Genomic DNA, 72,089 nt, shown 5'->3' with positions numbered 1-72,089 from the left:
ACAAGCGGAGGCGGGGCGAGCTAGAACCGCAAGCGACTCCAGCAGGCCTAGACTTAATCAGCAACCTCCCCGATGATATGTTGAGAGTCATCATCTCCCTCCTCCCAATCAAATATTGGGCGCGGACAACCCTCCTTTCCCGGCGGTGGCGCCCCCTATGGAACTCCAGCCCTCTCGACTTCATCGACACCCACGAGCTCTGCCATGTGTCGGTGTCAAAACCGGTGGATCTCGGGTAGGGGGTCCCGGACTGTGCGTCTAGGATCGATGGTAACAGGAGACGGGGGACACGATGTTTACCCAGGTTCGGGCCCTCTCTATGGAGGTAATACCCTACTTCCTGCTTGATTGATCTTGATGAATATGAGTGTTACAAGAGTTGATCTACCACGAGATCGTAATGGCTAAACCCTAGAAGTCTATCCTATGTGAATATGGTAATGAATCTGTCCTATCCGGACTATGCTCTCCGATTTATATAGACACCGGAGAGATCTAGGGTTACATGAGGTCGGTTACATAGGAGGAAATCTCCATAATAGGTCGCCTAGCTTGCCTTCCACGCCAAGTAGAGTCCAATCCGGACACGGGCATAGTCTTCGGTCTTCATGTCTTCACGGCCCATCAGTCCGGCCCATGGATAATAGGCCGGACGCCCGAGGACCCCTTAGTCTAGGACTCCCTCAGTAGCCCCTGAACCTGGCTTCAATGACGAGGAGTCCGGCGCGCAGATTGTCTTCGGCATTGCAAGGCGGGTTCCCCTTCTTCCGAACCCCAAGGCAGTCTTTGGATGTGACGATTGTATCCGGACCTATGTATATAATTGCAGAAAATACAATACTCCATGAGTCCAATCTGCTGACAACTGTTTATGACATTGTATCACACCTGCCCGGTTATTATTTCCAACCGTTGGCTAGCCCGTCGCCCCACGTTCCGGGAAGCGGTTTTATTGGCACGTCTTGTCAAAGCAGAGATCGTGTCCCCTTATTCACGGGATTTTCGATAATGTAGGTATGGGTAACCCAACTGTCCCCTGGGTACAAATCTTTGGGGATAGGTAAGTTTCAAGACCCAGGAGGGGACGCTCGATATTCTGGGCCTTCATATAGGGACCCAGACTTGTCTTTTTCTTCCGCGCTTGCTTCTTCCTCAACCCCAGCCACCCCGAGTTCTAGCCCTCGAGTTCCAATCACCACCAGCCCCAATCATGTCCGGATCCAGCCGTTCAGGCCGGTGGGTGGCCTCTTCCGTCACGGAGGAGGATGTTGCGAAGCTCCGCATAGCGAGGTACCTAACCCCAGAAATCCTTCATCGGCTTCCTGCCGAGGGGCAGATTATTCCCACCCCCAAATCCGGCGAGAGGGTAGTATTTGTGTCCCACTTCCTCCATGGGTTAGGGTTCGCGCTTAACCCCTTTGTCCGGGGGCTCATGTTCTACTATGGGCTAGATTTTCACGATCTGGCCCCGGACTCTGTTCTTCTTATCTCAGCATTCATCGTCACGTGTGAGGCCTTCCTCCGGACTCCTCCGCACTTTGGTTTGTGGCTCAAGACTGTTGATGTGAGGCTGCAGGCGATAGAGGGGGAGCAGGCGGAGTGCGGCAGCGTTGTAATAAACAACCTTGCCAGCGCAGTTTGGTTTGAAGGATCCTTTGTCGAGTCTTCTGAATTATGGCAGCAGGGGTGGTTTTATGTCAACGAGCCGTGGGGCTCCAAGTGGGTGGCTACGACTGCGTTCCGACCCGGCCCTCCGACTCAGCTTGCTTCATGGATCAACAAGGGGTTGGACTGGGGGTCCGCCAATGAGGTGCAGACTCTGCAAAGTCGCATCCGAAGCCTTACCGAGAAGGGCATCGAACTTGTGAACATTGTTCAAGTAATGCTAGTCTGCCGGACCCTGCCATGTCAGCGGCGGCCTCTCTGTATGTGGGAGTTTAATCCAGAAGGGCGGCGGACTCTTCAGCACTTCTTCGGCGCTACGCACGAAGGGATGTGGAGATTATATTTCGGGGAGTGAGAGCAATGGCCGGACACCACTGAAGACGTTGGCCTTGACTGCAATCATCCGGACACTCCGGTAAGTATTCAATCTCCAAACACCTTTCATTCAAGCATCTCTTGACAAGATACTGAACGACCCGTCCTTGTACAGGACTGGATAAAGAAATCGGTGCTGATCTGGTGTCCAGCGCCCCTTCCCGAAGACACCGCGTCCGCCCTGCTACGCGGATGTTAACTCCGACACCATACCAGGTGTCTACAAAGGGGGGTGACAGCGGGGAGCCCAAAGGAGATGTCCGCCCTGAGGACGATTCAGACGCTGTGTTCGGGGAAACCGAAACCCTTCTGCCCAGGGGCCAAGGTGTAGAGGGGGCCTTCCATAGCAAGAAGAGGGCCGCTTCTGGAGATCAGGAGGGGAAACCTTCCAAGAAAGGAAGAATGCCATCGTCGGGCGGCTTGGGTCGGGCGAGCGATGTTGACGTAGAGCTTGATGATGAGGATGAACCTCCGGTCAGACCGTAAGTGACACAGGGTACTTTAACCATACCTCATTCCTTTCTTATTACTGATGTAACCCTCCGACATATGTACGCCCTCGCAGGTTAACGCCTGGTGTTTCTCAATCGTCCTCCCCCTCGGGAGACCTTCTGCCGGAGATGATGGAGAGTGACACGCCTTCTCCGGCCTCCTCGCCCAATAGGGCGGATGATCTTGAGGTGTCATCCCGGAGGGCTCCTCCCAACCGGCAAGTAGCGCCGGAATGAGGAAGGAGTTTCCCGAAGGTGGCGCCTCTGTCACTCAGGGTTCGGGGATCAAAAATGACGGCCCCGAACTATCCGGTTTACAGCCAGAGACGATTCTGGAGGCGGGTGAGCGGATTCCTTCAAAGGAGTGTCGTGCTCCGGCGGCGGTGTCCGAAAACCCAGGAGTGCCGGAGACGCCGACGGACATGCTGCGACGAGCGTCCGTTTCGGAAGAGCACCGTGCCTTAATGGTTACGGTGGTCGAAAAAGTTCTATCCGCGAAGAGCGGGTTGAAAGAGGCCTTTACGAGCCTTCTAAGAGGTTTTGAGGTTTGTGATGTAATGTTGCCAATTGAATGACATTGACAGAATGCACCTGATGTGTATGCAGCGCCCCTGAGACTCGGATTGCCTTCCGAAGGAAGCAATCGGAGGATCAAAAAGATATGCTCAGGTACTGATCTTGATTGAATTTGGAATGCAGGCTACCGCCCCTCCTGCCACTACTCGCAATACGGAAGTGGCCGAACTATAGCGAAAGCTAGATATTGCGGAGGATGATATTGCATTGATCAACAGGCGTCTTGACGACTCGCAAGGTATATATTTTGAGCATTCCTTACACCAATATGCTTGTAATGTAAGCCTGACTCTGAAGAGAGTTTGATATGAAATGTGCATCAATGCAGATGGTGCTGCCGCCGTGGAAGCCCTTCGAGCGGAGCTATCCTGGGCCAAGGAGCAGGCCCGGTTTAGTAATGCGGCTGCCGGCAAGGCATCAGCTGAATTGAAGGCCGAACAAGCCGCGCGGCGCCAGGACAAGGAGGCAATGTTTACCATGGCGCGCGAGTTAGAGAATGCGGCTGGCCGCTGTAAACTTCTTGAGAAGGAAAATGAAGCCAAAATGACTGAACTTGACAAGGCCTTATGAGAGGCGAGAGAAGCACGGTCTGAATCCAGAGCAGCCCGTGAGGAGATCCGGCAAGCTGGGGAAATTGTGGCTGGCAAGCCCTTTTTGCTACAGTTTAAGTTCGGCGATCCGAACTATGCTCAGCTTAACCAAGTATGGAGTTCTCCGGACAATCTTTTAGACTTGCCGAAGAGTTCTTCCGATGCCGCACAGTTTTATCAGGCGCAAGAGGGGTATGCAACGGAGAAGCTTTTCTGGTCGCAATTTGGCGCGTTGAAGCGCCCTCTGTTGCTGAATGGACAGATGTCCCAGTGGGCCGAGCTACATAGGATATCCGGCGCTGCCATGAAGAACGTCGTGGCCAGTTTGTGGCCGACTGAACCTGTTCCGAGTAGTTACTTTGGCCTGGTGCAGCGGCTTGCTGACGCGGTGCCGCGTATCGACGCTGTGAAGCGGTCGGCATGCATTGAAGGTGCACGGATGGCCTTCGCCCGAGTCAAGACATTCTGGGGGAAGATGAAGGCCATCGATGTTGCGACGAATAGTCCACCCAAAGGCAAGGACCGTCCGGAACCGGAGCATTATTTTGGAGACGTCCTAGAGGCCGCCCGCTTGATAGAGGGTCAATGCTCGAAAGACATAACATTCGAGTGATGTGTACAAGGGTTGTAATAGACAACTTTATAGCTAATCTATTTTTTGCTCGAAAGTTTGTATTCCTCCTGTGCGGCCGTTTTAATGTAATTTGAAAGTTTTCCAGTCGTCGGCTTCAGCCCCCTCGTAGGAAATACGGGGGTGTTCGAAAAAGCATTGTATCACTCTTTATCCAACGTCTTGGTCCATAGAGGAGGTGATAATGCAGCGAACCAGGCAATCGGACTATAGGGCGTTAACACTTTCACTTAGCCATAGGAGTTTTATGGTGGGGCTACGACATAGCCCCTGGTATGTATGCGGCGTATCGTAATATTTTGCCTTACATGTTTTGATCTGAAAAAGATCCTTCGTGTAACACGGAGAATCGCTAAAGATTCAGATAAATCGTCAAGTGGTTGACCAGCTCTCGCCACATCATGACAGTCAATTTTCGGCTTTCTCTACTGAGGTGCTCATCCGGTCAAAGCCAGGGCACAATCGCAGTAGTTCTCCCTTTACTACCCTAGCCGATAGAGCAGAACGTCGGGTAGCCAGCACAGGAGCCGGGCAACCCAACTATTGACCAAAGACAATGATTCGGAGCTGATGCATATAAGGCCAAACTTGCGACGCCGAATTATGCTATAGAGTTGTTCGGACTTTTATTGGTGACTCATTTGTTCCCATACCGAGCCCCTGGCAAGTTATGCCGAGGTGCGTCTTGTAACACCGCCGTTATGGGCGTACTCGTTGTAGAAAGAGTATGGAAGATTAGTTCGGATGAAGTTTACTGGGAGTGGAGCAATAAGCCAATGATAAATTCATATATATAAAAAGAAGAGAAAAACCACAACCCGGCTATTTGACATGCTCGGGGTCGGGAATGGAGGAAAAAGGCATAGTACAGGCTCAAAATAAAGAGTGCGGTCTACAAAAAAGCTGTTTTGGACCTCCTGTTGCACGTCTGCGCCGCCCGTCCTCGAGGAGGGGAGTCCTTAGCGGAAGTGACCCCTTAGGTGAGTGTACAGATCCGAACTCCAATAGAGTCTGATTAGATGTTGTCCTGGTGGTCACCTATTTTTAAGAGATAATAAAGAAAAATATGGAAAACAGATAAAAAACATTACGGGAATGTTTGCAGGGTTGCCCGTATTGTGCTTCCGCCGATGCCCATGGTATCTTGAGCGCATAGTGATGTATGCGTGGTGTGAATCTTGCCGGTATAGTGGGTGGGTGGCGGAAGCCGAACTGCTATTTCCGTTCTGGGAGTGGTCGAGCTTCAGAGGGAAACTGTTTCTGGCCCCTGGTGTTCGGCTGGCGAGCCGCTCCGTCGTCTTTATCGCCTCGTGGCCTCCTCCCATTGTGTTCGGCGTTAAGCTTGCCTGCCTGCTTAAAGACCCAACAGTTTCTGTTGGTGTGATTAGCTGGCTTATCAGGGTGACCGTGAATCTGACAAGGTCGGTCCAATATCCTGTCGAGGGTGGATGGTCCATCCTTGTTTGCCTTGAATGGCTTCTTCCGTTGACCGGTTTTCGGATTGTGAAATCTGGCGTTGACCGCTGTGTCGCGTAATATTTCATTATTGTTGTGCCTGTTGTGTTCGTTTAGTCGTGGCTTGCCGTTGCCGTCTCGGATTTCGGAAGTGCCCGGGTCACTGACGTTGTTGTTTTTACGAGCGAGCCAGTTGTCTTCTCCCGCTCAAAAGCGAGTCATTAGAGCGGTAAGGGCTGTCATGGATTTAGGTCCTTCCTGGCCGAGGTGACGTGCTAGCCATTCGTCCCGGACGCTATATTTGAAGGCCGCAAGGGCTTCCGCGTCCGGACAGTCGACAATTTGGTTCTTTTTGACTAAGAACCTAGTCCAGAGTTCCCTGGCTGACTCGCCGGGCTGTTGGACAATATGACTTAAGTCATCGGCATCTGATGGTCGGACATATGTTCCTTGGAAGTTGTCACCAAAGGTGTCTTCCAAATCTTCCCAGCTGCCAATAGAATTTTCTGGCAAACTGTTTAGCCAGTACCGCGCTGGCCCCTTAAGCTTGAGAGGTAGGTATTTAATGGCATGAAGGTCGTCTCCGCGAGCCAGGTGGATATGGAGGAGATAGTCCTCAATCCATACTGCGGGATCTGTTGTTCCATCGTATGATGCGAAGTTGATGGGTTTAAACCCGTCTGGAAATTCGTGCTCCATTACCTCGTTGGTGAAGGGTGTGCGACTCCTCTATGTTGGGCCACACTGTGAAGCACCTCCGGCGGACTCCGCTTATGGTTTTCAGACCGAGCATGCTTGGGTCTGTTGTGTCCGAATAGATAACCGTTATTACTGGCCGGGGCATGTCTCCGCGATCTGTGTGTCGATTTTGTGTGTCCTGTTCTACCCTCCAGGTCTTGTTGGATGTCGCGAGTGTTCCCCCGAGCTTCTTTATTCTTGCTTGGACGGCCGGATGGGTTGGTATGGTGCTCTGCTCGGGCTACTGCTTTGTCCAGACCGAACTATGGTCGGCCTACCGGCTTATTCAATGGTGGTGTGGGCTCCAACGCCTTGCCATCGTATTGAGGGAGCCACCTGCAGTTGTGGTGGCTTTTGTCTAGGCCGCTAAGGCCGTATTCTTCGGCGGCCAGGACCTCGGTCCATTTATCATTGAGCGGATCTTGGCTTGCTTGAAGCTGCAGCTGCTTTATTCTTAGATTCCTTGCCGTGGCTATTAGCCGGCGTTTAAAGCGCTCCTGCTCGAGAGGTTCCTCAGCCACGATGAATTCCTCGTTTTTTTTTTAGGAAGAACGACAGTGGGAGAGGCTCCCACTAACTTTGTATTACTCACAAAGGAACAATTACATATGTGTTACAAAGGGTTTTTGTGGCCCCCCGGCCATGCTAGCTATCCACGGTCCTAGTGACCCAAATTTACAATGTAATTAGACAGGAAGGGATGAAGTTCCTCTCGGCAGTTATGTGTTAGCAGCTCCAAGAGGTGCTTGAATCTAGCTAGCCATGCTCCATAGGAGTGTTGAATCCCTCTAAAGTGTTGATTGTTTCTCTCCATCCAAAGACTCCAAGCAGCCAAGAGAAAGATATCCATGAAGAGAGGTTGTCTCCAATTATCCCTACCTCCATGCAGAAGAGCCAGTCTGTTGTCATCTATCGGCCATGTCATTCCAACTACATCCCAGCAGCGTTGACTAAAGGGGCAATTGAAGAACAGATGTTCCACCGTTTCCTCTGGAGGGTTTTGACAGAACATGCATGCATAGTTGCCCCCCACGGCAACAAAATGTCTGCGTTTGAGCATATTCCTGGTATTCAGACGATCAACTAGGAGCAGCCACCCAAACATCTTGAATTTGATCAGGCTTTTAGCTTTCCAGAGCCATCCAAATGCCTCATCTGCCACAACCTGTTTGTAACAGTGGTTATAGAACTTCTTGGACGAAAAACGCCCGAGCATGCATTCCCAGACATCACAGCTATCGGCGGCCAGCCGATTTTGCGGCAACCCCTCCTGGATCTCTTTGATTTCCTCTCTCGCCTGGGTCGAGAGAGGTAGGCTAAAAATCGTGGCTGGGTCAGTTGCAGTAAGAACCTTAGCAATGGAGTCGTCCTCATTCAAGCAAAATGAAAAGGCTCGTGGGTATATATCCATTATTGGGGAATCCTGAGTATTATCAAACCAAACATCTTTCCAGAACAGAGCACTAGAGCCATCTCCGGGGGTGACTTTAGTGATCCCTCGGAAGATCCCACTGAGTTGCATCACATCTTTCCACCAGAAAGAGCCCACCGCCTCAGATGCATGCGGTATCTTGTTTCTGTAGTAGGCATCCCAAACAAGCTCCACCCAGGGAACATCTTCATGATTATAGAATTTGAATAGATATTTTAGGAGGAGGGCTGCATTCTGTGTTTTAATATCAATAACACCAAGGCCTCCGCAGCGTTTTGGGCGGCAGACAAGTTCCCAGGCCGCGAGAGAGTTATTTTTGACCCCGTCGTCAGAGTTTTTAGCCCAGAGGCAATATCTACGCAGCTTGTCCAGATGGTCAATCACCTTTGGGTGCATTTTGATTGTGCACATTGCATATATCAGCATCGAAGTTACAACTGAATTGACCAAGGTCAGTTTAGCCCCGGATGACATCAGTGACAGCGCAGTGGATGTCTTCCGCTCAACTGCATGAACCAGCGGCATAAGATCAAGGACACTGGGCCTCGTCGTGCCCATTGGCAGGCCGAGGTATGTGAAGGGCATGGAACCAACAGAGCAACCAAAAACCCCAGCCAGTTCACAAGCACGTCGGTGATCAATGTTAATGGGTATGAGAGTTGATTTCTGAAAATTGATCTTCAGCCCAATGGAAGTAGCATAATCTTCTAGGATAGCTTTCATACGGGCAGCCTGCACGGGACATGCCTGCATAACTAAAATCGTGTCGTCAGCGTATTGGACAACCGGGAAGTCACCCGCCCTATCACGAGGGAGAGGAAGATCGAACAGTCCTCGAGTAAAAGCATCGTTAACTGCTGCTTGGAGGAGATCAGCCGCAAGGACAAAGATCAACGGTGAGAGAGGGTCCCCTTGGCGCACTCCACACTTACAGTTGAATTTTCGACCAGGGACTCCATTAAGGAGTACAGAAGAAACCCCCAAGCCAAAGATCGTATTCATCCATCCAAGCCATTTGTCATCAAAACCCATGTGTTTCATAATTGCCATCATGGGGGCGTGCTCAATAGTGTCAAATGCCTTGGCAAAGTCTAGTTTGAGGAGGATGTTTTCCCTCGCTGAGGTATGGCATTGATGGATGTATTCAAACGACCACGCTAGGCAATCTTGGATTGTCCTCCCTTTGAGGAAACAGTACTGATTTCTGTGTATGATCTTGAGGATGACTTTCTGTAGCCGATTTGCCAATATCTTAGTGATGATTTTCAGACAACAATTCAGTAAAGTAATTGGTCTATAATCATTTGCAGTTTCTGGAGAAGAGTTCTTTGGGATCAAGGTGATATACCCCTCACTAATACTGGTTATATCTAGCCCTCCGGCATGAAATGCATGGCACAACTCATAGAAGTCCGACTTGATGATCTGCCAGCAGCTCTTAAGGAAGCAACCATTAAAGCCATCAGGACCCGGAGCCCGATCACTCGGCATTTCCTTAATAACAGTGTCAATCTCTTCATTGGAAAAAGGTGCCGACAAGTGCTCCAGTCCCTCAATCCGACGGATGATTCTGGAAAGATCAAAACGCATGTGAGTGGGTTTAGAAGAACCCAAACGTTCCTTGTAGGTTTTGAACAACACCCCTTCCTTGCCAACATGGTCATGTATTTCCACATCGCCATCACGAAGCATGGCGATAGAGTTATGTCTGTATCTCTCTGTGGCCAGGGATTGAAAGAGTTTGGTATTTTCATCCGCAAATCTGAAGTATCTGATCATGCATCTTTTCCTCCAGTATTCATTCTGAAACTGTAACAATGTCTGCAAGTGAGATTTCAAAATTTTCTGGAAGTTTGATTCCTGGATAAATAGAGGTCGTTTGTCCTAGAGATTATCCATCGTAGCTAAAGATTCATTACTGTTTTGAATTATGATTTTCAGCTTTGAGATATCCCTGCTCCATCTCTTGAGATCATACCTCAGTGTTTTCAGTTTTTTACAAATGCGGGCGGCAGCGTTCGGGGCATGGCATGCCTTGGACCAGGAGGCGGCAACCACCTCCATAAACCCAGAATGGTTAATCCAAAAATTTCTCAAAACGGAAGAGTTTGGACTTGGGGATAGAGGACTCAATTGTAACCACACAGGGAATATGATCAGACACCGGCTTTCCTAATGGCAAGACCATTGTGTTTGGAAACGAGGTGGTCCAGCAAGAGGACGAAAAGAACCAGTCAAGCTGTTCAAGTAAGGGGTCGTCTTGCATATTACTCCAGGTATATGTTCGGCCCTTCACAGGTAACTCCATCAGAGACTATGCTCTAATGATTTCATTAAAAAGCAACATGTCCGCAGCGTCACCCCCAGGTTTGTTTCTGTTATTCGTGGAACGAATAAAATTGAAATCACCGAGGATCAACCAGTTCTCATCATCAGGTATATGTAGGTCAAATAACCAATTAGTAAAATCCACCCGACGCTGACCAGAACATGGACCGTAGACATTGATCAATTTCCACGAGTCACTGGACTGTGTAGCAACAAAAGAGACACCCACAGCAAACGAATCAACATACCAAGGTGTGCCCACAAACACGGAGCTATTCCAGATAATAATAAGACCACCAGAGGCACCCACAGATGGGGCAAACACAAATTTATCAAACCGCTTAGGGCAGAAAGTTTTAATAAACGCCAGATCAAAAGAGTCACGCTTTGTTTCCTGGATACATATCACAGAGCAGCCACTAGTATCGATAGCATTCCTGAGAGCCAAAGTTTTAGCATCGGAGTTGATGCCCCTGATGTTCCACGACAAGACATTCCATGACTTATTCATGAACCAGCAAAAGTTCAGTCTCCAGCTCCCGTGGACGAGCGCTGATCATCCAGCAGCTTCTCGGGGGAAAGAGCATCCTGCGCAATCCCGCAGTGTTTGCCCATCTGTTGAAGATCTTCAATCGTCATAGGAGGGGGGCAATCATCAGACCGAACCTGCACGGGGGCAGCAGCCAAAGAAACAGCTGTGATAAAAGAAGTTTCGCGTGGTTTCACCCGTGACTTAGAGCGTTTGATGTCAGAGACGTGGTTGATCTTGAAACCATCATACTTAGTAGAACGAGTACTTCTTCTGACAGTGGTTGTGTCAAGAGGCACAAGCACATTGCGGGACTGGGAGGCATTATAAAGAGAAGTAGAAGCAATCACCTGAAGAGCCGTCTCTTGAACAGACAAGGTCACTGGATGTAACTCTGCATCTTGGGGGGCAAGTCGTGAAATCTCCTTAAGACCAGGAGAGCGAGCCGCCCTCCCCCAAGCAGTGTCAAACGCTGAAAACCTGCATTCAGCGGCCTCCTGCAGCCAAGACGACGGGATGATGGCAGCCCCCAACTGAAAGATTGAACTGAACACCTCTGTCAGAACATCACGCTCTGGGACTATGCCTTCCAGCCAGGTAGACACAGCAACATTCAACTGGTTCTGTATAAACTTGAAAGGATTAAGGGGAAACATAACAGCCTCAGATGTCTGAAAGGTTAGGGCTGGCGTATATATGCGTTTAAGCATCCCTCCCATCCAGAGCAACAAATCATGATCGACAGCCACAAAGAAACTAGCTGAATTTCCTCCAGCTCTGACGAACGCAAGTCGTGCAGTAGGATTCCCAAGCACAAAACCATCCGCCAATGCTTCCACCGCTTGAAACTCTAAGTCAGAAGACCAAACATCCGACAGGTTGTCCTGGACATTGTTTTCAGGATCCACACCATCCATTAGAGACGGCCCATCGTACTGGAAGAACGTTCTGAAACTGAACCCTGCGTATGGCTGAGGAACCACAGGCCACATAGGCCAACCATTATCCTGAAATTGCACCTGGGCCGGTTCTAGGGCGTTCCATGCCGCTTCATTCAGAGCCTCTTGGGCAGCCATCTCATCAATTCTTGCTTGCAGCATGAGGGTGTAGTAGGGAAGCTCATACGGGTGGGGTGATGCATTCAGAAGCGGAGGAGCATCTTCATTGCCAACTAAACTGGGGATAGTATTCCTGCCATTCAGAACATACACTGGTACAGACCAGGATCGAGCAAGCCCTGGCAGCAAACCAACCCTGGTAACCAACAGACTGTGTGGCACTTCAGCCACATCTTTGATATGACACTTAACCAGAACTCTAGATTTGTTGAAACCCGGACGTGGCCACACAAGGAGCTTTCCAAAATTAGAAACGGCCTTATGAATATAGTGCTCAGTCTGGTAATCCATAGGGAAAGCTAGAAACATAACCCAAACCTCATATTCAAAAGCAGGCATGTGCATATTGAGACCTTCATCATGAGGTACTAAAGAAAAAGTAGAATCCTCAGACAGAGCGTGAGGTCCCTCCCTAATTGCAGCATCCTGACTCTCCATATCCGCAAAGACCACACAGCCAATTCCTAACGGGTAAATAAAATCATCCACCAAATCATACTCTAGATCCCCAGTAATGATGCGACAGACCTCGACCAACCAAAGCTCCTTTTGATGATCAGGGACTGGAGGATGGACTGTAACAATGGCATACCTGTCATGGTTGAGGGGCGGATCATCGACCACCATGACATGGCGCTGAACGCGATGAGCAGGGCCACGGTCGAAGGTCGATCCAACTGGGGCGAAGGCGAACGGGCGCACTGGAAAGTTCGCCATAGCTAGAGTTGTCGGAGGTGTGGAATCCGCCGAAAGAGGAATCGCCGATGACGGACAGCAAGAAATCGGTGGGAGCGGGGGCAATGAAGGTTGGGGTGGTGAGCTCGAGGACGCCGGCTGACTCGATTGGGGTTTTTGGCAGGCTGAAGTGACTACACCCTGACCAGGGAGGCGTATCGTCAAGCGTTGAGCGGTGGCCACTTCCGAGGAGCGTGGGATTTTCTGTTTCTGTTTCCAAATCCAACGAGCCCGCGTATCCCTCGCAACACGGGCCATACCAACAACCATAGAATTACCAAACACAGACGCCCCCAGCTCACCCCGAGGCAGGATCCTCTCAGATTTTGTTTCTGGTAAAGATTTTGGTGCCCAAACCAAATGAGGTAAAGTATTGCAATAGCTGGGCTTACGAGCCGCATGACCCAGACGGTGGCATAACGTGCAACGACGAAGCCTAGGACAAAAGCTAGTCATGTGATCAATTGCAGAGCATGCATTGCATGGATGGCCTAGAGGGTCCAGGCCCACCTTGCATGGCATATGGTAATTGGGATTATTACGTGTAGAAACACAGGAGCCATGCACAGAAACATCCCCACAAGGCTGATAAAAATACCCATTGCAACAGTCAGCAACATGACCAAGCCGATCACATAAAGAGCAATGCTTAAGCCGCTTGTATATATAATCTTTGGTGGGAACTGAAGAGATTTGTACCATTTGCTTGACACTGTCATTATCATAACCAGCCTGCCATCCATCCAATATGGAATAAAGAGTATCATCCGGAATGGACTCCCATAAACCCCGATCAAACAACTCACCTCGAAAAGAGGGCAACTTGGCCGGAAAATCGGAGGAAATAGGTACGGATATGGATCCAATCCGAGAAATATCCGGAGAAACCGGAGCCCGAAAACTACCAAAAGAGAGCACAGTCGGGGGCTCGCCGGAATGCAAATCCATCGGCGGCGGGATCAAACCCAATTTCTGAAACACTGGAATAGATGCAGGATCCATAGGCATATTATGTTGAGATGATAACCATTTAGATTTGATCGCCGGGCCAGGTGAAGAAGCCAAACCAGTCAACTCAGAATCCGTATGCCATGATTGAATCCTGGGGCGCTTGTCCATACCACGATGCAAATGAAAATGACAAATAAAGTCCGGCCAAATACGGTCCCGTAGCCCAAAGATAAAATGTCCCACTCGATTTGATGCCACAGAAAACCGGAAATGACGATCACCCAAGCGAACGACATTGAAACCCGCACCAAGCCCTCCAATACAAGACTGAAGAGCCAAACCAACCGAATCCACCGAAAGGGGAAAAGAGGTCGAGGAGAAGGAAACTTCAAGGAAGAATTCCTTGGAGCCGGAGTTGGGGACGAAGTGGACCGTAGATCCAAACCGTGCACGCACCTGTGCCTCGACCTTAAGGCCGGGGGAAAAGTCCCAATGGAGGAGGCCATCCATTGGGTTCGCCAGGAGGAGATCGTAGGGTTAAACCCTAGAATCGCCATCGTAGTCGCCAGAGGTGGAAAGGAGAGAGGTGGGAGCCATTCATTCCTTTGTCGTCGTTTGCTTAGTATGTGACTCCACCGTTTCCGATGAATTTCTCGTTGCCGAGGCTCTCCTCTTCCTTGGAGAGTAGGAGATAATTACTATCCTCCGAGTCTCCGAATGTGACTTGTTCATCAGGGCTATCTTGCCTGTTTTCCTGGTCCTCCTGTTCGGATCCTGTCTCAATAGGGCCTTCGTTGTCCGGAGTGTTATCGCCTCTGGTGCTAGTATTGTTTTCTCTTGAGTGACGTGACTTAGAGTGGCGCCGGGGGCGCAGGTGTTCGGACTGTGTACCAGGAGGCTTATCCTTGACTGGATCTTCCTTGTCATCGTCGAGATCGTCGTTGGGTGTGTCTACCATGCACACGTCATACCAGGAAGTGGTCGCCCTGCATCTAGCTGATAGTAAGCTCTGGCCTTGCCCCTCATCGTCGTCTAGACCGTCGATGTCTTCGGAGCAGAGGCCCGGTGTGTTGGTTGGGTCTTCGACGGTGGCTGTGAAGTGGGTGGCGGGTGGGAAGCGAAATTCTCCATCATCCGCCGTAAGGTCGAACCGAACATAGTTCGGCGACGAGCCGTCTGCCAGGGATATGTTTTTTAGTAAGTTTAGTAGGTCGCCCATGAGTGAGTGTTGGAAGACATCTGCGGAGCTGAACTTGAATATCGATAAACGATTGAGTTCGGTATTCGCGAGCTCGCAGGGTTCGGAACTCGATATCGGAGACGAGTCCGGGGTTCCGTTGATGCAGGTACTGTATGAAGTGGGATCTGCGCGCGGCTCCAATGCCGCAGACTCGGTAGCCCCCATGATGGGGTCGAGTCTCCCATCTTCGGACGACTTGATCTGTTCCAGATCTAAGGCCAGAGTTGTTACAGGAGCTATCTCCTAGATGCGGCCCGATGACAGGTTTAAGCCATGTTCATCGGGGCGAAGGGGAGCGGTTGCCGCGGTCTCGAATCCGTCAAAGATCAAGTCTCCATGGATGTCCGTGACATAGTTCAGGCTTCCGAATCTGACCTGATGGCCAGGGGCGTAGCTATCGATCTGCTCCAAATGGCCGAGCGAGTTGGCCCGCAGTACGAAGCCGCCGAATACAAAGATCTGTCCGGGGAGGAAGGTTTCCCCTTGGACCACGTCATTACTGACAATTGAAGGGGCCATCAAACCTTTCGTCGACGGCACAGTGGAACTCTCAATGAAAGCACCAATGTCGGTGTCAAAACCGGCGGATCTCGGGTAGGGGGTCCCGGACTGTGCGTCTAGGATCGATGGTAATAGGAGACGGGGGACACGATGTTTACCCAGGTTCGGGCCCTCTCTATGGAGGTAATATCCTACTTCCTGCTTGATTGATCTTGATGAATATGAGTGTTACAAGAGTTGATCTACCACGAGATCGTAATGGCTAAACCCTAGAAGTCTAGCCTATGTGAATATGGTAATGAATCTGTCCTATCCGGACTATGCTCTCCGATTTATATAGACACCGGAGAGATCTAGGGTTACATGAGGTCGGTTACATAGGAGGAAATCTCCATAATAGGTCGCCTAGCTTGCCTTCCACGCCAAGTAGAGTCCAATCTGGACACGGGCATAGTCTTCGGTCTTCATGTCTTCACGGGCCATCAGTCCGGCCCATGGATAACAGGTCGGACGCCTGAGGACCCCTTAGTCCAGGACTCCCTCACCATGGCTATTGCAAAAGCTTGGATGCGTTCTCCAAGATCCTCGGCAGTCACCTTGGCCCAACCAAAGGCCTTAGAATGGGCAAGTTCCATTCCAACGGCAAGGACCGAGCCAAGCTTGACGACTGGTTCCGATCCCCTACCCTTGATCAGCTCGAGAAGCTCACTTTTGATGATGGGCATATGCGATTACTGCCAACGTCTACACTCCGCCTCAGGAACTGCCATTTCCCGCCCCTTAATGATGCGCCGGCTCTTATTCTACCACGACTGAAGCACCTCGAGCTCGTCGCTGTCTGCCTCTCAAAGGGTGACATGGAGCGCCTGCTCCGTGGCTGTACTGCACTCGAATACCTTCGTCTTCAGGCGATCAATGGGTTGAGTACCTTCCCCATCACCTCCATGACTCTCCGGACTATTTACGTGTGTTGCTGGTGCGGCAGGAAGACATCACAAAAGGTGGACCACTTATGGTCATCCAGGACACACCTGCACTTGAGAGATTACTTGTAGTTGATCAAGAAGGTCCAACAAGAATCAATGTCATTTCTGCGCCGAAATTGACACTGGTGGGCTACTCGTCTGACAAATACTCCGAACCTGTTATTGGATCCACACCCGTTCAGGTACAACAGCCGCCTTCTACCTCTCCTTCTACAAATTAACATTATTTCTAATTTTGAAGATGTTTGTTCGTCTGTCATTCAGAAAATGATTCCGACAAACTTGACCCCGAAACTGCGCACAGTGAAGGTCTTGGCACTAGAATCTATCGGCCCCGACCTGGAGCAAGTTGTCAGTTTCCTGAGATGCTTTCCGTGCCTGGAGAAGCTATATATCGAGGTGATGTTCCTTTCCTGTTAAATGTTAACCATAAGGGAGTTCAATTTGTGACACCTTTTTCCCAGTTTACAATGACAATGTACTATGATTTCTGAAGGTTATTTTGGAGGCTTTCAGTACATACATGTCCCCCCCATACTGGTTGCTTGATCCATATGGTTACAATCAATAAACATTTCTCCTTTGGATTCATCTATACTAGTTTTCTTAGGGAACTTTTCATCTACTCCAACCTCTTGTGAAGAAGGCTACATTTTTCTAGAATGTAATCAAATGCCCATGTTAATCATGTCAGATCGAAGATGGCATGTTAGTGCATTTTACAAATCCTGCAAACCAAACAGCTAGGCATGTAGTAATGTTCAAAACTACATGTAGGCACTAACACATTTTCTTCTTTTGCAGATAAGATTAGGCCCAGTGGTGGATAATGTGATACAATATAACAATCACGTCGAATGCCTAGATCTGCATCTCTCAGAAATTACTTTGAACTCCTACCGAGGGACCTTACTAGAGATTATATTCGCCGGGTTCTTTGTTCTCAGAGCAAGGGTGCTGAAGGCAATGAGGTTTGCCCTACATTTATTTTGCAAAAATGAATGGTTTGTTGATCAGCGTCGGCGCCTGCGGCAGAATGGAGTAGGCTCCAAAAATGCTAAATTTCATTTTGGAACTTCAGATGATAGAGTAATCGGAAGTCATCGTGTCAACCCCATACATGACTTCTCAGTGGCTGACCCCTTTGCAAAAATTGTGAGGTTTCGAAGCCAGACTTAGAAGCGGTGATATTAGTTTGAACCTCTCTGATATCCATGTTCAGCGGATCAGCGTGAGAGTTTGCAGCTGATGAGCTGAATTTCATTTCTAATATCAGTTTGAACCTTGTAATCTTTGAATTTGAGCCATATAACTCTGGAATTTGAACCTTGTAACATTTCGAGCTTTTGTGGTACAATTGTTGAAATGGCATTGTATGAGACTCGTATATTGCTCGCACTATTTTGACACTGATATGCAATGGTCTTAGATTTTATTAACCATTCTCGAATCAGTTTACCTTGTCGATCTCACAGCACACGATCTGTATAGCTAACTCGACTGCGATCTTCGACATTATTGCACACAATTGGTTTCTTCCACCGTGTGCACTGTAGAGCGCAGAATTAATTATCGCACTCGAGTGTCTCACCCTTCTGTGTAACTTAGACCTCATCACCCAAGGGTAAACTTATGACCGAAGTCATTCCACACACTTCATTTTTACAAAGCGTTTTGCCAATAAACGCCCGCGATTTGTCCCTCTTCTAGCCGACGCGTGGCCAAACTAGCCGGGCAGGAAGCTTGCGCGGTAAACAGCGCGGTAGCGTGGGAATAGGCTCACCGATGATACATTTGGCGCCTCTTCGAGCCCACGCATGCGGTGCGGTGTTGTCAAGCATGCACTGGAATCCTCCGCTATGAACGATGTGACAAGACGTGATGATTACAGGCCGGCCCCCATTTATTACAGCGGTCATTTAACCTACCCTTGTGTCTCTTCAACCTTTCGATCGCGCCCCACCATTCCAAGAAGCACACCCACCACGAGAAATTCTTAGAGGGTATCCTGCGCGGCTCCAATGGCGCTCCGAGCGGCTGCCGACGACGAGCAGCAGTTCACCAGGCGTGCCGTGGTGGACACCCACAGAAGATTCATGGACCTCTCGATGGTGTACACCAATGAGCCGGTCTGGGTGGAGCATTCCATCCACATCATGGCATTGTTGCTTGCCGAGGAGAAGTACAAGGTGGTCGGGTTCGACCTCGAGTACACCCACGCTCGTGCCGGGTCTCGTCCCAAGGTCGCCATTGCCCAGATGTGCGTGCGCCAATACATCCTCGTCTACCACTACTGCCTGGACACAAGGCCTCTCAAGCGTTTTGCCAGGTTTGTCAACAGCCCCCACTACATGTTCGCTACGGTGGACATCACCAACGATGTAAAGGCGCTCGAGAATTCAGGCATCACCTGCCAGAATCTTGTCGACATCCAGGGCCAATACAAGATCTGGGGCAGCAAGGACCATGAGAAGGACTCACTGGTTCACCTCGCCAAGGCCATCATCGACCCCTACTACAGAGACATGAAGGATTCGTGCAACAAGGACAAGCGTTCCTGGCACTCGGCCTGGATGGAGAAACTCGACAAAGCTCACGTCGTGTACGCAGCCAAGGAGACGTACATGAGCTACAACATGTACAGGTGGATCGTTGACATGAGGAAGTGCCTCCTTCCCCCAAAACGGCCAGGGATCCAGCCGGAAGTAGAGCAATGGCAAGCGTCGTCACAACAATAAGTAGATGATTAGATCCTCATTTCTCATACTTTAGTATGCATGTAATTGCTTACTTTGGTGTGTGCAAATGTTATGTGTGTAGTCACTTGTGTAATTGTATGCTTAATTTGGTTATGCAATGCTGTCTTTTTAAGTATATCTGTTGATGCTCTGTAGACAGAGCGTAGATGGTGTGCGGACAAAGAAAATCCCATTGCACACGGACTAAACAATGGAACCCGTCGGTGATGTTTTCATCAATCACTCACAATTGTATACCAGCAATCGTTTGCTCACAACACACACGGCTTGTTAGCAGTAATCGTCTGTGTTCTTATCGGTCTTCGCACACGTTTCTGATTACAGACCTGTTTGCCTCGTATCACACACATCTTTTTCATTTGAACCGTTTTTGTTCTCATGTCTCAATGCAAACAGTTCATCCGAGTGAACCGCATGTCGTATATCGCACACACCTTTGATCTGGCTGGCCGTTTCTTTTGTGTTGCCTAATCACAAACAGTTCATCCGAGTGAACCGTATGATGTACATCGCACACACCTTCATCTGGCTGCCCGTTTCTTTTGTTCCTCCTCATCGCAAATAGTTAATTGAGCTGAACCATATGCCCTGCATCGCACACGCAACTAAAATCTGAACCGTGTTTGATGCATCCTCCATTGCAAACGTTTTGCACCTTTTTTGATGGTTTTTTTACACCACCGTTTGCGATTATGGCATCGCACACAGTTTCGTCGAAGGGTCTATGATCGTAGTGTCGCGTTAGCAGCATCCTGCAGTAGTGCAACCTTCTCTGGGTTTGCATCGATCCCTCGTTCAAAAACAAGGAAACCGAGTAACTTTCCACCTGGGACTCCGAATGTGCATTTCGACGGATTAAGCTTGATATCATATCTTCTCAAGTTGGCAAAAGTTTCAGCGAGGTCAGCCAGTAGGTCGGAACCTTTACGTGACTTAACCATGATGTCATCCATGTAAGCTTCCACATCCCGACTGATTTGAGTGAGCAGGCACTTCTGAATCATGCGCATGAATGTGGCGCCAGCATTCTTGAGACCAAAAGGCATGGTAACATAGCAAAAATACCCGGATGGGGTGATGAAGCTATTTTTATTTCGTCGGGTCCATACAGTCGGATCTGATGGTACCCGGAATAAGCGTCCAAAAAGGACAAACGCTCACATCCTGCAGTCGAGTCGACAATTTGATCGATGCGGGGTAGAGGGAAATGATCTTTCGGGCAGGCCCGATTGATATGCTTGAAGTCGATGCACATACGAAGTGAATCATCTTTCTTGGGGACCATGACAACATTGGCGAGCCACTCGGAGTGGTATATCTCGTGGATGAACTCATCTGCCAGAAGCCGAGCCACCTCTTCGCCAATTGCTTTCCTTTTCTCCACGGCGGACCGACGGAGATGCTCTTTGATGGGTTTTGCTTTCGGGTCGACTCGCAAACGGTGCTCAGCCAATTCCCTGGGTACACCTGGCATGTCAGACGGCTTCCATGCAAAGATGTCCCAGTTCTCACGGAGGAACTGGATGAGCACTTCTTCCCATTTGCTGTCGAGTGTTGTTGAGATATGAGTCGGAGCAGCATTGGGGTCGGTCGGGTGAATGTGAACTTGCTTTGTTTCCTCAGACGACTGAAATGCGGACTCCGAAGCAGGCTTCTTAGCACGCAACAAATCACTCGGATCTGCATTCTTCTGGTACTCTTGCATCTCTATGGTTGCCATCTGTTCATCGGCAATCTTTGAGCCCTTCTGGAGGCACTCTTCAGCTCCCTGTCGATTTCCAGTGACTGTGATCACACCTCTAGGACCAGGCATCTTCAACTTGAGGTACACGTAACATTGTCGAGCCATGAAACGAGCATATGCAGGCCTACCCAGAATAGCATGGTAGGCACTGTGAAAGTCCACGACCTCAAATGCCAACTTTTCCTTGCGGTAATTCTTGGAATCACCGAAAACCACATCAAGAGTGATCTGACCGAGTGAATCGGCCTTCTTCCCCGGAATGACTCCGTGGAACCGCATGTTGCTCTCACTAAGTTTGGACATCGGAATGCCCATCCCTCGGAGGGTCTCAGTGTACAAAATGTTCAAGCCACTGCCACCATCCATCAGGACTTTGGTCAGTCGGGTGCCCCCAACGAGTGGGTCGACCACCAACGCTTCCGCCCGGGGGTAGCAACGTGTGCTGGGTGATCGGACTGGTCGAATGTAATGGGAGTTTTTGACCACTTCGGATATGTTGTCGTTGCCAGAGCAACCATGTTCACTTCTCTGTTGATAACTTTCAGTTGACTTTTGCTTTCATTGTCAGCAAAAATCACTAAAGTGGCATTGACATTGGGGTAACCATCATCCTCCTCTTTGTCTTCATCCTTATCGGATTCCTTTTCCTTCTCACTGGGCTGACCCTCTCGGAAGCTCTGAATTAGGAGTCGACACTGTCGAGTGGTATGCTTGGGATAAATCAGGTTTCCCTCTTCATCCTTCTTGGTGTGTATATGACACGGCAAATCTAGCACATCATTTCCCGCTTGATCTTTCACCTTCTTGGGGACCCATGGCCCCTTAGGCTTCCCTTTAAACTTTCCTTGAGTCACAACTACAGCCTCACCGGGACCTGCGGGTTCGGATTTGCGCTTCTGCTTCCGACTAGAATTCCCTCCTCCGGTGTCCTGGGCAACTGGTTTGTTCTTGCCACTGCAGAGTCGATCTTCTTCCTCACCGTTAGCGTACCGAGTGGCTATTTCCATCATCCGGGCCAGGGTCATATCCCATGTCCAACCGAATTTCAGGTTAAGCTCTCTATACCGAACACCCTCCTTGAAGGCGCAAACTGCTTGGTGTTGTGACACATTTTCCACTGTATGATGCAGAGTGGTCCATCTCTGGATGTAATCCCTCAAAGTTTCATTCGGTTTCTGAACACAATGCTGCAATTCAGTCAGCCCTGCAGGCCGTTTGTGTAACACCCCGGATGTAACTTTCCATAATTATAACTCCAACTCTTGCCATTTCCGGCTATGTGATATGTTATTTCCTTCGTGGTTGGGTTTTGTCTTTCGTTTTGAATTTTGTTCATGTCATATATTTCATCTCATGTCATCATGCAACCCTTTTTAAAAACTCAGATAAATAAATTGTATGGATCTTCGGTCCATTTAAATTGAGGGAAATGCACATGGTGATTTCTCTTTAGAACATATAAAAGTCTCCCAATATTATTAGGGAGCTATATTAAAATATTCCATTAACTTTGGAATCACCATAACACACCTGCAGTTTAAGTTACATGCATTTTCTATCTCAATTCCTTGCCTCAAACTTTGTCAACAATTCTTATCTCTTTTATTGAGGCTCCTCAAGCCTCAATATTTTTGCCACTCCTAAACCTTGTCCTAGTTCAAACCATTTGAATTTAATTCAAATGAGTTTGAATTTAGATCTTGCATTTGTGCCACTTCTATTTTTCCTGGATCAAGCGCATATTTATAAGTCCGGGAAAATAATCACCATGCGCAAAATCTTTCCCTAACCCTCTCTTTCTTTTCCTCTCTCTATTTCTTTTCTGCTAGAAAATTAGAGGGAGAGAGACGAGAGCCGGCCCAGCCGGCCTCTTAGGCCCGACCAACTAAGCCGGCCCATTAGCCTAGCCAGCCCACCTAAACCTATAACCCTAGCCTCACCCCGATCCATCTCCTCCTCCTCATTCCCACGCGCGCCGCCATCCCTCTCTCGCTCACGCCCGATCCCCTCTCCCCATCGTCCTCCTCCTGCGCTGCGACACGCAGAGAGGAGCAGAGCCCCGCGCCGTCCTCTGCCCGATGGTGTGCCTGCGAGTTCCCTCCACCGCAGCGCCATCTTGCCTCCTCCTCCTGCGCCCGGGCCGACCCTCCTTCGCCCGGACCCGGTCTGGATTGGCTGCCCGTGACCTCCTCCGCCTTCGATCCGGATGCTCATCACTGCCTCCTTTGTGACACCCCAAAATTTTGACCTTGTTTTATTAATTAAATTTTTTGCCAGGAAATTAAACGTTTCCATTTGTCAAGATTTACCCTTTTTATATTGTGGGATTTACCTCAAGTGGAAACTTTCCAAAGGTATTATTGGATTTGTATACTCTCTCTGTAAAACAATTCTTTATCAGTGGATTAAATTGCAAGGTTTGCCTTTTCTTGAGCTTTACTCTTTTAAGATGATCTTTCATAAATTTGGAGCCTGTTTTGCACTGCAACCATTTGACAAATGCTTTTAAAATTTTCACCAAAATTTGGGGATGTCATGTGATGTTTCCACACCACTTTTATGCAAAAATATCTTTTGGTTATTGGAGATTTTGAGCTCTACATCAACTTTTCAAATCTGGTCCAGTAGGCATTTTTGCACTACAACCTAGTTAAATATTCTTTTAAAAATTCTTCCAAGTGTTTGGAGATGTCAGTAGATGCATATAATTAAACTTTATGCTAAAAACCAGTGTTGTCCTTTGAAACATTTGAGTGAATCAACCTCTTTTTCATTCTGGTCCAGTTTGGTGATTTGTACTGCAACCCTATTTTATTTTGCTCTAGTGCCCATGAGCCTTTTCCTGCTTGTAGCCCTCCCTGCAAAACCCTTAAGTCCAGGAGAGTGGACCCATTGGAGGATTTTAAGTGCATGCAATGAGACCTTTTTCTTTCTATCCAAAACTGAAGTTTTGTAAAACTTGCATTGGCAAGTTTCTGGTTTTGCCCAGATGATCTTGTCATCATCACCTACACCCAGAGAGACCCTGATCTGGAGATTTTGGCCACTCCAAGAGTTGCCTAAATGCACTTGGCATTCTGTCGAACACTTGGTGTGCACAGTCAGTTTTGGCATGTTTTCTAGTTTGCATTATGATCTTGATCCTCTGACCCAGCAACCTTGTCCACTAAGCTCCTGGCTATCCATAACCCTGCCCTGTTAGTTGCCAGCCTCCCTCTCGCACTCTAGGCTGCCCTGGCATTTCGTCGAGCACGTCCCGTGCGTGCTCTGAGCGCGCCTAGAGCGCACGTTTTGCACGCGCGCGCACCGAGTCGCCGCGTCGCACTGCCGCCCTCGCCGCGTCCCGCCCCTGGCCCTTGCTCACCTGCAGAGCCGCGCACTACGCTTGCCCACTCTCCACGCCACCCCTGGTGCCCTACAGTGCCGCCGTCAGAGCTTTTGGCGGCACGCCGGCGTCGGCAGTGAGGTCCTGCCATGGACGGCGCCGCCCAAGCCACCCGCGCGCGCCAGCTGCCCCTGTGAACAGCTCGAGCTTATCCTGGAGCCCGTCGGCACACGCTCGTCGCCGCCACGTCGCCCTGCAGCTACAGCACCGCGGTCGCCGGCGTTCTTATCCACGGCCACCGCGGGACTAGCCTCGAGCGCCTATAAAAGGAGGCCCCGAGCCCCTCCGAGCGCTCAGGCGACCTCAAGCCTTCCCCCTAGAGTTCCCCAAGCAGTGGATTGACCGGAGGAGTCCATCTCCCCCACCTCCGGCCGGTTCGGCCGCCGCTGCCGTCCGGTGCCAATCGTCACAACCAGGCTATCCCCCGCCCATCTAGCGCCACCAACCGCTTCCCCTCGTTCTTGCGGAGCTGCCCAGCGCCTCAGCCTCGATCGGAAACCACCGGAGCCCAAAACCCACTTCACTCCCGTAGCCCCCTCCGCCGCGGAGCTCGCCGCCGGCGACTCCTCCCACCACCGTCGACCCAACGACCACCAAGAGGACCGCCCCGGTCTGGCGGGTCCATCCCTGCCCTCAGGTGCCCTCGAGGAGCCGCCTTTCATCGACGGCGACCGCCGGAGTCCCGCTCCCGTTCGGGCAGAGAAGAGGAGGGAGAGGGGGGGAATGGTCAATCCTGACCAGTGGGCCCCCTGGACCCACTATCAGTGACCCCCGCGCCGCCCACGCTGGCTTAAGTGGTCGGGTAAACGCCTGAGTATGTTTCCTCTGCTTCGAAAGCGTATTCTGTATCGAAGCGTTTTCTTTTTCTGGTTTTATTTAAAAACAGAACTTTGACTGGCTATATCTTTTAAAATAAAACTCCAAATGAGTTGATTCTTTTTCCTACCTCTCTCAAATTTCATCTAGTTTATTTTAATATTTATTTCAAAAATATTTGGGACAACTTTTTGTACTGTGTTTGAAATATTTGTTATTTGAATATTTTTCAAAATAGGAAATGGAGAGGGAGGAAAACTTTCAAAAAGTGCACCCCCTTGCATACTCTTGAAGGCAAGCATTCTGAACTCTGGCATAATATTTTCGTGAGGTGTTTTGATACGGTTATAACACCACTTGACTTGGAGCATACGTTATTTTTATGTAACGGTAAAAATCACACGCATGAGTACATAATGGAGATTTCCTTGCTGTTATAAATGGATGTGCTGGTGTTAGTGATCATCCTCGTGAGCTTCTCATGCATACCGGAAGGAATCCGGGAAAGTCGTGGTCTTGGGTAGACACGAGCTTGTCCCTAGTTCCTCGTTGAGACGAGTATGTCCGGTATGTCATGGTGAGGCTTGATGAGTGGTGAGTTTATCTGTTAAATGGAAATATATTGGTTATGCAAATCATTCGGAGAATACTTGGACCCCTGAGTCGGTCGTAGGTCGAGTCTTGATTAGTAACTTCCACTACTTGTTTTGTACTACCACTTGTCCCTGCGGCAGGTAGGGTACGGTTCAGTAAGTTGTCAACCCCTTACCAAGGCACACACTGTACAGAGAGGCCATGGTGGAAGATACCGGATGCATCCGGTAGGCATGCCACCTGGTCCGGGGGCATGGGTGTTTCCGGTTGGGACCGAGAGGGGGGCACCCCTTAGAGCGCGCGATATAAATTTGATCCCATGCTACGTCGAGGTTGTAGCCTCCCCACTTAGAGTTTTGCTTGACAGGTGTCGTTGGTGATTCCAGACACCGGTAAGCTAAGCTGGTGTGTGCAGGTCAGGCGTGTTTTCAATTAAAAGGCCGTAGGCGGAATTAGTCCCGATGGGCTAAATAAACCCATTACTCGTGGGTAAAGAGTACACCCTCTGCAGAGGTTATATCTATTATTTTTTGGTTTCGTCCAATCATTAAATAACTTGATTACAGCAACAGCAACAACTCACAAATACGAGCATACCCATGATTACTAGCGCTTCCTCTGACTCAAATACACATTAATTTTCTGGCCCCACTATTATTTGCAGTAGCTGAAATGGCGACGCAGAATTAGCTTCAGTCTGAGATGGGTCTAGTGACGGTATTCGGATGGAGACACGGCTAAACTGGACCATAGTAACGGTATTCGGATGGAGACACGGCTAAACTAGAATCTAGTGACGGTCTTCGGATGGAGAAACGGCTAGACTAGATATTGTTTATTGACTTGTAACATATGAGGATTATGTTTATTATTATTATGGACTAACCATTTACATTATTTGAATTATTGAGTATCCCTGGGACGGTTCTACCTCCTGGATATTCACTGTGATTATTCTTATATAAGCCCTCTCTGTGGTGTCGCTCAGACGCCCGACTGTGGCATGTTTGTTATTTAATTATTCTTTATAAGCCCTCTCTGTGGTGTCGCTCAGACGCCCGACTGTGGCATGTTTGTTATTTAATTATTCTTTATAAGCCCTCTCTATGGTGTCGCTCAGACGCCCGACTGTGGCATGTTTGTTATTTAATTATTCTTTATAAGCCCTTTATGTGGTGTCGCTCAGACGCCCGACTGCGGCATGCTTGTTATTTATTTATTCTTTATAAGCCCTTTATGTGGTGTCGCTCAGACGCCCGACTGAGGCGTGATTTATCTTATTATCCTTTTGAGGCGTCGCTTCAGACACTCGATCGGTGCATCCTATTTCTACTCCCGTAATGCATTTTACACGAATCTACCTGCATGCGTGCATCATGAAAATTTTGTTTATTTCGTGACTGACGTTATGATCATAAATATTTCGGAGCATGATTGTCTCTTATTATATTATACCCGTGTTCTTAATGTTTGCAAGTACATTCAAACGTACTCACTGGCTTGTCCCTGGCTATTGTCTTGGCCAGATTTCGCGCATGGAGATAAGCATCGCGATGACAGCCCCGGAACCTACGCATTGACGATAGCAGCCTCGCGAAGATAGGAGTTATCCTGGTCAGCTGTTCTTGTGGGAAATGGAGTCCCATAGACGCAGATGTACCACAAACCGCTTCCGCCATCAACCACTAGAAACCAAGTGTTGTACTCATAGGCCACAATGGTCTTGTACTACACATTTTGTTCTTTGCTTGGAATTCTTGTATCAAGTTGGTGCCTCATCAGCTAACAGTAATCCTGGGGCTGGTGAGCACAAAGGCCGTTCTCTGGGAAATTAATATCCCGGAAATCCGGTCCTAACAGACTTGGTATCAGAGCCAGGCTGACCATTGGCTAATCCTATCTTAGCCAGGTCAATAAACCTAGGTAACCAAACCACCAGACCTTAACCAAAACCCCGGCCAAGCTTCTCGCGTAAGATAGCCCCACAGTGACCCGACGCCTTTCGGCAGACGGTGCCCAACCTACCCGCCTAGCCCGTCGATCTCGCGCCAGTGACCAATACCTAACACGTCTCATTCGCGGGCGTGCGAAGGAAGACTCCGTACCCTTTTCCTATGAAAAGGGCACGCTAGCCTCAACACAGCACAGCACAGCCTCTTTCCCCAAACCAAGCCACGATGCCTGGCCCCATTGTTCACAATGAGACCACAGCAACCAACCTTGGAGGTTTTGTGACCGTGCTCGCAAATCTCACCCGCCGTGCCTACGCATTAGAAGAGCCTCCTGAATATGTTGTGTACCAAGGACCCATGTACGGCGAGAGCCGCCAGTACTGGGCCACTGTGCACATCTACGGTAGGGGTCTGTCGCCAGAACGCCCCTACAGGTTCACTGGAAGGACAACTTCTTTTGAGCCACAAGCCATCCAACTGGCAGCTCGAGAAGCTATAGTTCAACTCAGGCACTTGTCGCCCAGAGTTAACTGTCGCTCGTTCTACTACTACCCCAGTCGTGACGGGTATGGTAGGCCGCCCCAGGTTGCCAACGGAGATCACGAGACAGACCCTGCACTATTGCATCTGGTGCGCTATGTAAACGCACTAGAGCAACTGTTCGATCAGATCACCCTTGATCTGATCGCAGCTCGTGGAGAACTGGTTCGCCGAGCCCCGGCGAGAGGAGAAGTGGAGCCCGACACCGACAACCCAGTCGTGCTGTTCGGACACCCGATCGATCCCTTGAGGTCTGCCCCAGCCATCAACCAAAGTGCTTTGGTCTCCCCAGAAGCGCTTCGTCGCCTTTTGGGAACCCGTTCCAACGGGATTGTGGCCAGCAACCCCCGCGATGGTCATCACCACTACCCCGATCCTGCAGCCCCTCAACCTCAACCAGCAAATCCCGACGGTGATGTTGGGAATCGTAGCATAATTTTAAAATTTTCCTACGCTCACCAAGATGCATCTATGGAGTATACTAGCAACGAGGGGAAAGGAGTGCATCTACATACCCTTGTAGATCGCGAGCGGAAGCGTTCCAATGAACGTGGATGACGGAGTCGTACTCGTCGTGATCCAAATCACCGATGACCGAGTGCCGAACGGACGGCACCTCCGCGTTCAACACACGTACGGTGCAGCGACGTCTCCTCCTTGATCCAGCAAGGGGGAAGGAGAGGTTGATGGAGATCCAGCAGCACGATGGCGTGGTGGTGGATGTAGCGGGATGCCGGCAGGGCTTCGCCGAGCTTCTACGAGAGAGAGAGAGAGGTGTAGCAGGGGAGGAGGGAGGTGCCCAAGGCTGAGATATTGCTGCCCTCCCTCCCCCCCCACTTTATATAGGCCCCCTGGGAGGGGGGGGCGCCGGCCAAGAACCATCTAGGGTGGGGGGCGGCGGCCAAGGGGGGTGCCTTGCCCCCCAAGGCAAGTGGGGCGCCCCCCCCCCCACCCTAGGGTTTCCAACCCTAGGCGCAGGGGGGAGGCCCATGGGGGCGCCCAGCCCACTAGGGGCTGGTTCCCTTCCCACTTCAGCCCACGGGGCCCTCCGGGATAGGTGGCCCCACCCGGTGGACCCCCGGGACCCTTCCGGTGGTCCCGGTACAATACCGGTAACCCCCGAAACTTTCCCGGTGGCCGAAACTTGACTTCCTATATATAATTCTTTACCTCCGGACCATTCCGGAACTCCTCGTGACGTCTGGGATCTCATCCGGGACTCCGAACAACTTTCGGGTTTCCGCATACACATATCTCTACAACCCTAGCGTCACCGAACCTTAAGTGTGTAGACCCTACGGGTTCGGGAGACATGCAGACATGACCGAGACGCCTCTCCGGTCAATAACCAACAACGGGATCTGGATACCCATGTTGGCTCCCACATGTTCCACAATGATCTCATCGGATGAACCACGATGTCGAGGATTCAGTCAATCCCGTATACAATTCCCTTTGTCAATCGGTATGTTACTTGCCCGAGATTCGATCGTCGGTATCCCAATACCTTGTTCTATCTCGTTACCGGCAAGTCTCTTTACTCATACCGCAATGCATGATCACGTGACTAACGCCTTAGTCACATTGAGCTCATTATGATGATGCATCACCGAGTGGGCCCAGAGATACCTCTCCGTCACACGGAGTGACAAATCCCAGTCTCGATCCGTGCCAACCCAACAGACACTTTCGGAGATACCCGTAGTGCACCTTTATAGTCACCCAGTTACGTTGTGACGTTTGGCACACCCAAAGCACTCCTACGGTATCCGGGAGTTGCACGATCTCATGGTCTAAGGAAAAGATACTTGACATTGGAAAAGCTCTAGCAAACGAAACTACACGATCTTTTGTGCTATGCTTAGGATTGGGTCTTGTCCATCACATCATTCTCCTAATGATGTGATCCCGTTATCAATGACATCCAATGTCCATAGTCAGGAAACCATGACTATCTGTTGATCAACGAGCTAGTCAACTAGAGGCTTACTAGGGACACGTTGTGGTCTATGTATTCACACATGTATTACGATTTCCGGACAATACAATTATAGCATGAACAATAGACAATTACCATGAACAAAGAAATATAATAATAACCATTTATTATTGCCTCTAGAGCATATTTCCAACAGTCTCCCACTTGCACTAGAGTCAATAATCTAGTTACATTGTGATGAATTGAACACCCATTGCGTCCTGGTGTTGATCATGTTTTGCCCTAGGGAGAGGTTTAGTCAACGGATCTGCTACATTCAGGTCCGTATGTACTTTACAAATATCTATGTCTCCATTTTGAACACTTTCACGAATGGAGTTGAAGCGACGCTTGATATGCCTGGTCTTCCTGTGAAACCTGGGCTCCTTCGCAAGAGCAATAGCTCCAGTGTTGTCACAGAAGAGAGTCATCGGGCCCGACGCATTGGGAATCACCCCTAGGTCGGTAATGAACTCCTTCATCCAGACTGCTTCCTGTGCTGCCTCCGAGGCTGCCATGTACTCCGCTTCACATGTAGATCCCGCCACGACGCTTTGCTTGCAACTGCACCAGCTTACTACTCCTCCATTCAAAATATACACGTATCCGGTTTGTGACTTCGAGTCATCCAGATCTGTGTCGAAGCTAGCGTCGACGTAACCCTTTACGACGAGCTCTTCGTCACCTCCATAAACGAGAAACATATCCTTAGTACTTTTCAGGTACTTTAGGATATTCTTGACCGCTGTCCAGTGTTCCATGCCGGGATTACTTTGGTACCTTCCTACCAAACTTACGGCAAGGTTTACATCAGGTCTGGTACACAGCATGGCATACATAATAGACCCTATGGCCGAGGCATAGGGGATGACACTCATCTTTTCTATATCTTCTACCATGGTCGGGCATTGAGCCGTGCTCAATTGCACACCTTGCAATACAGGCAAGAACCCCTTCTTGGACTGATCCATATTGAACTTCTTCAATATCTTGTCAAGGTATGTACTCTGTGAAAGACCAATGAGGCGTCTTGATCAATCTCTATAGATCTTGATGCCTAATATATAAGCAGCTTCTCCAAGGTCCTTCATTGAAAAACACTTATTCAAATAAGCCTTTATACTTTCCAAGAATTCTATATCATTTCCCATCAATAGTATGTCATCCACATATAATAAGAGAAATGCTACAGAGCTCCCACTCACTTTCTTGTAAACACAGGCTTCTCCATAAGTCTGTGTAAACCCAAACGCTTTGATCATCTCATCAAAGCGAATGTTCCAACTCCGAGATGCTTGCACCAGCCCATAGATTGAGCGCTGGAGCTTGCATACTTTGTTAGCATTCTTAGGATCGACAAAACCTTCCGGCTGCATCATATACAACTCTTCCTTAAGGAAGCAGTTAAGGAATGCCGTTTTGACGTCCATCTGCCATATCTCATAATCATAGTATGCGGCAATTGCTAACATGATTCGGACGGACTTCAGCTTCGCTACGGGTGAGAAAGTCTCATCGTAGTCAACCCATTGAACTTGTCGATAACCCTTAGCGACAAGTCGAGCTTTGTAGATGGTCACATTACCATATGCGTCTGTCTTCTTCTTAAAGATCCATTTGTTTTCTATGGCTCGCCGATCATCGGGCAAGTCAGTCAAAGTCCATACTTCGTTTTCATACATGGATCCTATCTCGGATTTCATGGCTTCTAGCCATTTGTCGGAATCCGGGCCCACCATCGCTTCTTCATAGTTCGAAGGTTCACCATTGTCTAACAACATGATTTCCAGGACAGGGTTGCCGTACCACTCTGGTGCGGAACGTGTCCTTGTGGACCTACGAAGTTCAGTAGTAACTTGATCCGAAGCTTCATGATCATCATCATTAACTTCCTCCCCAGTCGGTGTAGGCACCACAGGAACATTTTCCCGCGCTGCGCTACTTTCCGGTTCGGAAGGGGTGACTATCACCTCATCAAGTTCCACTTTCCTCCCACTCAATTCTTTCAAGAGAAACTCCTTCTCTAGAAAGGACCCGTTCTTGGCAACGAAGATCTTGCCTTCGGATCTGAGGTAGAAGGTATACCCAATAGTTTCCTTAGGGTATCCTATGAAGACGCATTTTTTCGACTTGGGTTCGAGCTTTTCAGGTTGAAGTTTCTTGACATAAGCATCGCATCCCCAAACTTTTAGAAACGACAGCTTAGGTTTCTTCCCAAACCATAATTCATACGGTGTCGTCTCAACGGATTTCGACGGAGCCCTATTTAAAGTGAATGCGGCAGTCTCTAAAGCATAGCCCCAAAATGAGAGCGGTAAATCGGTAAGAGACATCATAGATCGCACCATATCCAATAGAGTGCGATTACGACGTTCGGACACACCATTTCTCTGAGGTGTTCCAGGCGGCGTGAGTTGTGAAACTATTCCACATTTCCTTAAGTGTGCACCAAACTCGTGACTTAAATATTCTCCACCACGATCTGATCGTAAGAATTTTATTTTTCTGTCACGTTGATTCTCAACCTCACTCTGAAATTCCTTGAACTTTTCAAAGGTTTCAGACTTGTGTTTCATTAGGTAGACATACCCATATCTACTTAAGTCATCAGTGAGAGTGAGAACATAACGATATCCTCCGCGAGCCTCAACACTCATTGGACCGCACACATCGGTATGTATGATTTCCAATAAGTTGGTTGCTCGCTCCATTGTTCCGGAGAACGGAGTCTTGGTCATCTTACCCATGAGGCATGGTTCGCACGTGTCAAATGATTCGTAATCAAGAGACTCCAAAAGTCCATCTGCATGGAGCTTCTTCATGCGCTTGACACCAATGTGACCAAGGCGGCAGTGCCACAAGTATGTGGGACTATCGTTATCAACTTTACATCTTTTGGTATTCACACTATGAATATGTGTAACATCACGTTCGAGATTCATCAAGAATAAACCATTAACCAGCGGGTCATGACCATAAAACATATCTCTCAAATAAATAGAACAACCATTATTCTCAGATTTAAATGAGTAGCCATCTCGAATTAAACGAGATCCAGATACAATGTTCATGCTCAAAGCTGGCACTAAATAACAATTATTGAGGTTCAAAACTAATCTCGTAGGTAGATGCAGAGGTAGCGTGCCGACGGCGATCACATCGACCTTGGAACCATTCCCGACGCGCATCGTCACCTCGTCCTTTGCCAGTCTCCGTTTATTCCGTAGTTCCTGTTTTGAGTTACAAATATGAGCAACCGCACCGGTATCAAATACCCAGGAGCTACTACGAGTACTGGTAAGGTACACATCAATTACATGTATATCACATATACCTTTGGTGTTGCCGGCCTTCTTGTCCGCTAAGTATTTGGGGCAGTTCCGCTTCCAGTGACCACTTCCCTTGCAATAAAAGCACTCAGTCTCGGGCTTGGGTCCATTCCTTGGCTTCTTCCCGGCAACTGGCTTACCGGGCGCGGCAACTCCCTTGCCGTCCTTCTTGAAGTTCTTCTTACCCTTGCCCTTCTTGAACTTAGTGGTTTTATTCACCATCAACAGTTGATGTTCTTTTCTGATCTCCCCCTTCGCTGATTTCAGCATTGAATATACCTCAGGAATGGTCTTTTCCATCCCCTGCATATTGTAGTTCATCACAAGGCTCTTGTAGCTTGGTGGAAGCGACTGGAGAATTCTGTCAATGACCGCATCATCCGGGAGATCAACTCCCAGCTGGGATAAGCGGTTGTGTAACCCAGACATTCTGAGTATGTGTTCACTAACAGAACTATTCTCCTCCATTTTACAGCTGAAGAACTTGTCGGAGACTTCATATCTCTCGACCCGGGCATGAGCTTGAAAAACCAATTTCAGCTCCTCGAACATCTCATATGCTCCATGTTTCTCAAAACGCTTTTGGAGACCCGGTTCTAGGCTGTAAAGCATGCCGCACTGAACGAGGGAGTAATCATCTGCACGCTGCTGCCAAGCGTTCATAACGTCTTGGTTTTCTGGGATTGGTGATTCACCTAGCGGTGCTTCTAGGACATAATCTTTCTTGGCTACTATGAGGATGATCCTCAGGTTCCGGACCCAGTCTGTATAGTTGCTGCCATCATCTTTCAGCTTGGTTTTCTCTAGGAACGCGTTGAAATTGAGGACAACGTTGGCCATTAGATCTACAAGACATAGTGTAAAGATTTTAGACTAAGTTCATGATAATTAAGTTCATCTAATCAAATTACTCAATGAACTCCCACTCAGATAGACATCCCTCTAGTCACCTAAGTGAAGCATGATCCGAGTTAACTAGGCCGTGTCCGATCATCACGTGAGACGGACTAGTCAAGATCGGTGAACATCTCCATGTTGATCGTATCTTCTATACGACTCATGCTCGACCTTTCGGTCCTCCGTGTTCCGAGGCCATGTATGTACATGCTAAGCTTGTCAAGTCAACCTAAGTGTATTGCGTGTGTTCCGAGGCCATGTCTGTACATGCTAGGCTCGTCAACACCCGTTGTATTCGAACGTTAGAATCTATCACACCCGATCATCACGTGGTGCTTCGAAACAACGAACCATCGCAACGGTGCACGGTTAGGGGGAACACTTTACTTGAAATTATCATAAGGGATCATCTTACTTACTACCGTCGTTCTAAGCAAATAAGATGCAAAAACATGATAAACATCACATGCAATCAAATAGTGACATGATATGGCCAATATCATTATGCTCCTTTGATCTCCATCTTCGGGGCACCATGATCATCTTTGTCACCGGCATGACACCATGATCTCCATCATCATGATCTCCATCATTGTGTCTTCATGAAGTCGTCACGCCAACGATTACTTCTACTTCTATGGCTAACGCGTTTAGCAACAAAGTAAAGTAATTTACATGGCGTTATTCAATGACACGCAGGTCATACAAAATAATAAAGACAACTCCTATGGCTCCTGCCGGTTGTCATACTCATCGACATGCAAGTCGTGATTCCTATTACAAGAATATGATCAATCTCATACATCACATATATCATTCATCACATTTTCTGGCCATATCACATCACATAACACATGCTGCAAAAACAAGTTAGACATCCTCTAATTATTGTTGCAAGTTTTTACGTGGTTTGTAGGTTTCTAGCAAGAACGTTTCTTACCTACGTATCACCACAACGTGATTTGCCAATTTCTATTTACCCTTCATAAGGACCCTTTTCATCGAATCTGTTCCGACTAAAGTAGGAGAGACAGACACCCGCTAGCCACCTTATGCATCTAGTGCATGTCAGTCGGTGGAACCTGTCTCACGTAAGCGTACGTGTAAGGTCGGTCCGGGCCGCTTCATCCTACAATGCCGCCGAAACAAGAAACGACTAGTAGCGGCAAGAAGAATTGGCAACATCAACGCCCACAACTTCTTTGTGTTCTACTCGTGCATAGTAACTACGCATAGGCCTGGCTCATGATGCCACTGTTGGGAATCGTAGCATAATTTTAAAATTTTCCTACGCTCACCAAGATGCATCTATGGAGTATACTATCAATGAGGGGAAAGGAGTGCATCTACATACCCTTGTAGATCGCGAGCGGAAGCGTTCCAATGAACGTGGATGACGGAGTCGTACTCGCCGTGATCCAAATCACCGATGACCGAGTGCCGAACGGACGGCACCTCCGCGTTCAACACACGTACGGTGCAGCGACGTCTCCTCCTTCTTGATCCAGCAAGGGGGAAGGAGAGGTTGATGGAGATCCAGCAGCACGACGGCGTGGTGGTGGATGTAGCGGGATGCCGGCAGGGCTTCGCCGAGCTTCTACGAGAGAGAGAGAGAGAGAGAGAGAGAGAGAGAGAGAGAGAGAGGTGTAGCAGGGGAGGAGGGAGGTGCCCAAGGCTGAGATATTGCTGCCCTCCCTCCCCCCCTTTATATAGGCCCCCTGGGAGGGGGGGCGCCGGCCAAGACCCATCTAGGGTGGGGGGCGGCGGCCAAGGGGGGTGCCTTGCCCCCCAAGGCAAGTGGGGCGCCCCCCCCCCCCACCCTAGGGTTTCCAACCCTAGGCATAGGGGGGAGGCCCATGGGGGGGCGCCCAGCCCACTAGGGGCTGGTTCCCTTCCCACTTCAGCCCACGGGGCCCTCCGGGATAGGTGGCCCCACCCGGTGGACCCCCGGGACCCTTCCGGTGGTCCCGGTACAATACCGGTAACCCCCGAAACTTTCCCGGTGGCTGAAACTTGACTTCCTATATATAATTCTTTACCTCCGGACCATTCCGGAACTCCTCGTGACGTCTGGGATCTCATCCGGGACTCCAACAACTTTCGGGTTTCCGCATACACATATCTCTACAACCCTAGCGTCACCGAACCTTAAGTGTGTAGACCCTACGGGTTCGGGAGACATGCAGACATGACCGAGACGCCTCTCCGGTCAATAACCAACAGCGGGATCTGGATACGCATGTTGGCTCCCACATGTTCCACGATGATCTCATCGGATGAACCACGATGTCGAGGATTCAGTCAATCCCGTATACAATTCCCTTTGTCAATCGGTATGTTACTTGCCCGAGATTCGATCGTCGGTATCCCAATACCTTGTTCAATCTCGTTACCGGCAAGTCTCTTTACTCGTACCGCAATGCATGATCACGTGACTAACGCCTTAGTCACATTGAGCTCATTATGATGATGCATCACCGAGTGGGCCCAGAGATACCTCTCCGTCACACGGAGTGACAAATCCCAGTCTCGATCCGTGCCAACCCAACAGACACTTTCGGAGATACCCGTAGTGCACCTTTATAGTCACCCAGTTACGTTGTGACGTTTGGCACACCCAAAGCACTCCTACGGTATCCGGGAGTTGCACGATCTCATGGTCTAAGGAAAAGATACTTGACATTGGAAAAGCTCTAGCAAACGAAACTACACGATCTTTTATGCTATGCTTAGGATTGGGTCTTGTCCATCACATCATTCTCCTAATGATGTGATCCCGTTATCAATGACATCCAATGTCCATAGTCAGGAAACCATGACTATCTGTTGATCAACGAGCTAGTCAACTAGAGGCTTACTAGGGACACGTTGTGGTCTATGTATTCACACATGTATTACGATTTCCGGACAATACAATTATAGCATGAACAATAGACGATTACCATGAACAAAGAAATATAATAATAACCATTTATTATTGCCTCTAGGGCATATTTCCAACAGGTGAAACCCGTGGAGAAACCTCGGCATCCGCCAGGCCAGCCCACTTAGACATTAACGAAGTAGACTAAGTCGCTCAAGTAATGTCGAGCCTTAGTATTCCTACGCTTTGTAACTGTGTGGTCCTGTATCGCTTTTATTAAATGCTGTCTGCTTGAGCGCCCCTATTTCTGGAGTAGTAGCTATGCATATGTACGTTGGCGTACAGTTGCATTTTTTTTAAATTTCGGGCGCAGCTACCAAGACCAACCTCGACGGCACCCACAGTAATGCGTCACTTTTATGAGAGATGTATATCTGTGGCTTTGACCCAAGAACAGGATCGACAACCAGTTACCCTTCACCACGGTAGATAACCCAGCCCCAATGCTATATAAAAGGCCACCTCGTGACCTTGCCAAGTACCCCTCTCCTTGTGCGCAACACTCACAGCCATTTCTTTGCCATGCCGACCCCCCAGTATTTATCTGAGAACCCCAGACGCAACCCCGGGTAGTTTTGTTAAATTATTGTGGGACTTTACCTGCAGTACCATGAGTGCCATCCATCCACCCCAGTACGAGTTGCTCAAATCGAGGATCACCCCATCCACCTCGAAGTATTGGGCAGTAGTGCACATCCCTCCCTCAAACCCAAACCAAGACCCAACGGAGGTTTCCTTCGTGGGAAAATCCATGCCGACTCCGCATATGGCCATAGAAGCTGCTGCGTACGAGGCGCTCGCTCGTCTTCGATTCGCGGTACCCTATGCCAGCGAACGAGGATACTATTATTTTTCGAGTCGTGCAGCACCCGGAGAACTAGCATCTTTTCCCGGTGGACGTATTGAGAGAGATCCAGTACTGGCCAACCTTGCCCAGTACGTTATCGCTCAGGAGCGTTTGACTCAGCGAGTAATGGGTTATCTCCAGAGCCTCGCTGATTTAAATCCTCGGATCGCTATTGGCAGACCACTGAGGCCTGACCAGGAGAGGCGCATCCATCGACTGGTCAACCGGTTCCCCCGATAGAAGAAGACTGCGCCCCAGTACCAGAGGCGTTTTCTCGGGACCCGGTCCTTTTGCCGTTTTCTTTGTAAATGTCACCGCTGTGTTTATTATCCCAGTATTGATTTATGTGTTGTAACTTGTGCGTGGTATCCAAAAATTTGTGCGGTGGATCCGATTTTTGTTTTTCAATTATGTGAGCAATTTTACTGCTGTTAATTTTGTTTTAACTAATTTGCACTCACGATAAATTTTGTAATGAGATTTCTTTCCCCGAGTTACTGCAGCGTACATATCTTCACGGCATAGATTTTTATTCGCGCAGCACCATAACAGCAGACTCACAACCACAACCACTCGACTTCGTGCACTAATTACAAATCCTCGTACACATTTTTCTGCACACCCGAGGACACCACAGTCCCAGTAAGAGAGATTTGTGAGTAATCCTTCGGGCGCGAGTTGCCCCAGCACACCGACAGCAGTTAGCACTCGATGCCGCACCTAATCCTCGTGATCGCCGCCGCCGCGGAGAGCTAACACTCGAGCGGCAGCATTGCGACGATCATCCAGGATCATCGCGCACAAGAGCACGGACAACCCCAGCAGCATCGCCAAACCTCCACACACCAGGACCACGTACCAGTCCGGCATCGCCTCCGCCATTAGAGCCTCGTCTCGAGCTCCTGCTAACAGCAATGGAGGAGAAGGAAGGAGAAGTAGAAGCGAGGCCAGGTGTGAGGAAGAAGAGAGGAGCACCGCGATCATTTTATAGCTCGAGATCGGTGTACGGTGGGCGAGGTCCACCAGCGCCACCCGTCGCTCGATCGTCGGTGTTCGGAGGCGAGTCCGCGAGCAGTGCCGACAGTGCACTGGCCCGCGAGGTGAGTGCACGCTGCACCGGCAGCTAGCACGCCGCGCACTACCGCAGTACGGCCTAGATGCCCTACGCGCTAGGCGTCGCCGGTGGAGGAAGCGCGGGAGAGCACGCGAGAGAGAAGAGAGAGCCAGAGGTAGAAGAAGAGGCCAACAGTGGGCCCTGGGTCCACTTGTCAGCCAGAGGGAGCACTGTGCTCTCGGGTACGACCAGCGTATTTTAGTAATTTATAATTTATTCTAAATTACTGTATCCGCGTAGAAATATCTCGTTTTCCCCAACCATGGATTTTTCCACGCAACGCCAGTAGACCACACTGTGGTTTTACACCACTAATTGCCCTCTCACTGTAGCCACATTTTTATTGCACAGTAGAATGTTTTCTTTTGATAAAAGCAAGGTTTGTTCAAAACATATTTTAACAAATCTCGAGGACGAGATTTTTCTTAAGGGGGGTAGTGTTGTGACACCCCAAAATTTTGACCTTGTTTTATTAATTAAAATTTTTGCCAGGAAATTAAACTTTTCCATTTGTCAAGATTTGCCCTTTTTATATTGTGGGTTTTACCTCAAGTGGAAACTTTCCAAAGGTATTATTGGATTTGTATACTCTCTCTGTAAAACAATTCTTTATCAGTGGATTAAATTGCAAGGTTTGCCTTTTCTTGAGCTTTACTCTTTTAAGATGATCTTTCATAAATTTGGAGCCTGTTTTGCACTGCAACCATTTGACAAATGCTTTTAAAATTTTCACCAAAATTTGGGGATGTCATGTGATGTTTCCACACCACTTTTATGCAAAAATATCTTTTGGTTATTGGAGATTTTGAGCTCTACATCAACTTTTCAAATCTGGTCCAGTAGGCATTTTTGCACTACAACCTAGTTAAATATTCTTTTAAAAATTCTTCCAAGTGTTTGGAGATGTCAGTAGATGCATATAATTAAACTTTATGCTAAAAACCAGTGTTGTCCTTTGAAACATTTGAGTGAATCAACCTCTTTTTCATTCTGGTCCAGTTTGGTGATTTGTACTGCAACCCTATTTTATTTTGCTCTAGTGCCCATGAGCCTTTTCCTGCTTGTAGCCCTCCCTGCAAAACCTTTAAGTCCAGGAGAGTGGACCCATTGGAGGATTTTAAGTGCATGCAATGAGACCTTTTTCTTTCTGTCCAAAACTGAAGTTTTGCAAAACTTGGACTGGCAAGTTTCTGGTTTTGCCCAGATGATCTTGCCATCATCACCTACACCCAGAGAGACCCTGATCTGGAGATTTTCGCCACTCCAAGAGTTGCCTAAATGCACTTGGCATTCTGTCGAACACTTGGTGTGCACAGTCAGTTTTGGCATGTTTTCTAGTTTGCATTATGATCTTGATCCTCTGACCCAGCAACCTTGTCCACTAAGCTCCTGGCTATCCATAACCTGCCCTGTTAGTTGCCAGCCTCCCTCTCGCACTCTAGGCTGCCCTGGCATTTCGTCGAGCACGTCCCGTGCGTGCTCTGGGCGCGCCCAGAGCGCACGTTTTGCACGCGCGCGCACCGAGTCGCCGCGTCGCACTGCCGCCCTCGCCGCATCCCGCCCCTGGCCCTTGCTCACCTGCAGAGCCGCGCACTACGCTCGCCCACTGTCCACGCCACCCCTGGCGCCATACAGCGCCACCGTCAGAGCTTTTGGCGGCACGCCGGCGTCGGCAGCGAGCTCCTGCCATGGACGGCGCCGCCCAAGCCACCCGCGCGCGCCAGCTGCCCCTGTGAACAGCTCGAGCTTATCCTGGAGCCCGTCGGCATGCGCTCGTCGCCGCCACGTCGCCCTGCAGCTACAGCACCGCAGTCGCCGGCGTTCTTATCCACGGCCGCCGCGGGACCAGCCTCGAGCGCCTATAAAAGGAGGCCCCGAGCCCCTCCGAGCGCTCAGGCGACCTCAAGCCTTCCCCCTAGAGTTGCCCAAGCAGTGGATTGACCGGAGGAGGCCATCTCCCCCACCTCCGGTCAGTTCGGCCGCCGCTGTCGTCCGGTGCCAATCGTCGCAACCAGGCTATCCCCCGCCCATCCAGCGCCACCAACCGCTTCCCTTCGTTCTTGCGGAGCTGCCCAGCGCCTCAGCCTCGATCGGAAACCACCGGAGCCCAAAACCCACTTCACTCCCGTAGCCCCCTCCGCCGCGGAGCTCGCCACCGGCGACTCCTCCCACCACCGTCGACCCAACGACCACCGAGAGGACCGCCCTGGTCTGGCGGGTCCATCCCTGCCCTCAGGTGCCCTCGAGGAGCCGCCGTTCGTCGACGGCGACCGCCGGAGTCCCGCTCCCATTCGGGCAGAGAAGAGGAGGAAGGGGGGGAATGGTCAAACCTGACCAGTGGGCCCCCTGGACCCATTGTCAGTGACCCCCGCGCCGCCCACGCTGGCTTAAGTGGTCGCGTAAACGCCTGAGTACGTTTCCTCTGCTTCGAAAGCATATTCTGTATCGAAGCGTTTTCTTTTTCTGGTTTTATTTAAAAACAGAACTTTGACTGGATATATCTTTTAAAATAAAACTCCAAATGAGTTGATTCTTTTTCCTACCTCTCTCAAATTTCATCTAGTTTATTTTAAGATTTATTTCAAAAATATTTGGGACAACTTTTTGTACTGTGTTTGAAATATTTGTTATTTGAATATTTTTCAAAATAGGAAATGGAGAGGGAGGAAAACTTTCAAAAAGTGCACCCCCTTGCATACTCTTGAAGGCAAGCATTCTGAACTCTGGCATAATATTTTCGTGAGGTGTTTTGATACGGTTATAACACCACTTGACTTGGAGCATACGTTATTTTTATGTAACGGTAAAAATCACACGCATGAGTACATAATGGAGATTTCCTTGCTGTTATAAATGGATGTGCTGGTGTTAGTGATCATCCTCGTGAGCTTCTCATGCATACTGGAAGGAAGCCGGGAAAGTCGTGGTCTTGGGTAGACACGAGCTTGTCCATAGTTCCTCATTGAGACGAGTATGTCCGGTATGGCATGGTGAGGCTTGATGAGTGGTGAGTTTATCTGTTAAATGGAAATATATTGGTTATGCAAATCATTCGGAGAATACTTGGACCCCTGAGTCGGTCATAGGTCGAGTCTTGATTAGTAACTTCCACTACTTGTTTTGTACTACCACTTGTCCCTACCGCAGGTAGGGTACGGTTCAGTAAGTTGTCAACCCCTTACCAAGGCACACACCGTACAGAGAGGCCATGGTGGAAGATACCGGATGCATCCGGTAGGCATGACACCTGGTCCGGGGGCATGGGTGTTTCCGGTTGGGACCGAGAGGGGGGCACCCCTTAGAGCGCGCGATATAAATTTGATCCCATGCTACGTCGAGGTTGTAGCCTCCCCACTTAGAGTTTTGCTTGACAGGTGTCGTGGGTGATTCCAGACACCGGTAAGCTAAGTTGGTGTGTGCAGGTCAGGCGTGTTTTCAATTAAAAGGCCGTAGGCGGAATTAGTCCCGATGGGCTAAATAAACCCGTTACTCGTGGGTAAAGAGTACACCCTCTGCAGAGGTTATATCTATTCGGATAGCCATGTTCATGGGTAAGGACTTCAGTCTGAGATGGGTCTAGTGACGGTATTCGGATGGAGACACGGCTAAACTGGACCATAGTAACGGTATTCGGATGGTGACACGGCTAAACTAGAATCTAGTGACGGTCTTCGGATGGAGAAACGGCTAGACTAGATATTGTTTATTGACCTGTAACATATGAGGATTATGTTTATTATTATTATGGACTAACCATTTACATTATTTGAATTATTGAGTATCCCTGGGACAGTTCTACCTCCTGGATATTCACTGTGATTATTCTTATATAAGCCCTCTCTGTGGTGTCGCTCAGACGCCCGACTGTGGCATGTTTGTTATTTAATTATTCTTTATAAGCCCTCTCTGTGGTGTCGCTCAGATGCCCGACTGTGGCATGTTTGTTATTTAATTATTCTTTATAAGCCCTCTCTGTGGTGTCGCTCAGACGCCCGACTGCGGCTTGTTTGTTATTTAATTATTCTTTATAAGCCCTTTATGTGGTGTCGCTCAGACGCCCGACTGCGGCATGCTTGTTATTTATTTATTCTTTATAAGCCCTTTATGTGGTGTCGCTCAGACGCCCAACTGAGGCGTGATTTATCTTATTATCCTTTCGAGGCGTCGCTTCAGACACTCGATCGGTGCATCCTATTTCTACTCCCGTAATGCATTTTACACGAATCTACCTGCATGCGTGCATCATGAAAATTTTGTTTATTTCGTGACTGACGTTATGATCATAAATATTTCGGAGCATGATTGTCTCTTATTATATTATACCCGTGTTCTTAATGTTTGCGAGTACATTCAAACGTACTCACTGGCTTGTCCCTGGCTATTATCTTGGCCAGATTTCGCGCATGGAGATAAGCATCGCGATGACAGCCCCGGAACCTACGCATTGACGATAGCATCCTCGCAAAGATAGGAGTTATCCTGGTCAGCTGTTCTTGTGGGAAATGGAGTCTCATAGACGCAGATGTACCACAAACCGCTTCCGCCATCAACCACTAGAAACCAAGTGTTGTACTCATAGGCCACAATGGTCTTGTACTACATATTTTGTTCTTTGCTTGGAATTCTTGTATCAAGTTGGTGCCTCATCAGCTAACAGTAATCCTGGGGCTGGTGAGCACAAAGGCCGTTCTCTGGGAAATTAATATCCCGGAAATCCGGTCCTGACATCCTCCCTCCGCCAAGCGCCGCCGCCGCCAGATGCCTCACGGTGTCGACTTGTTGCCAGCGCCCTGCGTCCTCTGCTTCATCCAGGACGAGGCGCCCACCTCGCCCGCACCTCGCCTCCACACCATCCCCGTCGCCCTCCTTGCCTTGCTTCGGCCCCTCTTCTGCATGACCCATAGGACCCCGCTGCCTCCTGCATCTCCTCGTCACACGCTGCGACCACCAGGAGCTCTGCCGCGCCTCGAGCCTCCTCTGCTCGAGCTCCTCCTCCTGGCACCCCCGATGGCACTGCTGCCATCTCTGCTGCTTTGTGCCATTGGCCTCCTGCTTGCCTTGGGCCCCGGTGTAGCCTCCCCATGTACCTGCGGTCACCGCTGACCTCCCGAGGATCAGGACCCGAGACCCGGGCGCTCCGCTGCTAGTTCCGTGGACGTCAAGTACATCTACGATGACCCTAGATGTCTACGACCGTGTACCACTACCGTCGCAAGAAGCGAGACCGGCAAGTCCAAAGACCCCAAGTACCACGACACCGATGACTTGAACATCTTCGAACATGTACAACTACTGTTGCCAAGACCGGGCCAACAAGTACCCCGACTACCGTCGACCCCGTGGACGTCAAGTTCCTCGCCGAGACCCCGATCCTCTACGGAGTGTGTACGACTACGAAATGTGAACCACTACTTCCACTATCATCGCCGTGTGCCACTACTTCCACGACGACCGTCCCGAGAACGTCTACTTCCTCTACATCGCACCAACGCGTTCTGCCCCGAATGCACGCTTCAAAGGTATAACCAACGAGACGATCACCCTTGGATCGAATGCTTTGTTGTATGAGATGCTCGCGTTTGCACCGTGTCCCAGTTGTCGCTTGCGCGTTCCTTGTTTCCATGCCACCGACATGTGGGACACCCGGTAATCGGGATCACCCGGTAATCGGGATCACCCCACCATCTTTTGCATGTTTCGCACATCCGCACACTTGCTCTTTTGCACCGGTATCTCAATGAGTTATCGGATCATCGGAATGTTGCCGTGGCACCATTTTCGTTGTCGTTGCCGTGGCACCCCTTTCGTTCCACCACGGTAACAAATGCTTCATAACATGCGCATGTCAACGTTTTCATAAAATTGCATAAAACTTGCATATGTCATCCGCATCATGATAACAACAATTAAAATGTTTAAAATTGTTGTTTGCGTTACATTGCTAAATAACATATGGGGATTTCCGAAATTGTTGTTTGTTGTTCCGGCCCCATTTAAACTTGCCTAGATAGGTAGATTAATTATGTTTCACCTCTTGCCCATGTTTAACAACATTTGATATTGTTGAGTAGCTTAAATGGGAGTGAACTAAATAATCCGAATGTGGTGTTTCGTCAATATGCAACTCGTTGCATATTGAGCTCCACTTGATTTGTAGTATTGTTTGTGCACTTTGCCATGCCATGCCTCATTAAACAGGACATGCATCATATTTGTTTGTGCATCATGCCATGTTTATGTGATGGTTGTTTACCATGTTGTTTGCTTCTTTCCGGTTTGCTTCTCTCGATAGCTTCGGTTTCGTTCCGGAGTTGTGAGGATTCATTCGACTACGTCCGTTGGTCTTCTTCTTGGACTCGTTCTTCTTCCTTGCGGAATCTCAAGCAAGATGACCATACCCTCGAAATCACTTCTATCTTTGCTTGCTAGTTGTTCGCTCTATTGCTATGCCGCGCTACCTACCACTTGCTATATCATGCCTCCCATATTGCCATGTCAAGCCTCTAACCCACCTTTCCCAGCAAACCGTTGTTTGGCTGTGTTACCGCTTTTGCTCAGCCCCTCTTATAGCGTTGCTAGTTGCAGGTGAAGATGAAGTTTGTTCCATGTTGGAACATGGATATGTTGGGATATCACAATATCTCTTATTTAATTAATGCATCTATATACTTGGTAAAGGGTGGAAGGCTCGGCCTTATGCCTGGCGTTTTGTTCCACTCTTGCCGCCCTAGTTTCCGTCATACCGGTGTTATGTTCCTTGATTTTGCGTTCCTTACGCGGTTGGGTGATTTATGGTACCCCCTTGGCAGTTCGCTTTGAATAAATCTCCTCCATCAAGGCCCAACCTTGGTTTTACCATTTGCCTACCTATGCCTTTTTCCCTTGGGTTCTGCAGACTCAAGGGTCATCTTTATTTACCCCCCGGGCCAGTGCTCCTTCGAGTGCTGGTCCAAACCGAGCGATGTCCGGCGCCCCCTGGGCAACCAGGGTCTATGCCAACCCGACGTCTGGCTCATCCGGTGTGCCCTGAGAACGAGATATTTGCAGCTCCTATCGGGATTTGTCGGCACAGCGGGTGGTCTTACTGGTCTTGTTTTACCATTGTCGAAATGTCTTGTAAACCGGGATTCCGAGTCTGATCGGGTCTTCCCGGGAGAAGGAATATCCTTCGTTGACCGTGAGAGCTTATAATGGGCTAAGTTGGGACACCCCTGCAGGGTTTGAACTTTCGAGAGTCGTGCCCGCGGTTATGTGGCAGATGGGAATTTGTTAATATCCGGTTGTAGAGAACTTGACACTTGACTTAATTAAAATACATCAACCACGTGTGTAGCCGTGATGGTCTCTTTTCGGCGGAGTCCGGGAAGTGAACACGGTTCTTGTGTTATGTATGAACGTAAGTAGTTTCAGGATCACTTCTTGATCACTTCTAGCTTCTCGACCGTTGCGTTGCTTCTCTTCTCGCTCTTATTTGCATATGTTAGCCACCATACATGCTAGTGCTTGCTGCAGCTCCACCTCACTACCCTTTCCTACCCATAAGCTTAAATAGTCTTGATCTCGCGAGTGTGAGCTTGCTGAGTCCTCATGACTCACAGATACTTCCAAAACAGTTGAAGGTGTCGACGATACCAGTGCAGGTGATGCAACCGAGCTCAAGTGGGAGTTCGACGAGGACCTTGGTCGTTACTATGTTTCGTTTCCTGATGATCAGTAGTGGAGCCCAGTTGGGACGATCGGGGATCTAGCATTTGGGGTTGTCTTCTTTTATTTTGGTTCTGTAGTCGGACCTATGTGTGTACTCTGTTTGATGTATGATTTATTTATGTATTGTGTGAAGTGGCGATTGTAAGCCAACTCTTTATCCCATTCTTGTTCATTACATGGGATTGTGTGAAGATGACCCTTCTTGCGACAAAACCACAATGCGGTTATGCCTCTAAGTCGTGCCTCGACACGTGGGAGATATAGCCGCATCGTGGGTGTTACAAGTTGGTAATCAGAGCCATCCCCGACTTAGGAGCCCCCTACTTGATCGAATCGCTGATGTTGTTGAGTCTAGAAAAAAATGTTTTGAGTCTTAGGATTATATATATCGGAGAGTAGGATTCTTTTTACTCCTCTGCCCCTTCGTCGCTCTGGTGAGGCCTCCCGACGTATATCTTTTGACTTTCCTCTCCTCAAATTTCACTAAAAAAAATTAGGATCACGCGGGTATGTTGGAATCGTTCCGATGGTTTTGTGACGAGAACATTGTTCTTGGTGCCTCCTGACATTTAGGGGTTGTGGCAGTGTCCCGGGGAGTTGAGCTCCGAGGTGTTGTCGTCACAATTTTATCGTTGCAGTTCTGGAATACCTGAGTTTCTTTTCGCCGACATCGAAAATCTCTTTTATGCAGTTGTTGGTGAGATCACCTCGACGCCACCCAGTACTGGGGCGGGAGTTCGGGAGTATTGCCATAACTCGTATAACGGATGCTTTTCGAAGGTTGAGGTAAATGATTTCTGAAGGTTTCTTGGTTATGTGTTGAAGGATGGATACAGCTGGATCTAGGTATTGTTAGTTTGGGTGAGATATATTGCGTCCCCTGTATCCCCAACACCAGATTGCATAACCAGAAAGTTTTGGGAGTTTATAAGTGGGAATTCAAGTATCTCGTAGGATATCTTTCCAACACACACATGATATGATATGGGATCTATCATATGTTTGTTTCCGGCTTATTTCCTAAGTCAATCCTTTGTTTTGTTTTGGTTTGTGGTATTCGAGTTGCTTCAAAGTCAAGTGTTGATTCCATACCTTTCCTAAGCGGTGTTCTCATACTTCTATGTGAATACCAATCCTTCTTGATCATCGAGATCGTCATGCAAATTCTTTTCCAACCGACGTGCTCTTTTTCAAGTGGATCCGATCATTTCAACATTCGCGAGATAAATTCTCAGTTCTTTGCAACGGTGTTTGCTTCATCCGTCCCAAGTTGTATTTGTTTTCCCGCCCTCCCACCCTCTTTCTACAAGGACTCAGATTTCTTAATCATGTATCCATCTTTGGTAATCAGAGCCATCCCCGACTTAGGAGCCCCCTGCTTGATCGAATCGCTGATGTTGTTGAGTCTAGAAAAAAATGTTTTGAGTCTTAGGATTATATATATCGGAGAGTAGGATTCTTTTTACTCCTCTGCCCCTTCGTCGCTCTGGTGAGGCCTCCTGACGTAGATGTTTTGACTTTCCTCTCCTCAAATTTCACTAAAAAAAATTTAGGATCACGCGGGTATCTTGGAATCGTTTCGATGGTTTTGTGACGAGAACATTGTTCTTGGTGCCTCCTGACATTTAGGGGTTGTGGCAGTGTCCCGGGGAGTTGAGCTCCGAGGTGTTGTCATCACAATTTTATCGTTGCAGTTCTGGAATACCTGAGTTTTTTTTCGCCGACATCGAAAATCTCTTTTATGCAGTTGTTGGTGAGATCACCTCGACGCCACCAGTACTGGGGCGGGAGTTCGGGAGTATTGCCATAACTCGTATAACAGATGCTTTTCGAAGGTTGAGGTAAATGATTTCCGAAGGTTTCTTGGTTATGTGTTGAAGGATGGATACAGCTGGATCTAGGTATTCTTAGTTTGGGTGAGATATATTGCGTCCCCTGTATCCCCAACACCAGATTGCATAACCAGAAAGTTTCGGGAGTTTATAAGTGGGAATTCAAGTATCTCATAGGATATCTTTCCAACACACACATGATACGATATGGGATCTATCATATGTTTGTTTCCGGCTTATTTCCTAAGCCAATCCTTTGTTTTGTTTTGGTTTGTGGTATTCGAGTTGCTTCGAAGTCAAGTGTTGATTCCATACCTTTCCTAAGCGGTGTTCTCATACTTCTATGTGAATACCAATCCTTCTTGATCATCGAGATCGTCATGCAAATTCTTTTCCAACCGACGTGCTCTTTTTCAAGTGGATCCGATCATTTCAACATTCGCGAGATAAATTCTCAGTTCTTTGCAACGGTGTTTGCTTCATCCGTCCCAAGTTGTCTTTGTTTTCCCGCCCTCCCACCCTCTTTCTTCAAGGACTCAGATTTCTTAATCATGTATCCACCTTATGGATGTGAAGTTTCTCCATTCTTTTCCATCAATGTTCTTATCTGGTGATTCTCAGGAAGATGCTCAGGAAGCTTCAAGGTTATCATTCTTCATTCTCGTATTCTTTTCCGGTGGATTCAATTGAAGCTTTTAGTGTTGATTATAGCCCTTTCCTCCTTTCAAATGCTTTCTCATGCCGGTATATCTCTTAATCATTCCCCGCTTGCTATTCAATTGTTCCGGAGTGTCTCAATAATTTTGGTGGTATTTCTCGTCGTCATTCTCGGATGTTGAAGACCGAAGAAGAGTTTTCCTCTAAAGCATTCCTCTAAATCATATCCGTTCTCTTAAAGTTTCATGGATCTAACTTCTTGTCATCCTCATAATTGTTCTCGATTGTGAGAATTCTTCTCATACCCATCCGGAGCATTTCATGAGTTGTTTTCATTTCTTGATCATCCAAAGGCCATCATTTCAGAAGATTTCTTCGTTCTAAGTTTTCAGCTTCGTTCTCCAATTATTCTAAATTGATGTCTCTTCGTTCATATCCATATTCTCCTGGTGCATCGTTCAAGTATCCTCTAGTCAGCTCGTGATCTATTCGTTCTCATGTATCTAAATTCCCTCAAGTATCAACGTCGTTTTCTAATTCCTCCCGGTGATTCGTTCTCTTTTCTTCATTCATTTTCAATTCTTACGGTGGTTCGTTCAAGATTCCTTTTCCTATGTCCTCATATTAATGTATTCGTTGTTTCAATCCTACCGGTGGTTCGTTGAAGACCTTCCCAAGTTGAGCAATATCTCTTTTCAATCCTTTCTACGAGAATAAGTAGTATGACAAATCCGTTGCTTGTCATCAATTTATATTGGTGAAGGATACGCATAACATAATTCTTGTTCTTGTTTCATCCAAGTGATTAATTCCTTCTTCCGGAGTTCCAAGTTTTTCCGCATTATCTCGTCGCGAAGCTCCATCTAAATCATCGCAAGGCTTCGCCTTGTGTTTTCAACTTCTCTTCCTTTTATCATCATTTTATTACCGGAGTTCTTCATGGAGGCTCTACATGGTGGTTCGTCAAGGATTCTTTTCATTCTTCAATTGTTCTTCAAGATTTTTCTCGGAGTTAAGATCCGTCAAGCTATACTCTAAAATAAACATGGTGCTCAACACATGTTTGTCTTGAGGAGTTCAAGCATTCTTCATCTCGCATTCCGAAGTGCAATTCTTTCTACCTTATCTTTTCAGGTGGTGCTATGTCATTCTGGATAATTTCCCTTCGGGTTCATGATTCACAAAGTTTTCAAGAGTGACATATTTAAATCCATCATTTTATCTTCGTTCAAGAGATCTTTTCAACCAATCAATCTTTTTGTTGGAGTTATCTTGGGTTATATTTCACCTAAAGCTTGCCCTAAGGATTTTGCTATTTATGGTGCTAATAAATGACCCAAGTTCTTCATTTATCCTCTTGGTGAAATAAATTTCTCGTCTCCTTGTTCATATCCATCCAATCTATTGTTTTCGTTAGTGGCAGGATTTAACCTCATAATTTTGAGAAGTTTTCCATAAGCCCACTACAAGCTTGTTCGTTTCGTTGTTGGTTTTCCAACTACTCCGTTCTTACCTCCATGGAAGGGTATTTTCCAAGCGCATTTGTGGTAGAAGTTGGCATTTTCTTCTCCATTCTGTTATTCCAATGATCTATCTTCTATTCTTTCTTCCGGAGGCATTATGATGTTGCTCTCTTCACCCATCATCTCTAATTGTGAGGATCGTGTTTTTTTCATGCTTATCCATTTAACCGGAGTGTCGTGCCCTCTTTTCAAGTTCTTCTCATCTTATCAAGTCATGCGTCTCTTTTCAACCAGAGTGCTGCCCGAATTCTTTATTCTTATTCCTTGTCCAGCTAATTTTAACCGGAGTGGCTTCAAAATCTACCTTGTCCCCTAAGCTCTTGGTTCTCATCATATTCCTTGTTCCTCTTGTCCAACGGACCGTTTGCAATCTTGGTCATCTCCGTTGTTTTGTTTCTTTCAATTTGTTCAACCTCTCAAGGTTCGTGGTTTCACTCATTTGTCGAAGAAGCAACTTAGTTTTACCTCTTCTCTTCCTCTTTCGTTTCTCTCCGGTGCCATCCTAGATCTTGGGACGAGATCCTCTTATAGTGGTGGAGTGTTGTAACACCCCGGATGTAACTTTCCATAATTATAACTCCAACTCTTGCCATTTCCGGCTATGTGATATGTTATTTCCTTCGTGGTTGGGTTTTTGTCTTTCGTTTTGAATTTTGTTCATTTCATACATTTCATCTCATGTCATCATGCAACCCTTTTTAAAAACTCAGATAAATAAATTGTATGGATCTTCGGTCCATTTAAATTGAGGGAAATGCACATGGTGATTTCTCTTTAGAACATATAAAAGTCTCCCAATATTATTAGGGAGCTATATTAAAATATTCCATTAACTTTGGAATCACCATAACACACCTGCAGTTTAAGTTACATGCATTTTCTATCTCAATTCCTTGCCTCAAACTTTGTCAACAATTCTTATCTCTTTTATTGAGGCTCCTCAAGTCTCAATATTTTTGGCCACTCCTAAACCTTGTCCTAGTTCAAACCATTTGAATATAATTCAAATGAGTTTGAATTTTGATCTTGCATTTGTGCCACTTCTATTTTTCCTGGATCAAGCGCATTTTTATAAGTCCGGAAAAATAATCCCCATGCGCAAAATCTTTCCCTAACCCTCTCTTTCTTTTCCTCTCTCTATTTCTTTTCTGCTAGAAAATTAGAGGGAGAGAGACGAGAGCCAGCCCAGCCGTCCTCTTAGGCCCGACCAACTAAGCCGGCCCATTAGCCCAGCCAGCCCACCTAAACCTATAACCCTAGCCTCAACACGATCCATCTCCTCCTCCTCCTCATTCCCACGCGCGCCGCCATCCCTCTCTCGCTCATGCCCGATCCGCTCTCCCCATCGTCCTCCTCCTGCGCTGCGACACGCAGAGAGGAGCAGAGCCCCGCGCCGTCCTCCGCCCGATGGTGTGCCCGCGAGTTCCCCTCCACCGCAGCGCCATCTTGCCTCCTCCTCCTGCGCCCAGGCCGACCCTCCTTCGCCCGGACCTGGTCTGGATCGGCTGCCCGTGACCTCCTCCGCCTTCGATCCGGATGCTCGCCACTGCCTCCTCCCTCCGCCAAGCGCCGCCGCCGCCAGATGCCTCACGGCGTCGACTTGTTGCCAGCGCCCTGCGTCCTCTGCTTCATCCAGGACGAGGCGCCCTGCTCGCCCGCACCTTGCCTCCACGCCGTCCTCGTCGCCCTCCTTGCCTTGCTTCGGCCCCTCTTCTGCATGACCCGTAGGACCCCGCTGCCTCCCGCATCTCCTCGTCGCACGCTGCGACCACCAGGAGCTCCGCCGCGCCTCGAGCCTCCTCTGCTCGAGCTCCTCCTCCTGGCACCCCCGATGGCACTGCTGCCATCTCTGATGCTTTGTGCCATTGGCCGCTTGCTTGCCTTGGGCCCCGGTGCAGCCTCCCCGTGTACCTGCGGTCACCGCTGACCTCCTGAAGATCAGGACCCGAGACCCGGGCGCTCCGCTGCTAGTTCCGTGGACGTCAAGTACATCTATGATGACCCTGGATGTCTACGACCGTGTACCACTACCGTCGCAAGATGACCGTGTACCACTACCGTCGCAAGATGCGAGATCGGCAAGTCCAAAGACCCCAAGTACAACGACACCGATGACTTGAACATCTTCGAACATGTACAACTACTGTTGCCAAGACCAGACCAACAAGTACCCCGACAACGTGTGTACCTCTACCATCGACCCCGTGGACGTCAAGTTCCTCACCGAGACCCCGATCCTCTACGGAGTGTGTACGACTACGAAATGTGAACCACTACCATCGCCGTGTGCCACTACTTCCACGACGACAGTCCCGAGAACGTCTACTTCCTCTACATCGCACCGACGTGTTCTGCCCCGAATGCACGCTTCAAAGGTATAACCAACGAGACGATCACCCGTGGATCGAATGCTTTGTTGTATGAGATGCTCGCGTTTGCACCGTGTCCCAGTTGTCGCTTGTGCGTTCCTTGTTTCCATGCCACCGACATGTGGGACACCCGGTAATCGGGATCACCCCACCATCTTTTGCATGTTTCGCACATCCGCACACTTGCTCTTTTGCACCGGTATCTCAATGAGTTATCGGATCATCGGAATGTTGTCGTGGCACCATTTTCGTTGTCGTTGCCGTGGCACCCCTTTCGTTCCACCACGGTAACAAATGCTTCATAACATGCTCATGTCAACGTTTTCATAAAATTGCATAAAACTTGCATATGTCATCCGCATCATGATAAAAACAATTAAAATGTTTAAAATTGTTGTTTGCGTTACATTGCTAAATAACATATGGGGATTTCCGAAATTGTTGTTTGTTGTTTCGGCCCCATTTAAACTTGCCTAGATAGGTAGATTAATTATGTTTCACCTCTTGCCCATGTTTAACAACATTTAATATTGTTGAGTAGCTTAAATGGGAGTGAACTAAATAATCCGAATGTGGTGTTTCGTCAATATGCAACTCGTTGCATATTGAGCTCCACTTGATTTGTAGTATTGTTTGTGCACTTTGCCATGCCATGCCTCATTAAACCGGACATGCATCATATTTGTTTGTGCATCATGCCATGTTTATGTGATGGTTGTTTACCATGTTGTTTGCTTCTTTCCGGTTTGCTTCTCTCGATAGCTTCGGTTTCGTTCCGGAGTTGTGAGGATTCATTCGACTACGTCCGTTGGTCTTCTTCTTGGACTCGTTCTTCTTCCTTGCGGAATCTCAAGCAAGATGACCATACCCTCGAAATCACTTCTATCTTTGCTTGCTAGTTGTTCGCTCTATTGCTATGCCGCGCTACCTACCACTTGCTATATCATGCCTCCCATATTGCCATGTCAAGCCTCTAACCCACCTTTCCCAGCAAACCGTTGTTTGGCTGTGTTACCGCTTTTGCTCAGCCCCTCTTATAGCGTTGCTAGTTGCAGGTGAAGATGAAGTTTGTTCCATGTTGGAACATGGATATGTTGGGATATCACAATATCTCTTATTTAATTAATGCATCTATATACTTGGTAAAGGGTGGAAGGCTCGGCCTTATGCCTGGCGTTTTGTTCCACTCTTGCCGCCCTAGTTTCCGTCATACCGGTGTTATGTTCCTTGATTTTGCGTTCCTTACGCGGTTGGGTGATTTATGGTACCCCCTTGGCAGTTCGCTTTGAATAAATCTCCTCCATCAAGGCCCAACCTTGGTTTTACCATTTGCCTACCTATGCCTTTTTCCCTTGGGTTCTGCAGACTCAAGGGTCATCTTTATTTACCCCCCGGGCCAGTGCTCCTTCGAGTGCTGGTCCAAACCGAGCGATGTCCGGCGCCCCCTGGGCAACCAGGGTCTATGCCAACCCGACGTCTGGCTCATCCGGTGTGCCCTGAGAACGAGATATTTGCAGCTCCTATCGGGATTTGTCGGCACAGCGGGTGGTCTTACTGGTCTTGTTTTACCATTGTCGAAATGTCTTGTAAACCGGGATTCCGAGTCTGATCGGGTCTTCCCGGGAGAAGGAATATCCTTCGTTGACCGTGAGAGCTTATAATGGGCTAAGTTGGGACACCCCTGCAGGGTTTGAACTTTCGAGAGTCGTGCCCGCGGTTATGTGGCAGATGGGAATTTGTTAATATCCGGTTGTAGAGAACTTGACACTTGACTTAATTAAAATACATCAACCACGTGTGTAGCCGTGATGGTCTCTTTTCGGCGGAGTCCGGGAAGTGAACACGGTTCTTGTGTTATGTATGAACGTAAGTAGTTTCAGGATCACTTCTTGATCACTTCTAGCTTCTCGACCGTTGCGTTGCTTCTCTTCTCGCTCTTATTTGCATATGTTAGCCACCATACATGCTAGTGCTTGCTGCAGCTCCACCTCACTACCCTTTCCTACCCATAAGCTTAAATAGTCTTGATCTCGCGGGTGTGAGATTGCTGAGTCCTCGTGACTCATAGATACTTCGAAAACAGTTGCAGGTGTCGACGATACTAGTGCAGGTGATGCAACCGAACTCAATTGGGAGTTCGACGAGGACCTTGGTCGTTACTATGTTTCGTTTCCTGATGATCAGTAGTGGAGCCCAGTTGGGACGATCGGGGATCTAGCATTTGGGGTTGTCTTCTTTTATTTTGGTTCCGTAGTCGGACCTATGTGTGTACTCTGTTTGATGTATGATTTATTTATGTATTGTGTGAAGTGGCGATTGTAAGCCAACTCTTTATCCCATTCTTGTTCATTACATGGGATTGTGTGAAGATGACCCTTCTTGCGACAAAACCATAATGCGGTTATGCCTCTAAGTCGTGCCTCGACACGTGGGAGATATAGCCGCATCGTGGGTGTTATAGTTTGCAAGTGCCCTCAAATGTCCTCACAAACACTCGGGCCAACTCTTCCCAACTGAATATACTACCAGGGGCCCATTGATTCAACCAAGCTCTGGCCGAACCCTCCAACATCAGGGGGAGATGTTTCATGGCTACATCATCATTGCCACCGCCAATCTGCACAGCCACTCGGTAATCCTCCAGCCAAGTGTCAGGCTTCGACTCAGCGGTGAACTTGCTCACTCCCGTTGCCAACCTGAAGTTGGGAGGGATCTCAGCAGCTCTGATGGCTCTGCTGAAGCATTCAGGTCCGGAGACATGTACTCTGCTACCAATCGGACGATCTCTGTCCAGTCCTTCTCTATGTGCTTGGTTTCTGTCGACCAGACCTTGTACAAGAATTGACCTCGCACCAAACCCGGGCTCTCTTAGGTCGACTGGGACCCTTCGCTCATCGCTATACGGGCGCCTATCATCATATTGCCGGGGCATGTACGATCCGCCCCTTGGAGGGGGCGTAGGTAGTCGACGGCGGTCATCACGGCCGAGTCGATGATCATACTGCTCGTGGTTCCGACCCAGGTACTGCTCCTGGCGGTGCCCACGACCTTCACGCCGCAGAGGCAATCTTGGGCTGTGAGCCGACTGGACTGTGTCCGCCACCATGGACCTGCTATGGCTCCTGTTGCGAGACTGAGAAACGGCTGTGTTTTGCTCTCCTGCTGCCCGGAGTAGTGCTCGGATCTGCATCAAACCTCTTCCAGCCTCTGATTGGGACGGCTGAATCGACTCTGCTATATGGGCTGCAGCTGTAAGATTCTAGATCGGAGTGCGGTATACCTGGGGTTCAGGCGGAAACAACTGTCATTGTCATCGACTGGATTCGGGGATCTGTCTTCGAGCGCGTCCGTCGAGTGAATGTTGAAGGTTCTCCAGACGTGCGCGCTCAGCCAAAGTGGCCAGGCGCGCAGCCTCCAAGGCCCGAGCCTCGGAGGTCTCTCCAATGATGGGAGTGTGAAGCGCCTCCACATTGCGATGGTGCAGCTCATCCCTCCGCTGCGAAGTGAGGGCTTCGGGACGATATTCCTCATGACCATGCGACGAGCCGCCATCGCCATCGCCGCCGCCACCGCGACAGAAACCAGGAGGGCTGCATGGCATGTCAACCATCAAAACTTCTGCCGCAGGGTCGCTGCTGTCGCACTCGGACAGAGTCTCGGTGGAACCAGTCGATAGATCGAATAGTCCATAGAGATATTCGTCGGGATTGATTGCCACGACTTGAGGGGTGGCCAACTGACGGGCCACCGCATGCTTTACCCACCGCTGGAGCCGCGATCGACCAGACCGCTTGCAACGGCGAGCGGTGGGGAGCGAAGATGCTGTGGGAGCCGACCGATACTAGGTCGACGTCTGCCGCAGAAGAACGCCGCAGACACATGTGCGAAAGTGCGTCACCCTGCAGACGGGGAGCATCTCGACATCGAGAGGGGCCTCCTGGAGCCAGGCGGAGTCATCGACGATGAACACGAGTGCACCGAGACGGATCTCGCGGCCCTCAGCCAAACCGCCGCCAGAAACCATGATGATGGAGATTGGAGAAATTGCAACCTCACCGGAAGTCGCTAAGACACCTGCCCCACGGTGGGCGCCAACTGTCGTGGTACTAAGTCTGACAGTAAGAGTAGGGGGTACGTATGAGGAGGCAAGATCCTAGCTACGGCAAGGTTGTGCACGCAAGATTTACGAGTTCAGGCCCTTCTCGGAGGAAGTAACAGCCCTACGTCTCGGTGCCCGGAGGCTTGGTCGACTGGATTATGCGTGAGAGTTACAGGGGGTGCGAACCCTTGTACCAGTGGAGGGGGGTGGCTTATATAAAGTGCGCTAGAACCCCAGCAAGCCCATGTTACAAAGTGTTCAATGTACATTAAGGTAGGGCGTTACTGGTAACGCCGGTAATAAAGAGATATAAATGATCTTTAAGGTTACAGAGTGAGTGTCCGACCGTTGCCATCCTGAGTGACGTTAGGTCTTCTATACTCCGAGTGGTTTCTTGTATCGTCGAATGACTTCATATTGGTCGAATGGAATTGGGGTATCTGAGTGAGGTTGAAGGTCGAGTGGATTGCACTCCTCGATGAACTCAGTCGGTTTCTCTTGTGCTTTGAATGTCTTTGAGTCTAGGGCAGTGTCCTTGGGTAGGGCGTCTAGGTCAGGCCTATGACCCTACCCTAGGTACATGTCATCGTCACAAATCCCCTATCTTCTCACCACCACCATTACCATCTACTTCACCATCATCTTCTTCACCACCAAAGGAGAACTGAGTATCGGGTATGGGCACTCCCCTTGGCTTCCGCCAAGCTTGGGGGAGGTGCCCCGGTATCGTATCATCCCACTATCTTTTTGCTTTTATTTATCTTAGTTCAATATTTTGCTTTAGATGAAATAAAGTTTAGTTCGATCCTTTCCTCTTTGAGAGTTTGCTTAGTGATCTATCATTGTAATCGTGTGCAAGTTATATAATAAAGTTTAGTTTGAGTTTTTGCTTTCTTTACTTTCATGTTGCAAATAAAGAAAAGAAATAAGAAAGAAAATGAGAAAGGAAATAAATAAAACAAAGAAAGAAAGAAATAAGATTATATACTAATCCTATGGTAGGTGATAGCACTGAAGGAAATATGCCCTAGAGGCAATAATAAAGTTATTATTTATTACCTTATATCATGATAAATGTTTATTATTCATGATAGAATTGTATTAACCGGAAACATAATACTTGTGTGAATACATAGACAAACAGAGTGTCACTAGTATGCCTCTACTTGACTAGCTCGTTGATCAAAGATGGTTATGTTTCCTAGCCATTGACATGAGTTGTCATTTGATTAACGGATCACATCATTAGGAGAATGATGTGATTGACTTGACCCATTCTGTTAGCTTAGCACACGATCGTTTAGTATTCTGCTATTGCTTTCTTCATGACTTATACATGTTCCTATGACTATGAGATTATGCAACTCCCGTTTACCGGAGGAACACTTTGTGTGCTACCAAACGTCACAACGTAACTGGGTGATTATAACGGTGCTCTACAGGTGTCTCCGAAGGTACTTGTTGGGTTGGCGTATTTCGAGATTAGGATTTGTCACTCCAATTGTCGGAGAGGTATCTCTGGGCCCACTCGGTAATGCACATCACTATAAGCCTTGCAAGCATTACAACTAATGAGTTAGTTGCGGGATGATGTATTACAGAACGAGTAAAGAGACTTGCCGGTAATGAGATTGAACTAGGTATTGAGATACCGACGATCGAATCTCGGGCAAGTAACATACTGTCACATCCCTAGCTTCTCGTATTGCACTAGGCTAGCTTCATGTGTGCATCATGTTTGAATTTTGCAGAAACTTGAAATGGGGATGACAGAACCCCCAGCACCCCCCCTGAAACCAACTAGGGTTTACTAAAATTGGTTTCAATGAACCCAAAATGCCCTTCACAAAATGTTCATCATTTCTGGATTGGGCTAAAACCCCTGGCAAAAATGGTGCACACTTTTCTAGGACATTCTGGATTTTTGAATTAAATCATAAGTATTTGAATTTGGACATTACATTCTATAAAATATTTTAAATGTCCAAATAATCTTGAAAGCATTTGAGGGCTGTTGGAAATAGTTTCAAAAGTGCCCACAATTATTTTCAGGATCTTACAAAATGAATTAGTATTTTTACTAATTCAAAACAGAGAAATAAAATAGAAAACAGAAACAATTAAGTAAGAGAGAGAGAAGGCCACTGGGCCCTCACCTGGACTTACCTGGCGCCCCACCACGGCCCAGGAGCTGGCCCAGCCCACCAGAGCCACCACCGTCTCCCACCTCGCGCCAGAAGGACGCTAGAGGGACGCCGGGAGTGTGGTCGCCGCGCGCGAGGCCACCTCCTGCTTCCGCCGCTTTTGGACGCCTCCACGAGTGCCACGGCACCTCCCCGACCCCCTCTCACTTCTCCCTCGCTCTCTGGACCCCTCCTCCTCCTCTGCTCTCCCTTCCTCTCGTCACCGAACGCACCTGAGAGCGCCGCTCGCCGTAGCCATGACCACCGGCCACCCCTTGTCCCGTGATCGTGCCCAGCAGCTCCGCAATCGAGCACCACATCCCCAAGCCGAAGGAAACGAGCCGGAGGACTTTGCTTCGTCGCCAACGTCCTCGTCTTCACCGCTGGCGCCCGGAGATCGTCTCTGTCGATTTGTCGGTTTCCGTCCGTCCCCGAGGCCGCTGACCCTCTCTACCGCATCGCCGTGAGCTCCTGCTCCTCCCCCCTTTCTCACCCCCTCCGTTCTCGCCCGTTAGCCGCCGCCCCGCGAAACCGAGCTCCGACCATCGCCATGGCCAGCGAGCCCCGCGCTCCCGAGCTCCTCCGCTCGCCCCAGTAGCACCCGCCTGCTAACCATGCTCTCAGGAGCCGAACGCACGCACCAGCTCCTCCTCCCGTGCACCGCAGCGTCGTCCTCACCGACGCCGAACTCCGGCCGCCGCCTTGCTCGCCGCCGGCGCTGCTCCCGGCCACCCCGCTGCCTCCCGTCCGATCCTTTGGATGCGGACGAGCAAGAGCTACTCCCCGGTGCCCTTAGCTCACCAAACCACCACCTGTAGCTCAAATCCTAGCCGAGCCGCCGTCATTTTGGTCGCCGCCGGCAAGGCTCCGGCGACCGATGACGTGGCACCGTCATTAGCGCCTAACTAACCCCCCTAGAGTCACTGACGGTGGGCCCCGCCGAGCTAATTATTTTTAGTTAGGATTTAATAAGCCACATAATTAGCACTGTTACACTGACAGATAGGTCCCACCAGTCAGATTTGACTTTGGTCAATGCTGACGTCACCCTGACGTAGTGCTGACGCAGTAATTTAATTACTGGAATTATTCTTATACAGGAAATTCCAGAAAATACTACAAACTTCAAAAATTCATAGAAATTCAACCATAACTCCAAATGAAACAAATTATATATGAAAAATGATCAGAAAAATCCAATCTATCCATCTGTACTGTTTTCATGCATGTTAGAACAACTTATGGCTGCTGTTTAGGCCAAGTCATATAAATGGCATTTAAACCCTCACATGTGGAGTTTGAATTTGAACCTAGGGTTCAAACCAACTCCATTTAACATGTTGCTAGTTGCATTAGCTTAAAACACAGCATATTGACATGTCATGATCATGCATCATATTGTGCATTGCATTGATTGTATTTCTTCTCTGTTGCCGGTATTAGTCCCCTCTCGGTAGACGATGTTCCGGCGTTGTGATCGTTGACACTAATGAAGACTCAATGCTATCTTCAGAAGTGCCAGGCAAGCAAACCCCCTTGTTCATTCCGATACAACCCCACTCTCTCGCTCCTGCTCTCTTTTACTGCATTAGGACAACAACGATTCATTTGTTACTTGCTGCGGTAGTTGAACCCCTTATCCTCTGCATGACCTGTCATTGCCACAGTAAATAGATGAAACCCACTAGCATGAGTAGGAGTTGTTTGAGCCCTGATGTGCCTACTCATTCATGCTTGTTTGTCATGCCTGCTATTGCTTAGAGTTGTGTCAGGTCTGATTCATCGGGAATGAATTGGAATGTGGTGAACATGTCCTACTGTTGAGAGCTAAGTGTGTGAACACGATTTGGTAAAGGTAGCGGTGAGAGGCCATGTAGGAGTACATGGTGGGTTGTCTCATTGCAGCCGTCCTCAGGAACTGAGTTATGTGTTTGTGATCCATGAACAGTTACTACCACGCATTGGAATGCTTAAGTGCCCCTCTCGACTTATTAATCAACCTGATCTCTGTCCAGGAGTTGCAACTAGTTTCTGGTGTTTGTAGGTAGTGTTAGTAGTCTACCAAGTGGCACCCGGTACAGGTGGGCTTGGGACAGACTAGGCACACGTGGCCTGGTGTACCGAGCGGCACCCGGATGGTGGGCTCGGGAACCCTGCACACATCATTTGGGGCCGTGAGCGACACCCCGGCCGGATCTCCTTGCGGATGGAACCCGAATAGGCGATAAACCTGGACTAGAGACTTGTGTGGTTAGTCAGGTCGTGGCCGACTCCCTCGCCAGGCTTCCGCTTGAAGGTTGCCGAGGTACACGACATGTACATGGTGGTAAGTGGCGAGAGCGTGTGTGACGAAGTACACCCCTGCAGGGTTAATATGATCTATTCGAATAGCCGTGTCCGCGGTAAAGGACTTCTGGGTTGCCTGTACAGTTCATAGACAAGTGAAAGTGGATACTCTAAAATGCGCAAGATAAGCGTGAGTGCTATGGATGGCGTTCTCGTAGGGAGACGGGAGCGGATCCATAGTGGTGTATTGATATGGTGAATATGTGGACTCATGTGCGCCACCTCAAAAGAGTTACTTGCAGTCGTAGTTCAGGATAGCCACCGAGTCAAAGCTGGCTTGCTGCAGTTAAACTCCACCACCCCCTTTGTTGTTACCGATGCATATGTAGATAGTTCTGATGTAAGTCTTGCTGGGTACATTTGTACTCACGTTTGCTTATTTTATGTTTTGCAGAGAGACGCCAGTCTCGCTAGTAGTTCCGTGTGGACTTCGACGTTTAGCTTGATACCTCAGCTACGATCTTGTGCCCTCGGCAGGATCTGGTAGATAGTCAAGCTTCTCAGCCTTTTTCATTTGTAGATGTCTGTACTCAGACATGTTAAGCTTCCGCATGTGCTTTGACTTGTATGCTCTGAATGTTGGGTCATGAGACCCATGTTTGTAATATCTGGCTCTTCGGAGCCTAATGAATAAATACTCTGAGTCATAGAGTCTTGTTGTGATGCCATGTTGTATTTGCACATATCGAGCATATTGTGTGTATGATTGAAATGCTTGGTATGTGTGGGATCCGACAATCTAGTTGTCTATCCTTAGCAGCCTCTCTTATGGGGAAATGTAGTCTAGTGCCTCCTTGAGCCATAGTAGTCCGCTACAGCCCGGTTCACCGGAGTCCTGCTAGCCCAGCACTACTGCTCTGGACACTTGACTGGCCGGCATGTGTTTCATATCGTTCATGTGTCTGTCCCTTCGGGGAAATGTCATGCGGTGACATCCGGAGTCCTGCCTAGCCTGCTACAGCCCGGGTTCCCGGAGTCCTGTTAGCCCAGTGCTACAGCCCGGATTCGCACGCTGCTGACCGACACGTTCGATGTTGATTCATGTATGACTGTCCCCATACGTTAGTGCCGCTTTGGGTTCACGACTAGCCATGTCGGCCCGGGTTCTCGGTCATATGGATGCTAGCGACATTGTCATATACGTGAGCCAAAAGGCGCAAACGGTCCCGGGCCATGGTAAGGCGACACCCGTGGGAGTACCGTGCGTGAGGCTGCAAAGTGATATGAGGTGTTACAGGCTAGATCGGTGTGACTTGGAATCGGGGTCCTGACAGCTTTGGTATCAGAGCCTGACTGCCTGTAGGATTACCAAGCCAAACTGGTCGAAGTTGAGTCTAGAAATGCTTTAGTTATATAAGGGAATTGATTGTGGATGGGAACGTAAGGCTCTTTTTACTCCTTTACCTTATGCCCTTCTGATCTGAGTCACCCTCTTCTCTTCTACGGGGATTAAGAACTAGGCTTCTCATCTTTCTATCAGGATCACGTGTTACTAATCTGTAGACTCGTAGGATTGTTGGTCTGAAGCCTCAGCTCAGTTTCTACTACTTCCATGTGTTGACAGTTCATCCCAGAACCATGATATGATGTTGTTAAGTGACTATGCAAATCCTTGTGAATGTCTCAAATCCTTTCTGAGCATTTACAGCCGTCATGCTGTCCGAGTCATCCCAGGTTTCTAAACAATCTGATGCATTTGCAAATCCTTTCCCTCTGTTTTTGCGTCCCTTTGGGCCAGATTAAGCACACTACCGGTGCGTTGAGGCACTCTATTGCCTCGACATATATGTTGGAGCTATTATTATGACCCTAGGTGTCTTAGGGAGTCACCTAGTAATCTAGCCATGTTTTGTGTTCCCGGTGTGATGATTCTGGCCACCATTCTCGAAAGCATCTCGTGATGCTATTTAGTAGTAGGTATTCTACCCTTGGGTTCTTGGCCCAAGATTCACTCCACTTACCTCCTGTTGATAGTGTTTGCTCGTTCCTTTAGGTATTAGTAACCTTTGCATGAGTCCTCGAGGTCCGTGGTATTTCATTCTTCCAATACCATGAACCATCATGGCAGAAGTTCTTTTAACCGAAAGATCACAACCAAAGTGCTCTTGAGGAGTACTCCATTCATATTGTGACTCTTCCAGTCCTTCCTCCTCTGCATGGGTTATCTGGAAGAAATATGTTGAACTTGTTTGACATACTAAATTTATGCATCCGCAACTCAGAAAACCATATGTTCCTTTGAGTTGTCTCTCTTTAGTTGTATTCTGACCTCTGTCTATCAATTGATAGTCAGGACTAGTTGTGCGTCTGTGTTACCGATGCCTATTATTCTTGTGGTCCGTCAAGCCATTCTATTCCGGAATGACTAGGAGAAACAAACTCCAGTACCTCGTCCATCTCTAGGATTGGGTCAAAGTAGTTGTTTTCCGCAGATCAAATGCCTAACCAGCTTTTGTTCTGTTCTACCTACGAGTATTACCCTCTTTATGTCAGGAATCTCATGAGGATTGCACCAACCCTTATGAATTCTTGTTGCAGTGATATTTCTGGCCATCGTTATTCATTCCTCGGTCTCCGTGTTATTGCAACCGGAATACTGACAAGTGAATCGTGGTGTGTGAAATCTATACTCCTAGCAACCCCATTGCTTGGTAGATAAAGGACAATAATTTCATCCTTAGCGTGTTGGTTATTGAATCACCATCCTGAGGTTGATCATGCTACCTAGTCCTTATTTCCGGTGCACTCCTCGATGAATGAGTTAGGATTGTGTCAATCCATCACTCTCTTGGTCATATCGTCTTGCCCTGAAAAGCAAGATTGTTCTCGAGCTTAGCAACATATCGGTGGTTCGTGATTTTCCGAATATCTTCTCAGAAGTATCACCAGGTTGTCACCTGACCGCTATGTTAAGCTCGTGATCAAATGGTTTTCCTATAAACCACTCTTTCTCCAAGGATCTATGTTGGATACCCCTGAGCTAGTTGGTTAAGCCAAACAACAACTTGGAGAGTTGGAAGATAAAAGCTTGCCTGACTTAGTTCTTTCCAAAGGATATCTCTTGTGTGTGTTTGTTGTAGAAAGATGATTTCTTCAACGATTGGTCCTCGTGATCAATTAATGGACCTATCCTCTTAACCGAACTTTGATTTGAGTATGGGCTATTACCAAATCAAATCAGAACCAACGATGTTCGTAATGTTGTCTTACTCGTGGTTGATTCCTCGAGCATACACCATTACATCTTTTGGTCTGACCAATGCTATCATCATGTTCACATGGTGGTGGAAGTCCAGTGATATGGAAATTCCGATGAGTTGTTGTTGAGCCCATCAGCAGCATTTTGTCTCCCCCATGATTCATGTTGAACATCAACCTAGTGTTGAAAACTTTGTAACCATTGCCTTCATGTTGTTCATGAGGTATATGTTTGGTGCAAGAAGTGGCTTTCTCCAAGTTCACGTGCATTAGGTGCAAGTTGCCGTCGTGAATTCGAGAAAGTTAGTTTTGCTTCCTCTGGAATCATCCCAAGTCAGTCATGCACATGCGAAGTATACCATGGCTTGAGAGATTAGCTACCTCCATCCCATCGGTATTTCCTAGCACACCAAGCCACTGATTGATTTGTTCAAAGAAAAGAAGTTCATGCGCTACTCCTGAAGGGCCCGGACGGACATGCACAAGACTTCGTTATCTTAATGATGGTTCCCAACCAGAGCTCGGCAGTGTTTTCTTGTAAGACTACTATGTGGTCATGCTTGTCTGGGACAGCGTGTTCACATGTTGTAGCAGAACCAGCTCATGTTTTGGAGCTTGCTATCGTAGTTCATCCCCTGAGAATCTCGCAATGTCATCTCGTCAGTTGGTGTTGCAAACCTTCATTTTTCTTCCTAGACTCGATGAGTCTGGAATATCCTACCACCAACCAGATCTGAATCTCGGGCAGATGTGATGGTTGGAACTTTTCCCAAGAGCTATAATATTGGTCTCCCGGTAACCGGTAGAGTGGATGTCGTGGCCAACACACCCAACCGGAAGACCTATTATTATAGTATCTTGATTGAGGAAGTTGGCCACCTCTCCATAAGGATTTCATAAGATTCTACTTCCGTAGATATTCCTTATGGACTCTTGTGCTCCCGAAGTCCGACCTTTTACTTGATGTTCTACGTACCAAACCATTTTAACAAATGGGTTGCACTAGCACATCAAGGAGAACATTAGAAGCGGAGTGCTAAATGTCTCTCGGTCGATCATCCAGATTCTGTTTCCTTAGCCTCGCTAAGGGGAAGTCTGAGAAGGTGTTATCTTCCTTTGTATCCGCATTGTCCATCACTATTCATCATGGAAGTAAGATATTATGCCAGGATCCTCGGCACGGATATTGGTACAACTTGATGAATATGGAAATGCTCAAGTACTTGAGAGCACGCGCAAGCATTAGGTGTCATCGTCAGCACTAACTGGGATTGGCCCCAATTTCCTCGGTTATGTTATAACCTTTCCAATAGTGGAATCACTCTCTACTGTTGGGTTTCTCCCCAGTTACTAGAATCATTCCCATCATTTGCATTCTGTTCCCAGCTTGCACCGCCATTGTGCCATCCTTCGTACTCCGCCAAACGATTGTTGTGTTCTGCCTTGGGCTGGTATAAAGAGTTTCAATGATCTTTGAATCAAAAGTAATTCTTTTTGCCACTTAAGGGGATATCCTGCGAGTCATCTTCCTTAATATGTCTCGTTATGGAATCATGGCAATTTTCCTCGCTACTTGAAACCCTCGTCAAATTGTTTCTTCCGTCCCTCCTAGTGCATGTTTTGCCTCTCAGCTCGAGAGGTGTTCTATGCCTCATTCCGTGAGTTGATCGTCAGTTGCTCGATCCTCGAGAAGATCGATTCTTCTAGAGTTTCCATTTCTTCTCGTGGTCGTGTTGAGTGGAGTTCTCAAGCAAGATGTCAAGATCAAGATGATGCAACGAATCAACATCTTCGAGAAGGGAAGTTGGACCGTGAAGATTGTGTTAGCTTGTGTCCCTCTGTCTTCTTACCTCACGACTTGAATCTCGGGACGAGATTCTTGTTTAGTGGGGGCGATTTGTCACATCCCTAGCTTCTCGTATTGCACTAGGCTAGCTTCATGTGTGCATCATGTTTGAATTTTGCAGAAACTTGAAATGGGGATGACAGAACCCCCAGCACCCCCCCTGAAACCAACTAGGATTTACTAAAATTGGTTTCAATGAACCCAAAATGCCCTTCACAAAATGTTCATCATTTCTGGATTGGGCTAAAACCCCTGGCAAAAATGGTGCACACTTTTCTAGGACATTCTGGATTTTTGAATTAAATCATAAGTATTTGAATTTGGACATTACATTCTATAAAATATTTTAAATGTCCAAATAATCTTGAAAGCATTTGAGGGCTGTTGGAAATAGTTTCAAAAGTGCCCACAATTATTTTCAGGATCTTACAAAATGAATTAGTATTTTTACTAATTCAAAACAGAGAAATAAAATAGAAAACAGAAACAATTAAGTAAGAGAGAGAGAGAAGGCCACTGGGCCCTCACCTGGACTTACCTGGCGCCCCACCACGGCCCAGGAGCTGGCCCAGCCCACCAGAGCCGCCACCGTCTCCCACCTCGCGCCAGAAGGACGCCAGAGGGACGCCGGGTGTGTGGTCACCGCGCGCGAGGCCACCTCCTGCTTCCGCCGCTTCTGGACGCCTCCACGAGTGCCACGGCACCTCCCCGACCCCCTCTCACTTCTCCCTCGCTCTCTGGACCCCTCCTCCTCCTCTGCTCTCCCTTCCTCTCGTCACCGAACGCACCTGAGAGCGCCGCTCGCCGTAGCCATGACCACCGGCCACCCCTTGTCCCGTGATCGTGCCCAGCAGCTCCGCAATCGAGCACCACATCCCCAAGCCGAAGGAAACGAGCCGGAGGACTTTGCTTCGTCGCCAACGTCCTCGTCTTCACCGCTGGCGCCCGGAGATCGTCTCTGTCGATTCGTCGGTTTCCGTCCGTCCCCGAGGCCGCTGACCCTCTCTACCGCATCGCCGTGAGCTCCTGCTCCTCCCCCTTTCTCACCCCCTCCGTTCTCGCCCGTTAGCCGCCGCCCCGCGAAACCGAGCTCCGGCCATCGCCATGGCCAGCGAGCCCCGCGCTCCCGAGCTCCTCCGCTCGCCCCAGTAGCACCCGCCTGCTAACCATGCTCTTAGGAGCCGAACGCACGCACCAGCTCGTCCTCCCGTGCACCGCAGCGTCGTCCTCACCGACACCGAACTCCGGCCGCCGCCTTGCTCGCCGCCGGCGCTGCTCCCGGCCACCCCGCTGCCTCCCGTCCGATCCTTTGGATGCGGACGAGCAAGAGCTACTCCCCGGTGCCCTTAGCTCACCAAACCACCACCCGTAGCTCAAATCCGAGCCGAGCCGCCGTCGTTTTGGTCGCCGCCGGCAAGGCTCCGGCGACCGATGACGTGGCACCGTCATTAGCGCCTAACTAACCCCCCTAGAGTCACTGACGGTGGGCCCCGCCGAGCTAATTATTTTTAGTTAGGATTTAATAAGCCACATAATTAGCACTGTTACACTGACAGATAGGTCCCACCAGTCAGATTTGACTTTGGTCAATGCTGACGTCACCCTGACGTAGTGCTGACGCAGTAATTTAATTACTGGAATTATTCTTATACAGGAAATTCCAGAAAATACTACAAACTTCAAAAATTCATAGAAATTCAACCATAACTCCAAATGAAACAAATTATATATGAAAAATGATCAAAAAAATCCAATCTATCCATCTGTACTGTTTTCATGCATGTTAGAACAACTTATGGCTGCTGTTTAGGCCAAGTCATATAAATGGCATTTAAACCCTCACATGTGGAGTTTGAATTTGAACCTAGGGTTCAAACCAACTCCATTTAACATGTTGCTAGTTGCATTAGCTTAAAACACAGCATATTGACATGTCATGATCATGCATCATATTGTGCATTGCATTGATTGTATTTCTTCTCTGTTGCCGGTATTAGTCCCCTCTCGGTAGACGATGTTCCGGCGTTGTGATCGTTGACACTAATGAAGACTCAATGCTATCTTCAGAAGTGCCAGGCAAGCAAACCCCCTTGTTCATTCCGATACAACCCCACTCTCTCGCTCCTGCTCTCTTTTACTGCATTAGGACAACAACGATTCATTTGTTACTTGCTGCGGTAGTTGAACCCCTTATCCTCTGCATGACCTGTCATTGCCACAGTAAATAGATGAAACCCACTAGCATGAGTAGGAGTTGTTTGAGCCCTGATGTGCCTACTCATTCATGCTTGTTTGTCATGCCTGCTATTGCTTAGAGTTGTGTCAGGTCTGATTCATCGGGAATGAATTGGAATGTGGTGAACATGTCCTACTGTTGAGAGCTAAGTGTGTGAACACGATTTGGTAAAGGTAGCGGTGAGAGGCCATGTAGGAGTACATGGTGGGTTGTCTCATTGCAGCCGTCCTCAGGAACTGAGTTATGTGTTTGTGATCCATGAACAGTTACTACCACGCATTGGAATGCTTAAGTGCCCCTCTCGACTTATTAATCAACCTGATCTCTGTCCAGGAGTTGCAACTAGTTTCTGGTGTTTGTAGGTAGTGTTAGTAGTCTACCAAGTGGCACCCGGTACAGGTGGGCTTGGGACAGACTAGGCACACGTGGCCTGGTGTACCGAGCGGCACCCGGATGGTGGGCTCGGGAACCCTGCACACATCGTTTGGGGCCGTGAGCGACACCCCGGCCGGATCTCCTTGCGGATGGAACCCGAATAGGCGATAAACCTGGACTAGAGACTTGTGTGGTTAGTCAGGTCGTGGCCGACTCCCTCGCCAGGCTTCCGCTTGAAGGTTGCCGAGGTACACGACATGTACATGGTGGTAAGTGGCGAGAGCGTGTGTGACGAAGTACACCCCTGCAGGGTTAATATGATCTATTCGAATAGCCGTGTCCGCGGTAAAGGACTTCTGGGTTGCCTGTACAGTTCATAGACAAGTGAAAGTGGATACTCTAAAATGCGCAAGATAAGCGTGAGTGCTATGGATGGCGTTCTCGTAGGGAGACGGGAGCGGATCCATAGTGGTGTATTGATATGGTGAATATGTGGACTCATGTGCGCCACCTCAAAAGAGTTACTTGCAGTCGTAGTTCAGGATAGCCACCGAGTCAAAGCTGGCTTGCTGCAGTTAAACTCCACCACCCCCTTTGTTGTTACCGATGCATATGTAGATAGTTCTGATGTAAGTCTTGCTGGGTACATTTGTACTCACGTTTGCTTATTTTATGTTTTGCAGAGAGACGCCAGTCTCGCTAGTAGTTCCGTGTGGACTTCGACGTTTAGCTTGATACCTCAGCTACGATCTTGTGCCCTCGGCAGGATCTGGTAGATAGTCAAGCTTCTCAGCCTTTTTCATTTGTAGATGTCTGTACTCAGACATGTTAAGCTTCCGCATGTGCTTTGACTTGTATGCTCTGAATGTTGGGTCATGAGACCCATGTTTGTAATATTTGGCTCTTCGGAGCCTAATGAATAAATACTCTGAGTCATAGAGTCTTGTTGTGATGCCATGTTGTATTTGCACATATCGAGCATATTGTGTGTATGATTGAAATGCTTGGTATGTGTGGGATCCGACAATCTAGTTGTCTAATCCTTAGCAGCCTCTCTTATGGGGAAATGTAGTCTAGTGCCTCCTTGAGCCATAGTAGTCCGCTACAGCCCGGTTCACCGGAGTCCTGCTAGCCCAGCACTACTGCTCTGGACACTTGACTGGCCGGCATGTGTTTCATATCGTTCCTGTGTCTGTCCCTTCGGGGAAATGTCACGCGGTGACATCCGGAGTCCTGCCTAGCCTGCTACAGCCCGGGTTCCCGGAGTCCTGTTAGCCCAGTGCTACAGCCCGGATTCGCACGCTGCTGACCGACACGTTCGATGTTGATTCATGTATGCCTGTCCCCATACGTTAGTGCCGCTTTGGGTTCACGACTAGCCATGTCGGCCCGGGTTCTCGGTCATATGGATGCTAGCGACATTGTCATATACGTGAGCCAAAAGGCGCAAACGGTCCCGGGCCATGGTAAGGCGACACCCGTGGGAGTACCGTGCGTGAGGCCGCAAAGTGATATGAGGTGTTACAGGCTAGATCGGTGTGACTTGGAATCGGGGTCCTGACACATACCGATGACAAAGGGAACGACGTATGTTGTTATGCGGTCTGACCAATAAAGATCTTCGTAGAATATGTGGGATCCAATATGAGCATCCAGGTTCTGCTATTGGTTATTGACCGGAGAGGTGTCTCGGTCATGTCTACATAGTTCTCGAACCCGTAGGGTCCGCACGCTTAAAGTTTGATGACGGTTATATTATGAGTTTATGTGTTTTGATGTACCGAAGATAGTTCGGAGTCTCGGATGTGATCACGGACATGACGAGGAGTCTCGAAATGGTCGAGACATAAAGATTGATATATTGGAAGCCTATATTTGGATATTGGAAGTGTTCCGGGTGAACTCGGGATTTTAACGGAGTACCGGGGGTTACCGGACCCCCCCGGGGGGGTTTAATGGGCCTACATGGGCCTTAGTGGAGAAAAGGAGGGGCGGCCAGGGCAGGCCGCGCGCCCCCTCCCCCTCTAGTCCGAATTGGACAAGGAGGGGGGCGGCGGCCCCCCTTTCCTTCCTCTGTCCCTCCTCCTCCCCCCTTCTCCTACTCCAACTAGGAAAGGAGGGAGTCCTACTCCCGGTGGGAGTTGGACTCCTCCTGGCGCGCCTCCTCCTGGCCGGCCGCCTCTCCCTCCCTTGCTCCTTTATATACGGGGGTAGGGGGCACCCCATAGACACAACAATTGATCTCTTGATCTCTTAGCCATGTGCGGTGCCCCCCTCCACCATAATCCACCTCGATAATATCGTAGCGGTGCTTAGGCGAAGCCCTGCATCGGTAGAACATCATCATCGTCACCACATCGTCGTGCTGACGGAACTCTCCCTCAAAGCTCGGATGGATCGGAGTTCGAGGGACGTCATCGAGCTGAACATGTGCTGAACTCGGAGGTGCCGTGCGTTCGGTACTTGATCGGTCGGATCGTGAAGACGTACGACTACGTC

At 48.7% G+C, this 72,089-nt stretch overlaps 1 long non-coding RNA gene across 1 annotated transcript; it reads left to right on the top strand.

Annotated features, from left to right (window-relative positions):
- Nucleotides 1-51,086: 51,086 nt before the first annotated feature.
- LOC141021351 (uncharacterized) lies at nucleotides 51,087-62,580 on the top strand. The gene is made up of 2 exons (XR_012182331.1): nucleotides 51,087-53,313; nucleotides 62,330-62,580. It is a non-coding gene; the product is annotated as an uncharacterized lncRNA (long non-coding RNA).
- The last annotated feature ends 9,509 nt before the right edge of the window (nucleotides 62,581-72,089 follow it).

The sequence above is a fragment of the Aegilops tauschii genome, chromosome 4, assembly GCF_002575655.3.
Source record: "Aegilops tauschii subsp. strangulata cultivar AL8/78 chromosome 4, Aet v6.0, whole genome shotgun sequence".
In the NCBI taxonomy this organism is placed as follows: domain Eukaryota; kingdom Viridiplantae; phylum Streptophyta; class Magnoliopsida; order Poales; family Poaceae; genus Aegilops; species Aegilops tauschii.
Note: the sequence above shows the minus strand (reverse complement) of the source record. Positions and strands in the feature narration are given on the sequence as shown.